Below are 72,089 nucleotides of genomic sequence, written 5' to 3' on the forward strand. Positions count from 1 at the left end.
CTAATGATTTTGATTTCCATTGATCATTCTTAGGTTATTTTGCTCTAAACACATTCCTCTGTCTAATAAAGATTTTCAGCTGAAATATTTCATTCATCGAGGTCTATATTGTGTTTTTAGGTGTTCCCTTTATTTTTTTGAGCAGTGTATTTACCACCCTCAATCACAAGGGATGGTAGAAAGGGTGAATGGAACGATAAAAGCCAAGCTAAATAAGATATGTGCTGATACTAAACTGAACCAGGTAGATGCATTATCACTTGCTTTAATGGCATATAGTCCTAGACTAACCGCAAAACGCAACTAACCCTGCATGAAATGCTAATGGGCCGGCCCATGCCTACACCGCTGTACAGATGCATGCAAAAGGGACCTAACTTGGAGGTATTGGAAAATGAAATAAAACTGTATGTGAAACAACTGTCTAAAATCCATCGAGTTATCTATCAACAGGAAAAGAGTAAGGAGAAGGAGTGGTGTACAGACCAGGTCCCAAACCAGATCCAGCCAGGTGACTACGTCTATGTGAGGGTCTTCAGGAGGAAGTGGAACACCCCGAGACGAGAAGGACCATATCGAGTGGTGAGAGCTTCAGCAACTGCAGTCCAAGTAGAGGGATCCCCAACTTGGTATCATCTCAACCATTACATCAGAGCTCCCCAGAATGAGGAAGGATTGCCCACTGAGGACCCAGGAAACCACCACACGACAGAGGGGGAAGACAATTGTCAGCGCGGAAGAGAACAGACGAGGGGGACTGAGCATGCCGAAGATCAAGAGAGCAGAAGGAAGGCGAGGTCTACTGGGGATATTACTGATGCTGGGCTACTTGATTTGGATGGCACCCCAAGTAAAAGCAGCCCCCAATTACCTAATCCCCAAACCGAGCCAAGAAGGGAAAGAGAACCCAACCTCCCGAATGCTGAGATATGGAGACCTACAGCAGAAGAATTCCCCACCATCGACTTCTCCGGCCTCTCGTGGGAATGATAGAACTGAACCTAAGGACACTATAGACTATGACTGTATAGCAAAAATAGTAGCGGGAACAGTTCCAGAGGGACACAAGATTTGTAACATAAGACAGAGACGACTTAGACGCAGAAGAAGCAAGGGCAGTCAGAAAATCACTAATATGACTCAGACAATAGCCAGTGTTAATGATTTGCAGGAATCAAACCTGTACAAACAAGCTCTCAATAATCAGTGGTATAAATGGCTTAAGTATACAGGACATCAAAACCAGTCAGAAGAATGTTATGTCTGTACTAAAGCACACCAAGAAAAGTTATATATTACAAATACCAACTTCAGCTGGGTACAGTGTGAGAAGGATACGGCAATCTGGCTGACCATAGTCAATAACTCGGATGCTAAATTTAGACCCACTTGTCAGGCAGAATGCCTACTGTACCTAGGATCCACAGACTATTTAGAATTGACTGACTTCAAGAGTCAATTAGTGACAGAAGCCCACCGCTGCCGTAAGTTAGATGTTAGACTTCCCTCAAAACTCGAAATGTCAGCAACCCCAGTAGGTGCAGTACTTAGCCTAATAAGCCAGTTTGAATGTTTTGAGAAAGAAGGAAATCATCCAGTGGGATACTTCCCGGAAAATAGGTGTGACTACATCTGGAATGTATCGGGAGTTTGTAAAAAACCCATTCTTGGAGTAGCCACCCTAACTAAGGGTGTAAATCAGACTAATCCTTGGCCCCCAAATTGCCCTTTCCATAGCCAGACTCAGATAGTTGGGGATCAGTATTGGCTGTGTGACACAGATAACTTGAGATCCACTCTCCCCAAGGGCTGGAAAGGATGTTGTGCTAGAGTACAAGCAATAATGGAAGTAGCAGTATTACCCGAATTGCAGCAGAAAACTAAAACAAAGAGTAAAAACAGAATATGCGTCAGATTCCAAGGTTTACTTGGATTCCATTGGCCAGCCTTGAGGAATTCCCTCTGAATTTAAAGCACGAAATGAGATAGCCGCGGGACTTGAATCCATATCTATATGGATCTCGCAAAGCAAGAATATGGAATGGATTAATTATTTGTATTATAATCAACAAAGATTCATTAATTATACTAACGATGCTCTCTCAGCATTGGGAGCACAACTACAGGCCACCAGTGCAATCACTTGGCAGAACAGACAAGCTTTAGATTGGCAGCTAGCTGAAAAAGGAGGAGTTTGTGCCTTCTTTGGAGAATTGTGTTGCACCTTTATTCCAAACAACACGTCACCTGCAGGTTCATTTACAAAAGCCATGAACAAATTAAAGGACCTAAGAACAGAGGTAGAAGACAATGCTGGAATTGGGCAGGACTGGTTTTCATGGTTAGAACTCAATTGGGGAAAGTGGGGAGCAACCCTAATAAAGGTAGGAGCAACAGCACTTATTTGCTTCCTCGGATTGAGATGTCTATTCTGCTGTTGCATACCCGTTCTGAGATCCCTAGTACTGAGAGGCCTAAGTAAACAAATGATCATAATACTTCCCAATTCAGGGAAAGGTTACTCAGACTCATATCTGGATTTATATTCCATACCCAGGTATATGGATGATGAGGATGACGATGTCAGCATAAGGGAAGACGATGAAACCAAAGTATAACTAAAATACACCATAGATTTTAGTTATGGTCCATATAACTAAAATTTCCCACAAGAAACTGAATCCTAAACACTATAGGTAATCATGCCTTTTTACCAAAACCAGCTCAAAACTCACAATTGGACAACTGTAGGAATAGAACTCAGTTTCTCAAAACACAGGTCAGTGACAGAGTGAGAGACCCAGCTGACCAGCATTATGGAAAATATACCACTCAATACTGGGATTGGACGTGTTAAACAGCAACTCCCACAAACTAGCTATTGTGAAGATGAAATGTTATGTTATTATGCAGACCCTCTCCCCTGTGCTTTCTGATATCCACAAGCAGGTTAAAGCTGTCTTTCCCCAGCCAGCATCCAGACCACTACATTGCTTGAGGCCAGGGGACTGGATAGTGGTGAAGAACTTAAGAAGGAAGGATTGGAAGCAATGGAGGTGGACCGGGCCATTCCAGATCTTATTGGCAACAGAACCAGCAGAGATAGATGACAGCACAACAACGCCCGGCACACAGAAAGGGAGCTGATATGTCCCTCGTTTTGTAACTAGTGCACAGGGAAGGGTGAGAAACTGCACTAGGCGCTCTGGTTTCCCTGAGCTCAAGAAACCGGACAAAAATTAGGGTGACAATGATGTTACCCTACTGTAAGTGAGAATGGCGCCCCCGGTAGACTGGATTCTGCCCTGTCATAACAAGGATGAGTGTTTATGGAAAAAAAAACTAGTTAGTGTATGATATACTGTATGACAGAAAGATTATCATGGCTGATCATAGATAGAGATTCTAGCAGTGCTTAAAGCACTTAAAAATTAGTAAGGAATAATAAGAACAAAAAGAGTGTTAAGAGTCAAGTTGGAAGAAAAAGAAAGCGTAAGTAAAGGAAGGACAAAGAGAGGTTTTAAAGCAAGGTTGAGGCCTTGTAGGCCTCAAAGGGGGGAAATATATGGTAGTACTAGTAAGTGACCCGCAACCAAGTTGCGGTGATCATGACGTTTATTAGCTATCCACCCGTCTAAATCTCCCTCCTCTTCATCCTGCCAGCTAACCTCTTTCCCCCTGCCCCTAACCCCCCCCACTCCAACTCCCTCCACCCAAATGCTCAGAATCACTTGAAATGCCGAGAAAAGTGGTTTTTAGCCATTTTTAGAAAATGCATATTTTGCATAATTATGCATAATTATTATAATTATATTGTAATGTTCTGCTATTTTTCTGGTCCTCTCTGGAACAATACCTACCACCTCCAAAAGAAATTAGGATCATAAATGCTTTAGTTTTCGGTCCCACTTGCTTGCTTGCTGGTTGTCCATCGTGCCCGATGATGACCATCTTCTTCTATTTGTGGGTCCTTTGAGGACTCAGATAGCAGAAGATACCTGCGCAGAGATGGTTTTTAAAGTGGCATGGGGGGTGCGCTTCTCCCAACGCCACATGACTTGATTGTAGAGGAGATGGTTCCGATGGCAAGGGGGATCCCTAGACGACCGGCACCTCCACACAACTGCAGGGGGCTGCCGGAAATCCAGTTTTTTGGAAACTGCCTCGAAGCGTGCCGCCACAGCTTGCTTTTCTGTTGGGGTAAGCTCCCTTAGCCTTATGTCTTCCAGACTCACCCACAAGGCAGCGGGGCAGTGGTTGATAGGTGCCAGGGTGTGTCCACCAGGGTGGGCCTGCACACCATATCTCTAGGGCCCACTGCTGCTCCGAGATCCCCTGCCAAGTTAGCCTGGGGCCGCAAGACCCCAGTTACCATGTGTGGCCACGGGGAGGCCTGGCAGGAGTCTTGGTGAAGGAGAGGCTATGTACTGGCAAGGGAAGGCTTACACGCTAGGATGCTTCCCTATTCGCCACAAAGGCTAGCCAGCGGCAGCAAGCTATGGGCAGGAAGGACACAAGCGGGTTGGAAGAACACGTGCACCTTCCCTCCAACTACACACTGCTGCACTAGACGCATCACAACACTCTGTGTGTATGTACACACACACACACTCGGTCCCGCTATCTACACTAACACACACACACACTAACATCACACACACACACATTCCGAAAATATATGAGTAGAAGGTGCGAAAGTACCCACACCTGTACGACACATCACAGAGAGGATACATACCACCGTCTCTTCAGTTTATTGTCTTGTAGAGCCAGCAGGCAAGAGCGTCTCTTCCTCGTCGTCAGTGCCGGACGCCATGACAGAAGAGGGTAAACAACACGCAAGCATTGTGGGTAATGTAGTGTTTCACGGACAGTTTTACAGGAAACTACAACGCGGAAGTGCGCTCGACTATGGAAGCCCAAGTGACTGCGGACATTCCTCGTGGAGTCCGCTCCGCATATGTTCCGCCCGAGTATGTTTGGGCCTTTAAATCTGATTCATCAGATAAGACACTCGGACACTTCCACGCGCGCAACAGCGGCCAACTGTATTGTTCGTCAGACCCGCCAAAACCCGAACCGCCCGCATTCGCTGATTTCCATTGAAAAACAGAAAACTTTATTGAGTGCACTTCACGTGACAGCCGCCATATACGCCCGTGCTCGACCCATGCAAATACGACTCTGACGTTGTGGCTTATTTCACGGACGCTTTCTATTTCCAACGCTGCTCGCTGTCTCCGACCGCCGTCCAGCAACCCGTTAAGAACGCGAGGTTTGTGCGAACGGCGGAAAGAGCCGAGGCGTGACGTAGCCAGAGCTCACCATCTTGTTGAACTGCTCAGGATTCTGAAGGGATTCCACATATTTTATGCATATTCCGCATATTATGCATAATTTTAATGTTCTGCTATTTTTATCGGTGCCCCTGATCATCCCCGATAACCTCCAAAAAGAATCAAGGCCCCAAGTGCTTTAGTTTGGCCGTTTATAGACTCCCACACAGGCACACACCAGACACACATTGTGAAAATACATGAGTAGATGTAAGGGCACATGTGGGTATCTGTCATTTCATGTGACTAGAGTGGCAAGCAATTGTGGCAAGTAGCACAAGGCCATATAACCAGGAAACAACGTTAGTAGAAGATAAACTTGTTTATGCCCAAAAGTATGATAATGTAGAGCCGAAGGAACGGAGAAGACCGTAGGTTCACACTTTAGCCGTGTAGGCAACTTTCTTTAATCCACGGTAAATCAGAGAGACAACCAAACCACAGCTCGACTGAGCGGAGGTGGCAAGCATAACCAGAAAACTGGCTGGACAACCATAACTTAACCCTGCGTTAACCTGCCAGGGCAACCATGACTTAACCCTTAGTTCCTGGGTTGAATTCTGTCCCCAATACGTGTCCACCACATGAGCCCCCCCAGAATTCGCCCTAGTAATCGAAGTCAGGCAGGTGCGGGGGGACGACAGGCCGTCCGCGGCGGCTCCGGATAACAGGGGCCGGAGTGTCTCTGGGAGGCATTGACGCGGGCCTGTGGAGGTCGGCCTGAGGAGCAGAAGAGGCAGCTCAGGCCTCCACGGGGGGAGGAGGCGGAGCCGGGGGACGACTGCGACGAGGAGGTTGGGCTAACTCCAACGGCTGCGTCAAGTCCAGGTGTGCGGGTTTAACTCGGTTCACTGAAACATGCTCGGCCGTGCCCCCAAAATCCACCACCAGGTGCTTAGTTCCCCGTTCCAGGACGCGGAAGGGGCCGTCATAAGGAGGTTGCAGAGGGGGGCGGTGCGTCGTGACGGATGAACACGTAGTCCGCTGACTGCAGACCAGGGGGCACCTGGGACACCGGAGCGCCGTGTTGGGCGGTAGGGACGGGTGTGAAAGCTCTGACCCCGTCCAGCAAGGAGGCTCGTTGGTCCACAGCTGACCAGGGACGCGTTGCATTGGGCATGAAATCGCCTGGGACTCGCAGCGGCGTGCCGTACACCAGCTCCGCAGAGGAGGCTTGTAGGTCTTCCTTCGGGGCGGTCCGCAGGCCCAGCATGACCCATGGGAGCTTGTCGACCCAGTTGCAGTCCTTGAGAGTAGCCCGAAGCGCAGCCTTCATGGACCGGTGGAAGCGCTCACATAGGCCGTTCGCCTGAGGGTGGTAGGCGGTAGTGCGATAAAGCTTGACGCCCAGAGCCTCACCCACAGCATTCCATAGCTCTGAGGTAAACTGTGGCCCGCGGTCAGATGAAAGGTCGGAAGGCGTACCGAAACGTGAGACCCACAACCCAATAAAAGCCCGGGCCACATCAGCAGACGTCGTGGATGCCAGGGGAACAGCTTCAGGCCAGCGCGTAGTCCTGTCCACCACAGTGAAGAGGTAGGTGAACCCATGGGAGGGGGGTAGGGGACCAACCAGGTCGACGTGGACATGGTCAAATCGTCTCTCCGGCACTGCGAAGCGTTCCAGGGGCGCCTTAATGTGGCGGTGTATCTTAGCCCGCTGACAGGCAACACACGAGTCGGCCCACGCTTTCACGTCTCTCTTAAGTCCCTCCCACACAAACTTAGCAGAGGTCAGGCGCACGGATGGCTTACCGCCTGGATGAGAGAGGCCGTGCACAGCTTCAAATACGGGGCGTCTCCAGCTGTGCGGGACGATGGGCCTGGGCTGTCCTGTGGAGACGTCACACAGGAGGGTGACACCTGTGTCGCTGAAAGGAACGTCCTGCAGGCGGAGCCCCGTGTCGGAGGCCCGGAGACGGAGGATGCTCGGGTCCGTGGCCTGGTCAGCAGCCATCTGTGCATAGTCAAGGCCTAGGTGGACCGCTCCAATCACTGCCCTAGAGAGGCAGTCAGCTACCTGGTTAGACTTACCAGCGACGTGCTGGATGTCGGTAGTGAATTCCGAAATGTAGGAGAGTTGTCGCTGCTGGCGAGCGGACCATGGCTCGGCCGTCTTGGACATGGCAAACGTGAGGGGCTTGTGGTCCACGTACGCAGTAAACTCGCGGCCCTCTAGCAGGAAACGGAAATGCCGGACGGCGAGCCAGAGACCGAGGAGTTCCCTGTCAAAAGTACTATACTTGCGCTCTCGGGGTGTAAGCTGGCGACTGAAAAAGGCCAAAGGCTGCCAAGCCCTCCCCCACCCACTGTTCGTGAACCGCACCAACAGCATAGTCCGATGCATCCGTGGTTATGGAAATAGGCGCTGTAGGTGAAGGATGCGCTAGCAGGGTAGCCTGGGAGAGCGCAGCTTTAGTCTCGGTGAACGCACGGTCCCGCTCTGCTGTCCAGTCGACCACCTGGTTGGGGGACATGCCTTTCAGCGCCTCGTACAGTGGCCGGATGATAAAGGCGGCTCGGGGAATGAAGCGGTGGTAGAATGTCACCATCCCGATGAACTCCCTGAGCGCACGAGCTGTTTGGGGGCGCGGAAAGGCCGCCACCGCTTCCACCTTTGAGGGCAGGGGGACTGCCCCGTCCCCAGTGATGCGGTGCCCGAGGAAATCAATGGCTGTCAGCCCGAACCGGCACTTCGCCGGGTTGACGATCAGCCCATGCTGGCTGAGGCGTGTGAAGAGGGCATGAAGATGGGACAGGTGTTCTTCCTCGGAGGCGCTGGCGATGAGTATGCCGTCCAAATAGACGAAGATGAAAGGAAGGCCACGGAGCACTGAATCCATCAGCCGCTGAAAGGACTGGGCCGCGTTTTTGAGTCCAAATGGCATTCGTAGGAATTCAAATAGGCCGAATGGGGTAGTCACCGCTGTCTTGGGGATGTCTGAGGGGTGCACGGGAACTTGATGATAACCACGGACCAGGTCGACTTTTGAGAAGACGCATTTGCCAGACAGGTTTGCAGAAAAGTCCTGGATATGCGGGACAGGATAGCGGTCGGGCGTGGTGGCGTCATTTAGTCGGCGGTAGTCCCCGCATGGGCGCCAACCTCCATCAGGCTTAGCGACGATGTGGAGTGGGGACGCCCACGGGCTGTCAGAGCGGCGGATGATCCCCATGCGTTCCAGGTGCTCGAACTCAGACTTGGCAATGGCGAGTTTGGCGGGGTCGAGACGCCTGGCTCTGGCGTAGACCGGGGGCCCCTTCGTAGCAATGTGATGCTCCACCCCATGCTTAGCGGTGGGTGCAGAGAAGGTAGGCTGGGTGAGGTCAGGGAACTCAGCGAGGAGGCGGTTGAACTTGTCTGCCTCTGAGAGAGAGTTGGCTAGACCTGCATAGGCCGCTTCCCTCTGCGTACATGCGAAGGAGGGGAAGGTTAAGGCGTCGACCAGACGGCTGTTCTGAATGTCCACTAGCAAACCGTAAGCGCACAAAAAATCAGCTCCGAGGAGGGGAAGCGTTACATTGGCCATGACGAACTCCCACGTGAAACGTTGTCCACCAAAACACAGTTCTACAGACCGCACGCCGTAGGTGTGGATAGGGCTGCCGTCAGCCGTCGCCAACTGGGTGCCCCGCTCCCCCTCCATGATGTCGACGTCAGTAGCAGGGAGCACGCTTCTCTGTGCACCCGTGTCACAAAGAAATCGCCGACCGGAGATGGTGTCGAGGATGAAGAGTAGCCTGCTCGTATCGCCAACACTCATGGCCACTACTGAGTGTTGGCCCTCTCGTTTCCCGTCGGCCTGTAGTTGCAGGGGGAACGGCACCGTTTAGCTTTCGCACCAAATCGAGCGTGGTACATACAGAGTCCAGAGGGCTTGTAGCGGTCTGATGCTGTGGCGCCACCGTCGGGCCACGCCCGCGATGTCGGCGGGGGGCCAGTGAAGGTAGGAGCCAGCACCCCGGCATGGGAGGAACGTTGTGTAGCGACGAAGAATCGGTCAGCCTCCTTTGCCAGCTCACGGGGATCAGTGATGGTGGAGTTAGCGAGCGCAGTCTGGACGTGGGGCGGCATGTTGCGCAGAAACAGCTCCATAAACAGGAAACATGGCTTTTCTTGACCCAGTAGGTTTAACATCCTGCTCATTAGCTCCGATGGTTTGCCATCTCCCAAGCCCTGAATTGCGAAGAGGCGACGTGCTCTCTCCGTTGTTGACAGTTCAAAAGTTTCAAGGAGGAGATGTTTAAGTGCGGCGTATTGCGCTGTGCTCTTGTAGCTCAAACACCAGAACACCTGCAAACCATCCCTACTACAGTAGTGAATGCCTACGCAGGCTGGATCTATCAGTCAACACCATCAAGACTGAGGTGTTATGCCAATGGAGGTCCAGCACCCCCACCCACTATGCCTGTCTTCACTATAGAACACCAACCACTCTGTTGTTCCATCTTTCAAATACCTGGGCAGCATCCTTTTTGAGGGCTGCAACACTGATCACAAAATTCACAATAGAATCAAACAAGCCTCTGTAGCTTTCGGCAAACTCCGGCATAATGTCTTCCAAAACAAACACCCCCACCTGCACACAAAAATTGCCATTTACAAAGCTGTCTGCATCACATTTCTCCTATACAGCTGTGAAGCCTGGGTCACGTACAACTAAGGTTGCTGGAGCAGTTCCACATAAAGTGTCTGCAGCGAATCATGGGGATCACGTGGTGTGACTGTGTCCTCAATGTCGAGATTCTTGCTAGGACCAACTGCAAGAGCATCGAAGCCATGGTCATTGAACACCAACTGCACTAGCTTGGGCATGTCATCAGGATGCCTCAAGAATGCTTGCCACGTCAAGTCCTGCATGGACAGCTTCATCTGGACCGCCAGTCCACAGGTGGTCAGAAGAAGCGATACAAAGACCAGCGAAAAACATTGCCATAGAAATGTTGTATTGATTCCTTGAGATTAGAGCAAGATGCCATCAACCATTCAAACTGGCGGGAGATCTGCTACAGAGGTATAGAACAGCTGGAAATGGAGACGAAAGTGGGAAAAAAAGACTAAGGAGATACACAACCATGCCTGTCCTGACTAATTCAGACTTCATAAACCCAACATGTAATAAAACTTGTGGATCAAGAATTGGACTCCGCAGTCATCAAAGAACACACCGTTAATGAGGAGAGATGTCATCATTGAACTCAATGGACTACCAGCAAGCAAGCAAGTTTTCTTGTATGTCTCTGTGTGTGCTATAAACAAATTAAATGTAATACTGTGCTTCTGCAGTTATTGGTCCTTTTATATGGAGGGAGGGCCAGAAGTTGGTGAAGATGGTGCTGGGTCCAGCTCCCAGGTTGCCTAAGGAGGACAAACCCCAGCCATCTGACAGACTGTATAAAACAAGTGGGCCTGGAGACCTACATACTCAACCTCTCTTCACAGACCACTACAGCCCCATCTGATGTTGCCATTGTAGCCCTCTTTTTTTTTTTTTTTTTAACCCTTTTTCATTATCTACACCCCCAGTCCCTCATAAAAGCCCCTTTTCAACATTATTTGGAGGAAAAAAATCGGTCAATTAGGAACCACCACAATTTCTGTATTATTGCTCTTAACATATTTTTCCAATGCCTTCTGTTGTCTTCAGACCTGTTTGCTCTTTTCCTCATTACTCTGATTTTTCCATCAGTTGAATAGTAAAAGAAACACACTTTATTATTGGTTTCCTGGAGTGGAGTTTATTTTTGTGTAAATGGTAGCTGTTTTATCAATGCATGTTAAAGTGCTTTTGCATGTTACGGGACCCACATTCTGACAACCAGCCAAACAACAGAACCAGCAGAGGAATATCAATAAAGTCTATGTTTCCTACTGTACCAACACAGCTACAGTCTCTCTGTGTCTCGTTCTCTTTCTTTATCATATACACACAAAATCTCCACCCATGTCGCTTTGTCTGTCACGTATCGAGAAGGAACCCAAAAGCAGATGGGACAACCAGGTAAGGGAAGAATCCAGTCTTTATTGAAGTGACCGATCTCGGGGGTAGAGCAGGAGGTGGCTCTGTGGCAGGTAGGCAGGCAGGCAGAAGTCCATGAATGGCGACGTTCCAGCGAAGACTGGTCCATAGTGGAGGCCTTCTAAGGGTGAGGGCGATTGCTGGGGTGAAGGGGGGGTCAGCAGGTGTCAGCTGGTGTAGCAGGTGTCAGCTGGCGTAGCAGGTGTCAAGGGCGAGCGCTTTGATGTCAAGGGCGAGAGGCTGTGACAGTACCCCCCCTCCGAGGGGCGCCACCGGGCGACCTACCAGGCCCGTCAGGGTGCGTCCTGTGGAAGTACCGGATGAGGTTCGCGTCCAGGACAAGGCGACGAGGGACCCAACACCTCTCCTCCGGGCCATATCCCTCCCAGTCCACGAGATACTGCAGGCCACGACCGCGGCAACAAGAGTCCAGGAGACGACGAATGGTGTAAGCCGGATGATCGTTGATCATACGAGGAGGTGGGGGTGGGGGGGCCGGAGGAACTAGAGGGCTGGTAGAGACAGGTTTGAGGCAGGACACATGGAAGGAAGGGTGAACCCGGAGAGTGCAGGGCAGCTTCAGACGGACCACAGAGGGGTTAATGACTTTGACAATGGGAAAGGGACCAATATACCTGGGGGACAGTTTTTTAGCGTCCGATCTCAAGGGTAGATCCTTGGTAGAGAGCCATACCTGGTCACCGAGGGAGTAGTCCGGAGCAGGGGTGCGATGACGATCCGCCAAGCGCTGGTAACGGCCGGAGGCCCTGAGCAGTGCAGCACGGGCTCGCCACCAGATCCGACAGCACCAACGGACATGGGCCTGGACAGACAGAACCGGAATTTCTACCTCTTGAGAAGGAAAAAGGGGGGGCTGATAGCCGTAAAGGCATTGAAAAGGGGACAACCCAGTAGCAGACGATGGCAAGGTGTTATGGGCATAGTCTACCCAGGGAAGTTGTGAGGCCCAAGAGGATGGGTTGGCAGACACCAGACAGCGGAGGACAGTCTCCAATGCCTGGTTGGCCCTCTCGGCCTGGCCGTTGGTCTGAGGATGGAACCCCGATGACAGGCTGACGGTGGCACCGATGGCAGAGCAGAAAGCCTTCCGGACAGCAGAAGTGAACTGGGGGCCACGGTCAGAAACTATATCACGGGGAAGACTGTGGACCCGGAAAACCTCCCTGACCAGCAGATCCGCAGTCTCTCGGGCCAAAGGCAGTTTAGACAAGGGCAAAAAGTGAGCAAATTTACTGAAGCGATCAACGACAGTCAGTACAACGGTGTTACCGTCGGAGGCGGGCAGACCAGAGACGAAATCCAAGGACAGATGCGACCAGGGACGGTGTGGAACAGGCAGGGGGCGCAGCAGACCGGCACTGGCCCGAGTGGAGGGCTTATTCTGGGCACAAACAGGACAGGCAGAAACAAAAGACCCAGTATCCTCCGTCATGGAAGGCCACCAGAACCGCCTGCAGAGGAAGGCTAGGGTACGGGTTACTCCAGGATGGCAGGTAAGTTTGGAAGAGTGAGCCCACTGCAACACGCTAGCTCTAACAGCGTCTGGAACAAACAAGCGCCCGGGGGGACCGTTACCTAGGTCAGGCTGAGTCTGTTGTGCTGCCATGACCTCCCTTTCAATGTTCCAGGTGACAGCCGCAGCCGCAACCACACAGGTAGAGGGAACGATGGTGTCAGGTTGGAGCTTCGGCTCAGACTCCTCCCCATGCACACGAGACAGAGCATCGGGCTTGGCATTCCTGGAACCAGGTCTGTACGTCAAAGAAAAATTAAAACGACCAAAAAACAGCGCCCACCTGGCTTGGCGCGCGGTGAGTCACTTTGCTGACTGGATGTATTCCAGGTTCTTATGGTCAGTCCACACTATGAAAGGAAGCTCAGACCCCTCCAGAAAATGTCGCCATTCCTCCAGTGCCGATTTCACCACCAGGAGCTCACGATTCCCCACATCATAGTTCCTTTCAGCTGGGGAGAGACGGCGAGACAGGAAGGCACAGGGGTGTGTCTTGCCATCCTCACTGGAGCGCTGAGAAAGGACCGCCCCCACCCCAATCTCAGAGGCGTCCACTTCTACAATGAACTGCTTGGTTGGGTCTGGCTGGATGAGGATAGGAGCTGTGGTGAAGCGGTGCTTGAGGGCTTGGAAAGCTGCCTCTGCTACAGGGGTCCACAGGGACGGTTTGGAGGTGGAGGTAAGAGCGGTTAGTGGGGCCGCAACGCAGCTGTAGTTGCGGATGAACCATCTGTAGAAGTTGGCAAACCCGAGGAACCTCTGAAGCTGCTTACGGCTGGTCGGGCTTGGCCACTCAAGAACCACTCTGACCTTGGCGGGGTCCATTCTCACCTGCCCATCGGCCACGATGTAGCCCAGGAAGGTGACTGAAGGGGCATGGAATTCGCACTTCTCTGCTTTTACAAAAAAGCGGTTCTCCAGAAGCCGTTGAAGGACTTGGCGGACGTGCATGACATGCTCTGACAGGTCTCTGGAAAAAATCAGGATATCATCCAGGTAAACAAAAACGAAACGATCCAACATGTCATGCAGGACGTCATTGACCAGACTCTGGAAGACAGCTGGGGCATTAGTGAGACCAAACGGCATCACCAGATATTCAAAATGCCCCAGGGGGGTGTTGAAGGCAGTCTTCCATTCATCTCCGTCTCGAACCCGGTACAGGTGGTAAGCATTGCGGAGGTCTAGTTTAGTGAACACTGTGGCTCCCTGGAGAGAATCAAAAGCGGAAGTCATGAGGGGCAGAGGGTACTTATTCTTGACTGTGATGTTATTGAGGCCTCTATAGTCAATACACGGCCGGAGGGTCTTGTCCTTCTTGGCCACAAAAAAGAACCCCGCACCAAGGGGTGATGATGACGGGCGAATAAGACCAGCAGCCAAGGAGTCCTTGATGTACCTCTCCATGGACTCCCGCTCAGGCTTGGAGAGGCTATATAGGCTGCTGCTGGGGAGGGGAGCGCCCGGCAGCAGGTCAATAGCGCAATCATAGGGGCGATGAGGAGGCAGGGAGAGAGCTTGCTGCTTGTTGAACACGGCTTGGAGGTCATGGTACTCTGGAGGCACCAGTAACAGGTCAGAGGTCTCAGAGCTTGACACCTGACAGGGGACAGACTGAGGCAGAGCAGACTGGAAGCATATGGCATGACAGACGGGACTCCAACTTGAAATTCTGGCCGATGACCAATCAATATGGGAACTATGCTTAACTAGCCAGGGATGACCAAGTATAATGAGAACAAAGGGAGAATTGATAACGAAAAAACTTAACTCCTCTTGATGGTTTCCCGACAACAGGAGGCGCACAGGCTCGGTCTTAGAGGTTATCCGGGCCAGGAGACGTCCATCCAGGGCATTAGCTTCAAGAGGCTGGTCCAGACTCACAGTGGCAAGACGTAGCTGCTTCATAACACTTGCATCCAAAAAGCTTTCATCAGCTCCAGAGTCAATTCAAGCCAAAAGTTTAGTGGACTGACCTTTAAAACTGATGGTAGCTTGCAACTGGGTACGTGGACGAGGAGACAGAGGGCAGACAGTTGGGCTCACGAGGATCATCCCCCTCCCTCGTGAGCCTGCTAGTTTGACGGAACGGTGAGGGCAGGAGGCGAGAAAGTGACCAGGCTGACCACAATACAAGCAGCTGTTCTCGGTGAAGCGGCGTTGATGCTCCTCCGGGTTGAGCCGGAAGCGGCCGAGTTGCATCGGCTCCGAAGCTGGGGAAGAGTCACGCCTCGGGCTTTCTCGGAGGACGGCAACCTCAGTCGAGCGAGCTCGGCCCCCAGAGTTTGGAGGTATGGCCCGTGGTAAATTGTTGTGACCAGGAAAGCGGCGCGCCCTCTCTCGCCTCCGCTCCCGGCGACGGTTGTCCACACGAATGGCCAGGGTAACCAATTCCTCCAACCCTCCAGGCTCGGGGTAGGAAACCAATTCGTCCTTTATGGATTCGCTTAGCCCGTTGGAAAAGCCGGCTTGGAGGGACTCGTTGTTCCATCCGCTCTCCGCTGATAGCGTACGGAACTCAACTGAGTAGTCAGCGACGCTGCGGGAACCCTGGCGGAGAGAGATCAGTCTTTTTGACGCATCCTTTCTCCGCACGGGATGATCAAAAACCTGGCGAAAAGCAGTGGTGAACTCAGCGTAGGATGAGGAAGTGGAGGCCCGCATCTCCCACACCGCTGTAGCCCAATCCAGGGCGCTTCCCCGGAGAAGACCCATGATGTAAGCGACTTTGGCTCCATCCGTGGAATATGACTGGGGCAGCCGGTTAAACACAATCTCACACTGCATCAAAAAAGGGCGACAAAGTCCAAAATCCCCATCATACTTATCGGGCGGGGCCACCCATGGTTCCTTAGCCGAAGTTAATGGCGCTGGAGGGGCGGATCCCGGGCTAGCGGAGGCACTAAGTTGGGTCTGGATTCCGGAGATCTTTGAGCTGAGCCCACGGAGGGCGTCAGCCATCCCCTGTAGCACCTGGCTGTGCTGGCCGAGGACCGATTCCTGGTTGGCTACAGCCTGGCAGACCGTGGCCAGGTCTGTGGTGGAATGGTCTGCTGGGTCCATAGTGGCTGGAACGTACTGTCACGTATCGGGAAGGAATCCAAAAGCAGACGGGACAACCAGGCAAGGGAAGAATCCAGTCTTTATTGAAGTGACCGATCTCAGGGGTAGAGCAGGAGGTGGCTCTGTGGCAGGTAGGCAGGCAGGCAGAAGTCCATGAATGGGGACGTTCCAGCGAAGACTGGTCCATAGTGGAGGCCTTTTAAGGGTGAGGGCGATTGCCGGGGTGAAGGGGGGGTCAGCAGGTGTCAGCTGGTGTAGCAGGTGTCAGCTGGCGTAGCAGGTGTCAGCTGGTGTAGCAGGTGTCAGCTGGCGTAGCAGGTGTCAAGGGCGATCGCTTTGATGTCAAGGGCGAGAGGCTGTGACACTGTCTCTGTTAGCCTAGCCCATGCTGGCTTCCAGTGACCAGAAGGATTAGAGATTAACTGATGGTTTCTGGATGGCTGCATGATTAAGCATGGTCTGATTTCCTGAGGTTGCCCCAAGTACAAGAAAATTTCTTGTTTGAATTTCACTCTGAAACATATCTTATCATGGATACACTGACTCCGTTTACTGTGACCAAGTTTCATATGTCAGTGCAGCAGCAGTGCCAAGATATATTTCGTTCTAAGAGGCTCACCCTTGAATTGAAGGAGCATGCCTCCTGTTTGTCGATCAACTTAATGCACGCTAATCACCAATTCAGCTAAGCTCTGGTAAAGCCGTTTTTAAACTAGGCTTGTCTTTCTTGGACAAATGAAAATAATAATCTACTTCATCTGTAACCTATAGGCTATAAGAAGGAAAACATTTCATAGGAACAATGAAATGATCTTGGGAACATTTGTTCTTAAACACCTGTGAAGTTTTTAGCCCTCATGCTTGTCTCATGGAGAAGACATAGAGCATGGATAAGTCCTGAATCTAGACACCAATTCATGAACAATTCCCAATGTAGTTGTAACTAAAAGAATTTTTTTTACATGTGTACACTATCTACTGCAATACTTTATACTCTCATGGCATTATGGATCTTGTGGACTGGAGGACAGACTAATTGCCATTGCTTTGAAAATGGAGATCCCTGTCTTTATAAAAACTGCACCTATAAGTACAAAAGTACTTAAAAACAATGTTGGTATAACTAAGAGATTTGCTGGAAAAATTGTTTTTACATGTGTATATTTTCAACGGCAATTGAGTTTTGCCTGTTAACGAAGGGCAAAATCATGCAACCACATGAACCTGGTTTGGAAGGAGGGATTACAGGAGGGAAGGAGGAGGCAGAGAGAGAGGGGGGGTGAATTTTGTTGGTCGTGTTCTTTCAAAATCTAGCGTACTCATTTCTGCAAAGGTACCTATTGTAGCTGGCAATATCTAGCTGAGAATTTTTGAGTGTTGATTGAGTTGAAGCTACTTGTACATTTTAATTTGTATGTCAGTCACGTGTTATGTATGTCATGCTATGCATTAATTTTCTGTCACAAAATCTTCTTTAACAGCTGTGCTTTACAAAATTGTGGTTTCTTAGTTTTCAGATAAGTGTAGAATGCTTCATTGTGCTACAGAAGCTCTGATGAGAATAAAGGCGCTGTGATGGCTAGATAGAAATTGCTGATGCTTTAACTGCATAACACGCATTTAAATTCATATCTTTGTATTCGAAGTGTTGGCATGTGACAAACATTTCTGCTTTTTCTCCCCCTCAGTTTCTCTCCACCTGCCTGCACTTCATTGATGCTTTCACACACCCACACACACACACACACACACACACAATCTGAAAGCTCCACCCAAGCAGTTTAGAGTTCAGTGTTTTTAGAACCCAGAGGCTTTTTAACCTGCCTTTTCTCATTCCTTCCTTCCTTTCCCATTTTTCTTTTACTGTTCCCCTCGTATGGGAATGATCTGGGTGTGGGAGTTGCCTCCTGGCATCAGGTTGGCCACCTGAACTCAGCAGTCCAACCAGCCTCCACTCTCAGCAGCAGTGCTCTGATGTCACCTGATGATCATCTCACCTCTCAGTTTCTCAGGCTGGAGGCTGGGGAATCTGCTGGAGGACAGCCAAATATGGCACCTTCCAACAGGTTCCAGTCCAAGATGTCCTGCATCGAAGCCCTAAAAGACAAATCCACATCCCTCTCCCAATGCATAGAGAGTGAGGCATGGAAACTATCTGGCGTGGGAGTCAGCTATGGCTTAGCAACTGCTTTGCATTTCGATGCCATTTTGGCTCCTCAGCCCAAAATTTGAGTAGTCCAGGTCAGAGTTCATACAAATGCAGTGGACCTGCCATTTGTGGGCATCCTGGCAGCATCAGAAGGCACATTCAGAGGGGTGAAAAAAATGGTTTGCAAACAAATTTCTCCAGGCTGCAAACCACAGATGCTGGTGTTGGGGGCTGCACCCTAAAAAACAACACACAAGAAGGGAGGATGTTGGTCAGTGGCCTGGAGAAGGTAGAGAAGATGGAAAGGTTGGGACAGGGGAGAGACTATGGGGTAATTGAGGAGGAGGAGATGAACGGAAAGAAGTCTGAACACCATGACTCAAGTGGAGGCTCCATTAGTGAGGGTCCTCTCTTGACCAAGGAGAGTCTCTCTGAGGATGATGCAGACCCTCCTCACCACTTCCACAATCACATAGCTGGACTAACAGATCGTCTAGGCGCTCAGGACTTCTGTGTGGGTCAGAGAGGGGACTATCAGCCTCTGTCCCACTCTCAGAGAGAGATAGAGAGGTGCTCCTCCTTTTCTCTGATGTATGATGGCAAACAAGCCTGGGAGGAGCTGAACAAAGGGAGCCCTCTTTGTGTCATCAACATTTTTAACAAGACCCTCCTTAGCCATGTGAAAGGTAAACCTGTACATGAGTATTAATGTTCAGAGAAATTTAGGAGCTTATGATTTACCTTAACAATACTACACTGTTGTTGTTAATTTTGCAGTGTAACATCTATATTTTACCAGTACGTAGGATAATCACGACAGGAGAAACTTTCCAATTTTTCCCTGACACTTTTTCCCTATGTTTATCTGATAGTGGGTGAAGATAAGCCAAAGAAAAGATCTCCATCTGTCCAGTTTGGAAATAGCCCTGGTGATGTAGCAACCTATAAGGATGACTTTGTATCAACTTGTAGTAGTGGAACAAGTGGCCAGTCAGAGAGGACACAATAATCACAGGTTAGAGAAATAAACTAGAGTTGTTCATAAACTTACCACTGGGTGTCACTCATGACCCGTGCAGCTCAGCAGACATATACTTGCACTTGGGTCTCAGACTATTAGATGTGTAATGTCCCATACAGAAGCTAACTAAGCTACAAGGGTAATTGGTATAGTGTTATATTTGCAGTGGGTACAGAGGCATGCCACCAGCAGAGGCAAAACAGGCAAATGTTTTAGGGCCCCCCCAAAAAAAATTTGGGAAAAGTGTCCCCTGTTGGCCACTCATATTGGCACATTTTGCAACAGCAACTATAAACCCTCTTAAATCTCCCATTGAGGCACTATAGAATGCACCCCTGCTGCCTAAAAAAAAACTCTAAGTGGAGTCCCTTATAGGAGCAGTAGGAGGATCAGGAGAAAGCAGGGTTTGCCCGTAGTCCTTTGCAGAGGACAGAACTGCACTTTTGCACCAAGGATTTCTAACTTGCCGCTGATCGTGCAATTTTGCATACATGTACACAAATATTACATCAAAAAGTAGGAAAATTTGTTCAGCCATTCATGAAGAAAAAATGTCAGACCTAAAGTTTATGGTTTTTGAAATATGAGTGTTTTTTCGGAGGGTGTCCCATAGACTTTCTTACATGACCATATGTAGCGCACTAACACACTAAATCATCCAAATTTTCACCATTTTCACATCACTCATAGAAAATGCATTGACAAACATACACAAACAATTCACTTGAGGCCTGCGCGTGTGTGTCACTTGGATGAATGCAGACAGCCTGAGAGAGAGAGAGAGAGAGAGAGAGAGAGAGAGAGAGAATTTTGAGAATTTTTAGAAAACTCTTTAATTTACATAAAACAAAAAACCAACAAAGACACATCCATTTCACAACATCAACACTAGCAACTCCTTCACATTAAGCCGTCTAAAAAAGTCTTTTTTTTTTCAAGAACAGTGGTTCAAGTCACATACTCCCAAAGGGTCAAAAGAAATATTTTGCAAAAACAGAATGAAATACCAGTTGCCTCTCATTGACTGAACAAACGGCTTCACTGAAACACCACTGTGAAATAAATTCATCCAAGTTGTTCATTAAGGTAAAGAAGCTGAATTCCACTCGGACTCTCGCCTTCACCCTTGCAATGAACAACGGAAGTAAATCTTCCTCCGACCCATTATTAATCAGACTTTTGCTGCTCCTATAAATCGCAAACTTAGCTTGCCCCACTACAAAATTTAACAGTTGCCACTTTTCCGCAGCCTTCCTCTTGTACCCAGTGCCAAAGATAAAAACAGTTTTATTCCATCTTTCATCGCAGCGTGAGAATATGATTTGCAGAGTTTCAAAGAGCACCTGAAGTCTTTCACATTCCACGAAACAATGAAAACTTGTCTCTGGCGACTGACAGAAAGGACACTCAACAGGGTTAATCTTAGAGATTAAACTATTGACTGCCAGCGCTCCCTGCAGGATCCTCTACTGCAAGTCACCTGACCTTTTGTTCAGCGGGGCTTTATACAGCACCCTCCACACTGGCTTACAATCATCTGCCACTTTTAGCCTTGTTCTCCATATAGTGTCCTTTCTCTCATTCAGTACTTTCTTGTTCATGGCAACAACACAACATTTGTACAAGACCTTTCTATCTAACATATAAAGGTCCATTTTAGTAGCCAAATTTGGGACCGGCAAAGGTCTTGTTAGACCAGTCTGGTCCATTTGAAGGCCCAACCCGGGGAACGGATCTCCATTATCAGGAGCCTCGGTCCCAAAGGCATAGTCATGCAGCATGTCCAGTTCCTCCCTGGTGAGTCTTCTAAGCCATGCATTCAGAATGTCTCTGGTGTGTCTGCTTGACCTCAAGCCCAGCAGTGAAGCCGTTGCTCCTGTGTCAAGAAGCATCGGACCTGCAGCATCCACAATGTGCGTCAACTTAACAGTTCCAGCTGAGCATAGCCTCCGGTTGAGACCTGGTTTGCTGTCATCCTGAACGTCCAGTCTGGCCCCATGGATCAGGGGTTCGTCCAGAAGCCAAAACAGAGATGCTGTAGGCTCCAGTCTGCACCACTTGAATAGAGTCCAAGCTTCAAACCATCCTTGATAGAAGGGTGGCAGGTCATGCATGTTCTTAAAAACACAGTCTGTTAGAAACAAAGAAGCGCCTAGACCCAAACCCTGTACCTTCTTTAAAATAGCACTCCATGAGAGGTCTCCAGAGCACATCATCAGTCCCTGTGAGGTAGCGCTGTATGATTTGTAGTCTAAAGGCTGCTACTCCGCTCTCCAGATGCACCAAACCCTGCCCTCCCACCTCTTCAATTCAATTCAATTCAATTCAATTTTATTGTCATTAAAAACAATGTGCAGGCACATGTTAAAAATGAAATGTCCGCGGTGGCGTAGCGGTCTAAGCATCGGCTTGGAGTCGATGCAGTTGCCCACTGGGGACTGGGGTTCGCGCCCCGGTCTCGTCAGATCCGACTATGGCCGGACTCGATGAAGCAGCAATCATTGGCAACGCTGTCTTCGGGAGGGGGGCGGAGTCGGCTTGTGTTCGTCATGTGAATGCGTCTCTGTGTGTGCCGGAAAAACAGTGGTTCGGCCTGGATTCGCCTTGTCACGAAAGTGGGGAGGCGCTTTCCTTCGAGACTGCCGGCCGGAGAGATGCAGTTGGCGAACGCATGCAATATGAGGGTGGGTGTTTGAATTAAAATAGGGATCAATTGGCCACTAAATTGGGAGAAAAAAGGGAAAAATCAGAAATAAATTTAAGAAAAAAAAAAAATGAAATGAGGGCTGTGGCTTCACCAATCAGTGCAAGACAGACACAGACAAATACAGCAAACACAATATAAGATATACACACATGAAGACCAAAGCTAAAAATAAGTTAAAAGAGAGCTGGAGTACAAAATATTTTAAAATATCTACAGACATTCAGTGGGTAGCCAGGTTCAGGTGGGCAACAGCTTGTGGAAAGAAGCTGTTTTTGAGCCTGGTAGTGCGGGCTCTGAGGCTCCTGTAGCGCCTCCCAGAGCGCAGGGGGAGAACAGTCCATGGTTGGGGTGGGTGGGATCGCTATGATGCTCAGACCCCTTCGAAGGCAGCGTTTGTGATAAATGTCTTTTATGGCTGGGAGCTGGGTACCGGTGATATGCTGGGCCGCCTTGACGATCCGCTGCAGAGCTTCACGGTTCTTTTGGTAGGTATAGAACATTCTGTGGTACCCAGTCCAGGTTATCCCAAAATAAGTTCACAAAGATGGACTATACTTTTTTAAGCAATCCAGGAGGGGGCTCCAGAACGGTTAGCTTGTGCCAGAGGGTGGAGGCTGCCAAGTTATTAACAACCAAAACCCTTCCCCTATAAGACATCTGTGGTAACAGCCATCTCCACTTCTGTAATCTCCCCTCCACCTTTTCCACCATCCCCTCCCAGTTTTTCCAAACCGTCTGGTCATCACCCAGAAACACTCCTAGGTACTTGAACCCCCCCCCCTTCCAATTTAGTCCCCCTGGCAGCTGAGGGAGACCTGCAGACCACTTTCCAACCGCCAAAGCTTCGCTTTTTGCCCAGTTTACCTTAGCAGCTGAAAGATTCAATAACCTTTCCACAAGTTTCTCAATCAGATCAGCATCATCTTGACTTTTTATGACGATAACTATATCATCTGCATACGCAGATAAGACAATTCTTGTGCCAAGATCAGGCAAACACAGACTACCAATAGAAGAGCGAAAATTGTGTAATAACGGTTCAATCGAAAGCGTATAGAGCATGCCTGACAGTGAGCAGCCTTGTCTTATACCTCTGCATGCTTTGAAAGGTTTATGCAAAACACCATTAATTTTCAGTACACTCTCAATATCTTTGTACAAAACCTTAATCTTGGCAACAAGTCCAGGGCTGAGGCCAAACCTTTCTAACACTTTCCAAAGGTATTGGTGCTCAACCTGGTCAAACTCCTTTTCCTGATCCAATGAAACCAGACCAGCATCAAAGCCCAATGGACCAGAGACTTCCAAAACATCCTGAATTAGTGACACATTGTCAACAATGGACCTGCCGGGCACACAGTAGGTTTGGGTCTGATGGATGACTTGGTCTATCATTTCCTTCAGTCTGTTGGACAGGACTCTGGAAAGCAGTTTGTAGTCTGCACACAGAAGAGAGACCGGACGCCAGTTCTTCATATCTTGTAGGTCGCCTTTTTTGGCAACAATGTCAGAATAGCTCTCCTGCAGCTCTGGGGCAAGGAGGAGTCATTAAAACATTAAGTGAAGACCTCAATGATGTCGTCACACAGCTCACACCAAAAAACTTTGTAGAATTCCGGCGGGAGTCCATCAACCCCAGGGGCCCCCCCAACCCCAGGCCCCCCCCCCCGCCCCGCATGCTCTGCAATGCTGTAGACAGCTCCTCTGCAGTCAGAGGACCCACCAACTCCTTGTTACTCTCCTCTGAGATTCTGGGCAGCCCACTGCAGAAGGAGTCAATTGCCCCTTCATTTTCGGTGTACTCACTGCTGTACAGAAGAGAGTAAAAATCCACAGCTCTCTTCTGGATCTCATTGGCCGTAGCCAGCAGGTGTCCTGTTGTTGACTTTAGGGCGTGAATGAACCTGCTTTGTCCATTCTTCTTTTCCAGGCTGAAGAAAAACTTTGAAGGTGAGTCCATCAGGGCGGCACTCTGAAAACGAGACCGGACCAATGCCCCCTGTGCCTTAACACCCAGCAAGTCAGCCAGCAAGGCTTTTTTGGACTTGAGGTCTTCAACACAGCCTCGGTTTCCTTTGGACCCTGCAGAAGTCTGCAGCTCCACTATTTCAGTCTCTAGATCCCTCATAGATTTGGTAATGTCACGAGAGACATTGAGAGTGTACTGTTGACAAAGCTGCTTGATCTGCCCTTTCCCTTAATCCCACCACTGTTTCAAGGACGTAAACTCTCCTTTCCTAGTTTTGAAAATATCCCCCAAAAAATTAAAGGTTTCTTTAAAGTGTGCATCTAGTAGCAGAGCAGTGTTAAAATGCCAATAAGCAGACTTTTGCTTTACTTTTGCAATGAAAACATTGCATGTCACCATTGAATGATTTGAAAAACCTACAGGCATAATCCTGCATTCTTTAAGAATACTGAAATGATGCCTAAAAGAATAGAAACGATCCAGCTGTGCCACAGTAAAAGATGCTTCTCTACTATGAACCCAGGTGTACTGCCTAACATCCTCATGCATCTCTCTCCACACATCAACCAAACTACGAGTTACTATCAACTGCTTGATTGCACGTTTGGAGGCAGCATGAGGTTCAATATGATTCCTGTCCATGTTATCATTTTCTGTGCAGTTAAAATCCCCTCCCAGAAACAGAAACTGTTCAGGTCCACACTGATTCAAAACCGCACTGAGGTCAGTTAAAAACTGAACTCTGTCAGACCCTGCATTCGGAGCATATACATTTACAAACACCAAAGTGAAGGACTCATATTTGGCTCTAACACCATCAATCTACCCCCCCACTATTTCCTCAACCACATAAGATTGTGGTAAAAAAGTTTTTCGAAAAGAGGAGAGCCACTCCTCCACTAAATTTACTCAAGTGGCTTGGGACAACATCACCATCCCACTCCTTCTTCCAGTCAGTAGAATTCATTATATCAGTGTGTGTTTGCTGGACAAACATGACGTCAAAGAGCTTTAGTTTTACAAATTCAGAGACATGCTCTTTCTCATGTCTCTTGCTCCATTCAGGTTAAGTGTTGAGACTTTGAAGTTGGCCATCGAGACTGATGAGAGAAAAAACAACACATGATAAAAGAACATTGAGCAGAACGGGAAATTACTTGTTTTATACTGCTTCTGACTCTTCATACTGTAATTCCTGTTTGAGCTTCAGAACCATTTTCCTCAACCTGTACATCTCCTGATCAGTGTAGCCCCATTCTTCTTTTTTTCTGATCTGAGATTTAACAGAGTGCGTAAACAATTCTTTGTCGGCAAAAAAATCCCCAATTTTGACATTCCTCAAATTTTTTGTTTTATTTGCAAGAAATTCTTGATTCGGCGGGCATCATATTCTTGATTCGTTGCCCCTGACAACTGGGAGGAAGTGTGAGGCTGGCTGTCTACACCACCACCTTCTTCCTTAGACTCATCTCCCGACATTTGTGCCTCGTGCTGTTTTTCCTTTAATATAGGTAACTGGAGTCCCCGTCATCCTCCTCTTCCTCCATACCCAACTCAACCTCAGACAGTTGTTCCTCATACTGCCCGCTTCTCTCCCTTATCAATGCTCCTCTTTTGGCTTGAGAGCCACTCGTTTTAGCCGACTGCTTTCTCTTTAGTACAGGAAAACTACAGACTTTGTCGTCCTCCACCAGATCCTCATCGCTGCTCAACACTTACACTTTCTGCAACTCCACCTGTAGTGTGTGATGCCACTGCCTGCTCACTTCATGATTCCTTCTCAACATTTACGTTTTCCTTTGTAGACTTTCCACTCTGTTTGGGTGGTTCAGTTTTGTCAGTGTGGTCTGGACTCTGTCCCTTTTCTGCTGTCTCTTCGCTGTTCTGCCTGGTTTGACTCTGTCCCTTTTCTGCTGTCTCTTCGCTGTTCTGCCTGGTCTCACCCAGTTAATTTCCTCTCTCCTTCGCGCTTTGTCCTCAGAGGAGTGTTTCTCAGGAAAGGCCCGAACCAAATGACCCTCTCCTCCACAGCCAAAACACTTCAACGTCCAAGAGTTTACAAAGATGACATAGTCAAAATCCTCCACATTCACCCTAAAAGCTACATCCAAGTCTTGGTCTTGTTTGTTCAGGATCATTTGAACATGTCGTCTGTGTGAAACTACATGTTGCACCAGCGGCGATTTGCAGCCAGACGACAGTTTCCTGATCGATGAAACTACTTTCCCATACCTCCACAGCTCTCTTGTCAAAAACTCATCGGAGATGTCCAAAGGAATTGAATCAAGTGCAACTGGACTTGGTTATATATCCGTGAAGACGTTTCGCCAATCAACCAAGAGGCTACATCAGTTCGTGCCTTTCTGACTAGACCAAGCTAGTCTGACTGGCTGGTGATGAAACTCAGATATTTAGCCTCTTTGGAGTCGTTATCAGAGCTATTGATGTCAATGGCTCTTTTGTGTTCCGATGTTTAGCAACGACGGTCGTTGGAAGTGTTAGTTTCGACTTCATTAGTGCTCCATTCAGTGGTCATGAGTCGCTGGAGCCGTTAGTGACCGACTGTTGTTCTCGGAGGCTAAGCTTTTGAGTCTCCTAGGTAGAGATGAAAGGACGGCATTGTAAGTGAGAGATAGGTGGTGTCGCAGACCTCCTCCTCTGTTGAGGGATGGTGTTAGGGCCTGGGCGAACGCGCGGACCCAAGGAGGCAGGAGACAGTGTGTTGTGTATAAGTCACAACAGTGTGACTGTAGTCTAGGACAGTGGTTCTCAACCTTTTTGGGGTCCTGGACCCCCTGCGTATTTTTGATCTACCCTGAGGACCCCTCCACCTGATCTTGGGGGAGGCGGGTTGCAATTTGATAGAAACAGTAGAAACTGCATTTTAAATTGCATTATAGCATTTATTCACTCTTTGGGGCAAAAATAAGAGCTTTCAGTTGTAACTTAGACATAGTTAACAAAACAGAATTCTTATGCAGTAACTTTCAGATATATGTAACAAAACAGAATATGTATTCAGTAACTTTCAGATATATGTAAAAGAATTTTTATGCAGTAACTTTTAACAATGCAAACGGGAGCGAGATCTCTTATTAAAATACAATAAATTACACTTGTGAAACAGATGTAATTAGAGAAAAAAGTCCTGTTACCCTTTATAGTTTAGGTCGATAAAGGTCTCAGTCACATTTGAGTAAAATAATCCTATTTCTATAAATGTCATAGGATCTTTTTTTAAAGATATTTTATTTTCACGGACCCCTTGCAATTACACCACGGACCACTAGGGGTCCGCGGACCCCCGGTTGAGAAACACTGGTCTAGGACACTGCAGCTTTTAAGTTTTACTACAGCCGGTTTACGGCAGTAACACAAGGCGTGGTTGATACTATACTTTACGTGTATATAACGTTTACTGTGGCAGCAATAAACACAGTTTGATTCAAAGTCGTGGTCCGAGTTTTGCTGGACATAACACAGTGCAGTGGTGCTAAAACGGTTTTATTCGTCTAAGCCAAAAGGTCGGCAACAGGAAAAAGGCAGGAGGCGGTGACTGAAGGCAGGCTGGCGCCTTCCCGGGATCTGGGCTGAAGCAACGAGGTCCTGGATCTGAAAATGGCAAGGGGGAGAGTTTGGTCAAGAAATAAACAAACAAACGGCGAGAACGCTTTCTCGGGAAACTTCTTCTGGATAGGGTACGCAGGCACTACCGATGAACGGGATTATCCGGCAAAGTGGTGAAGACTGAACCAGGCTTTTATGGAGGAGAGGTGGGTGATTGCACATGGGGATCAGGTGTGCCTTGCTGCACTCAGCCCAGAAGTAGGTCAGCCCCGCCTCCATATTGCAGCCCATCCTGTAGGTACTCGGAGAGAGGAAACACTCAGACCATAACAGATGGTTTTTCCAGTTTCGCATAGATGGCTTCCTTCACCCCTCTTTAAAACCATCTGTCTTCCCTGTCCAAAACGTCTACGTTGCTGTCCTCGAAGGAGTGTGTCTTCTCCTTTGGGTGTAAATATACTGATAGACTTTAGATACACCTAAAGGAGAAGACACACTCCTTCGAGGACAGCAACGTACACATTTTGGACAGGGAAGATTGATGGTTTGAAAGAGGGGTGAATGAAGCCATCTATGCGAAACTGGAAAAACCATCCCTCCACAGAGGAGGAAGTCTGCGACACCACCTATCTCCGAGCACTTACAATGCCGTCCTTTCATGTCTACCCAGGAGACTCAAGAAGCCTAGCCTCCAAGAACAACAGTCGGTCACTAACGGCTCCAACGACTCTCGTGACCACTGAATGGAGCACGAACGAAGTCGAAACTAACACCTCCAACGACCGTCGCTGCTTAACATCGGAACACAAAAGAGCCATGGACATCTATAGCTCTGATAACGACTCTAAAGAGGCTAAATATCTGAGTTTCATCACCAGCCAGTCTGACTAGCTTGTTCTAGTCAGAAAGGCACGAACTGATGAAGCCTCTTGGATGAGAGGCTAAACGTCTTCCCGGATATATAACCAAGCCCAGTTGCACTCGATTCAATTCCTTTGGATATCTATGACCTGGATGAATGAGAACATTCACAGACATGTCATCGGAGATGAACGGCGGGATGTTTGAAATGGTGACTCTTGCCGACTGCGTGGTGAGCGGCGACACTGACACGAAACTGTCGTTAACAACAACGCCGGCTTCGACCACTTTGTTTGCTTTGGCTACAGCGTCGACAAAAATCACCACAGCGCCGTTCATCCTAGCAACAGATTTAACGCTGCTGTGACCCACAACCTCTCCGACTGCCAAAGCACGGTGCTCCACCCAACACGGAAAACTGGGCGGCGCTTTAAGCCCATGTTCCCTGGTGAGTTTGGTAAACTCCATACCGGCCGGTCGGCCCTAAACACGCACACTTGAAACCTCCTTATACACACAAACCAAACCAGTAATCCTACAAAACACACTGTGCAATATTTGCAAGGATAAAATAGCAAAAAAGATAGATAACGCTCACAACCGCTCTCGGGCGTATGGTCCGCCCGCTTACTCACACTTCCGCTCAGAGAGAGAGAGAGAGACCATTTCTACATTGCTGTAACTTTCTTTCTCATTTCTCACTGTATTCGGACACATGATTCGTCAAAATGTTTGTCGACTTTTTGTGACACGATGTAAAAATTTAAGCTGTGTGCTATAGATGTGTGTGTGTGTGTGCGCATGGTGTTATCTATTATTTTTTAATAAATGATTATTATATTTGATCAAGCACGACTAACTATAGTAGGTTGCAGTATCATGAGGAGGCAAGATATAAGTTTACTGGTTTAATAGAGAACGACTGGTACATGGGTACACTACAATCAGATGCGCTGTCACTACACTGAATGCCCTCTAGCGGCAACGTAGCATTTATAGGCCACTGTATTAATGCGAACAATAAAGTAGTCCCACAACACACTAACCGAATTCATTTTTTTGACTGAATGCATTTTTTTCTTTTTTTGGGGGGGGGGTCTTTGCCTGGGGCCCCCCGGAGTCTATGGACACTAACAAGTTTTTAGTTGACAGTGATCTTTGTGAAGCACTTTTTAGAGAATCTGCAATGGTATTGTGGGAGTGCAGGAATGAGCAGACGGAGAGATCAAGTCGAGTAGGAGACGGAGAGATCGAGTCGAGTCAATTCCGTTTACTCGCCACACATAACACCCATACAGCACAATCCCTCGTGGCAACCAGGTAACCGCTAGTCTGCTGCAAACATGGCTCCCCGGAAACCCCAAGCAGTGCCTACGTCAGCACTCTAAAATGTCAAAGGAGCAGCAGCCCCTGGTGAATCTACCCATGTGTATCACCACACAGGCCCCCCCAGAATTCACCATCACGAAAAAACGCAAAACAGTAATGTAACACAAAAGTACTCAGTGAAACAGTCAACGTCTCGGGGGGCGGACCAGGCGGCCAAAACGGCTGCGCTGAATGGGTATGGGGGTGGGGGCAGGGGACAGAGCCGGAGCCCAGGCAGGGGCCGAGGCTGGGCCAGGGGCCTAAGAAGGGGGGCATCCATGCCGCGAGGGCAGGGCCAGTTCGACTGGCCCACCCACGTCCAAATGGGCAGGCTTGAGACAGTCCACCGAGATCCGCTCTGGCTTGCCCCCCATGTCCACCACAAAGTTCTTAGGCCCCGCTTCCAGGACGCGGAAGGGCCCGTCGTAGGGGGGGCTGCAGGGGGGTACGGTGGCTGTCGTGGCGGATGAAGACATGCCTGGCCGACAGCAGATCCTTGTGGACGTAGGACTAAGGGAGGCAGTGGTGAGATGTAGGGATCGGAGCGAAAGAGTTGGCACTGTCCCGGGCCACAGCCCAATGAGAAGCTGCTGACCAGGGGGCCACAGCGTCCAAGAGAAACTCACCCGGGACACACAGCGGCTAGCCGTAAACCAGCTCCGCAGAGGAGGACTGGAGGTCTTCCTTGGGGGCAGAGCGAAGGCCGAGCATGACCCATGGGAGGCGATCAACCCAGTTGCTGTCCGTGAGGCTGGCACGAAGAGCGGCCTTCATAGACCGATGAAACCTCTCACAAAGTCCGTTGCCCTGCGGGTTGTATGCTGTGGTGCGGTGGAGCTTCACCCCCAGCCCCTCCGCGACTGCAGTCCAGAGCTCTGACATGAACTGCGGGCCCCTGTCAGAGGTGAGGTCAGCCGGCGTGCCAAAACGGGCCACCCAGGACCCGATGAACGCCCGGGCCACCTCAGTAGACGTGGTCGATGACAGGGGAACAGCTTCCGGCCACCTGGTGGTCCTGTCCACCATGGTGAGAAGGTGAGTGAACCCGTGGGAGGGGGGCCCACCAGGTCCACATTCACATGGTCAAAACGCCTCTCGGGCACCAGAAATGGTGCCAATGGGGCTTTGGTATGATGGAGTACTTTGGAACGCTGGCACGCCACGCAGGAGTCAGCCCAGGCCTTGATGTCCTTCCTGAGGCCAGGCCAGACGAACTTGGCCCCCACCAGCTTAGTGGACGCCTTCACACCCAGGTGGGAAAGGCCACAGATAACGTCAAAAAGACGGCGCCGCCAGCCGGTGGGCACCATGGGGCGGGGCTGGCCCGTGGAAACGTCGCAGAGGAGCGTGGCGTTGGCGCTGTCAAACACCACATCCTCCAACCGCAGCAGCCGTCCGATAGGCCTGGATGTCCACGTCAGCGGCTTGGTCTGCAGCCATGGCAGCGTAATCGAGTCCCAAGTGAACGGACCCTGCCACCGCTCGGGAGAGGCAGTCAGCGACCAAGTTGTCCTTGCCAGCCACGTGCCGGATGTCCATGGTAAACTCCGAGATGGCAGAGAGCTGACGCTGTTGGCGCCTGGACCACTGCTCCGTGGTCTTGGCCATGGCAAAAGTCAGCGGCGTGTGGTCGACGAAGGCAGTGAAACGGCGGCCTTCCAACAGGAACCTGAAGTGTCGGGAGGCGAGGAAGAGACCCAGGAGCTCCTGGCCGAAGGTGCTGTACTTCCGCTCGTTGTCCTTAAGCTGTTTGCTAAAGAAGGCAAGGGGCTGCCAGGCGCCGCCCACCCACTGCTCGCACACCGCCCCGACCGCATAGTCAGAGGCGTCGGTCGTGAGGGCAATCGGGGCGGTGGGGGACGGGTGTGCCAGCAAAGCGGCATTGGCCAGCACAGCCTTGGCGTCGTCGAAAGCTACGTCCATCCCCGGGGACCAGTCTACCTCGCCCTTGGCTTCCTTGCCCCGCAGGGCTTTACGTCAGCACTCTAAAATGTCTGCCTTAAAGGAGCAGCAGCCCCTGGTGAATCTACCCTCAAATGTGTATCACCCCAGTATATAATAAAGTTACAGTGATTGTAAAAGGAAAAATCGAAACATAAAATGCATTCATAGCAAAAGGCAAGGCACATTATAGCAAGGTAAAAAAATGGCAGCTCTTTCTAAAATAAAAAGGGCTGTCAAGCACAATAAATGTAAGAAAAACATAATCCAAACAAGTTGATAAGTAAGAAGTAAAAAGTGGATGCTTATTTAAGTAGCCTAAGTGCCGCATCAGATTATTTTTAACGTCTGGGGATTTTGATGACAAATATTTGAAAAGTTTGTAATGTTCCTTCAAGGACATGAGATCTTTTCTAACCTGTTAATCAGAGCTCAACAGTGCATCAAAACCTGCACATGAGTTTATAGAAGGAGGAGAAAACTGCTTTATTTGACATAGTTTTCTTACAACAAATTGTATTCTTACAATGACTGTTCGCTGCATTTAACCCATCCTATTGTGTAGGAGCACCCGGGGACCGACTCCAGTTCTTTCTACTGCCTTGTTCAGGGGCACAGACAGGAGTAACAGGCATGTCTTTTTGATGGTGGGAAGAAACTGGAGCACCCGGAGAAAACCCACACAGACACAAGGAGAACATGCAAACTCCACACAGAAGGAACCTGGGACGGCCTGGGGTTCGAACCCAGGACCCTCTGGTTGTGAGGCAACAGTGCCAACCACTGTGCCGCCCTTTCTTCTTTCTTTCTTTCTTTCTTTCTTTCTTTCTTTCTTTCTTTCTTTCTTTCTTTCTTTCTTTCTTTCTTTTTTTTAGGAGAGTGTAGTTTGTTAGATTTAGGTGGGCTGAGAGATTTCTGATTGTCAATAATCTTTTATTTCTTGAGCTTTCCATTGCAAAGGGTGGTTACATCATATTCTGTGAAATAAAGTTCTTTAATCTTGTCTCTCCTCTCGCTCAGTGTGAACAGTCACTTTGAGGAGGTAACGAGGAGGTCCCCATTTGAGAAAAGGTCAGGAGATTTAAACTCCCTTCATTCATCTATTCAATACCCTTATCTCTCCTCTGGCTCCACACCTGGCTCCTCACCCCTCTCCGGGGGCTCAACGGGAAAGAAAGGTGAGAAACATTATTTCTAGTCAACTGTGGTCTGGTTGAAAATAAATGTATTCAACAAATTTTACACCAAAGTAGAGCTGTAAATTGTGTTCTAGATTTAGGGAAAAAGAGAAAAAACATTTCGAACGTCTTTCATATTTTCTCCATGTCTCCAAGTATATCGGGAAACAATGTCTTTGTAAAGTCACTGGTTTGCAGAGTGATGGCGGCCTTTCTCCTGAGTTATAATGGATAGCGTTTCCCCTCTTCTGCAGGTGCATCATACGACCGACATGATGCCGCTGTGGTGGATGAGCAGAGGAGCCCCGCTCACCAACATCAGAAGCCCCATCTGCTGAATCCAGGAAAAGAGGCTCAGAGAAGAAGTCAGTCCACAGCCAGGCCAGGAGTATCCCCTCTGATGGTACACTAAGGGGAGCCTCAGGGTACTCTGGGGTCAGGACCCCAGGCAGTCCACATTTAATGAGAAACAGCATCTGCAAAAGTGCATTTTCTTTCATGAAGGCTTTTTCAATTAAGAGCCCTTCAAGTATAGCTCAGTAAATAGTATGTAAATTTTTAGAAAGGCTTTTGTAAAAGGAGATTCCCAGTTTGGTTCACCTCCAGTGGCCTTTACTATTTCCTTCCTCCCTTGTTTTCTTAAACCTCCAGGGCGGCACTGCTTTCTGTGTAAAATGGTAGTGCTGTGGCACTACAAATTAGTGCTTATCATATTGTCCATGAATTGTTTGGTATAGATAAATAATATGATTTTTTTTTCAAATATTAGTTTATGCAGAGTCATCATACAGGAACTTTTATTTCCTAGTGTTGTGGTGATGTGCCACTGTAAAAATGATGAAACTTACTTTTCTTGTTCCAAAATGACTCAACCCCATAAAGTTTATTCTATTAAAGGGAGAAACTAAATGAACTTGGAAGGTGACACCAGCCGCACTGTTTTCTTAGCTTAGTATTTCCAAGCCAAAATAAAATGGAGGTTGAAAACCTATATGTTTGGACTCAGTTTGGGATGAATGGGATTTTTTTTTAAGCACTGCCATGAGTATTTAGTAATAGGACGTCCTCCTTGTTCTTATCCTGAAACACTCAATGCCCTTCATCACCTCAGCTTGTTCAGCACTTAATTCCTCCAAGGTTTATTTATCCGGACATGACCAAGTGATAATTGTTAAACTGTGCATAGAGAACCCTAGTTAGGGCTGCCAGAACAACCCATCTTGCGGCTTGCCACTCTGCAGAGGACTCAAGGATTTAAGCAGTGCTCTGCAGAAGGACCAGGCTGCAGCTCGCAGAGGGACGGAACACTAGCCCTTTTGTTTGAGGGGCCTGTGGGTCAGGGCGGCCAGTTTCACCACAGTTTGGGCATGTCGCCAAGGGAGAGGAGAGCGAGAGGGAGAGGGTGTTGGGTCCTCCCCCCTCACAGTAATGACATTGGAGCCGTCCAGTGGCATGTTTCTGAAATCCAGGTGGAAGATTCCTGTCATACCCCCAGACTCTGTTTTCCAAGATGATTGGAAGACAAGGCAGTTTCAAACATAACTGTGTCCCTCAGTGTCATTCATGACCCAAGTTGTTGTCCTTGTGTTGAGACTCACTGCCTGTCGACTGGGATGGAAACAACCATAAAAAGTATTTCTTTTTGGATGGCGCATTTATCACCAAGGGCTTTTTGATTATTTTGCTGTTGCTTGATGAAGTATCTATAGCAACTCTCTGTTGCACATTTATCTCTGTATTAGTGTGACGGTTAACATATGGAGGAAAGATGTGCAATTGTCTATTCTGCTGGCCCTAATGAGGGAACAAGAGTGTATATCTCCATCTCTTAAGATGGTGTCCTTGGCCTGTGGTCCACCTCCTTGCAGCACAATATATCTATTGATGCAGGATCTCTGCCCTTCACATAGTAGGGTTACATTGCTTCACTCAGCGGTAGACCTGGTTCAGGGGCCCCTGTTCTTTGTTGTTCAGCAAACCCCGTCCCCTATTTTACTCTACTAGATCTTTTCTTTTTTTTTTTTTTTGGATTTTTCACCCTTGTTCTCCCCGGTTGTACTTGGCCAGTTACACTATTTTCCGAGCCGTCCCGGTCACTGCTCCACCCCCTCTGCCGATCCGGGGAGGGCTGCAGACTACCATATGCCTCCTCTGATAAATGTAGAGTCGCCAGCCGCTCCTTTTCTCCTGACAGTGAGGAGTTTTGCCAGGGGGATGTAGCGCATGGGAGGATCATGCTATTCCCCCAGTTCCCCCTCCCCCCTTAACAGGCGCCCCGACTGACCAGAGGAGGCACTCATGCAGCGACTAGGACACACACCCATATCCGGTGTCCCGACCAAGCGGGAGGTGACACGGGGATTAGACCATGACAGAATAGACCGCCACGCAACCCGGACACCCCTCAACTAGATCTTTAACCATGCACAGTGAACTGACCGAAAATAAGCTTCTGTTTGATATACACAATATTTTCATCATACAAAGGAAGTCATTATCCAACTTTCACATATAAAAAAAGTACCTGAAATACCATAAATATATCCACTTGGTCCAGTGTGCTCAAATAGAACTTACTACCTGCTATTACTATTGTAGTGCAGCACCCTCACATTGTTTCAGCTATACATTTGACTGCCTCATGTTTAGCAGAGCTTTCCATTCATGTTTTTCTCTTTTTTTATTATCATTATCTTTTCTCTAGTTCTGGGCCAGATGATAATAATTCTCAGGTGTCTCCTTCCAGCTCTCCTCCAGGGGCAAGACTCTCCTGATGTGTCTGTAAGAAGTGGCTCCTCAGTGGGGGCAGACATCCCAAATGTAGGCCTTGGTTTGAGAAGCGGGTCTCCAGTAACACCTGAGGGTAGACTGGCAAGTGTTCCTGGAACACACATTTCCGGACCCGGTGGTAGAGCAGAGCCCACAAATAAGTACAGCTTTTACCGACACAATGAACTATTAATGTCTTGAGCACCTCGCTCTTCCTCTATGTTTTTGTTCTCACATATTTTATATATTCCTAGTGAGGTTAACAGCAGTAATCTGCTCAACCAACCTCTCTCCTATTTCTCATTCCCCACTCACCTCCCCTTTCTCCCCTCTTACTCTTCCTCTTCCTCCCCTCTCACTCTTCCTCTCCCAGGTGAGCGGCAGTATGCCCCCAGTGTATTGCAGCAGCGTATGACAGCCTACTTGGAATCCATTGAGGAGTCTCTCCGACAGTTGGGGGATGTGGAAAGGCTGAGGGGTGTGTCCATGGCCCAGCAGGAGAGTGTATCATTGGCCCAGATACTGAAGGTGAAAGAAGGGTTGCAGATGTGGACAGTGGGGCTGATCGTAGGCAAGCATTACAGCATGATGAACGACACAATGGGCAACAGGGTAGTAGCAGCATCCAACAAGAATACATTATCTTTTCAGTGGATTGTGATTCTGCACATTTCTTTTCAATATTTTGTAAGTTGTGAACTGTACTCAAAAAGGAATAGAATAAAAATTCAAATGTTGATTTTTTTAGGGGAGGTGTTTTGGGATTTAATTTAACATAAATGTTGTCGCTGTGTAACTTCAATATTCTATAAATTATTTTCCTAGCTGGTTTTTCTCCCCATAAATTTCACTGACATATTACTTTCACTTTAATAGGTCTGTCTATATTTATACTTTGCTTTGACCTGCTCTTTAACCTTTGACTCTTGCAGGCCCAGCAGCAGCGCCATGAGCGTGAACTACACAAACTGAAAATAAAGGCTGAGAGGGACGCTCTGGAGGCACAGCTACAGCTGGAGGAGAGCAGGCACAGCGCAGTCAGGGTACATACACACATAAAACACACATACACAAAAGCATTTAGGATGTTTTCAAGTGATGTTCACAAACTTATGGACAAGGCCATACATACAGCCTGTTTCCCCGCCTTTGAACACAAGGTGTGTGGTGCTTGTGTGATTATGTCCAGGCTCATGCGGAGTTGCAGGAAAGCATGGAAGTGACCCAACAAGAGACTTTGGGTGGTCTCCAAGAATCCACGGCTAAAATTATGACTCAACAAGTTGAGGCGGCCCGCTACACAGCTGATGCTGCCCGACACATCATAGAGGTCAGTGCTCGCTACTTTATCTTTTGCCTGGAAGACAGTCCCTACCTTTATTTGTAACCATAGCAGATTCATATTGATAAACGAACACCAAGGAGGACGAGACCAACCTTCGATGTCATTGTCACAGATCAGCAAGTGAAACTTGGTAAATCAGTAGAAAAGTGGCGTTTGATGATAACTTTCATGTCGTCTTGTCTGTCAGATGACAGAGTTGGCGTGGTCTCAGATAGCCGGGGATTTGACTGTCCCTGCAGCTGTCACATCTCTTTTGGACCAGTGGAGAGAACAGCACAACATGAAACAACTACAAGCCAAAGCTGACACTGACAGGTAAACTGACACTGGCTTTTCCCCAGTTTTTGCAAATTGTTGAGGATTTTCACTTCAATGTGTCTTTTTTTTCTCTGTATTTAGAGTCCAACATCCAGCCTCTACTTTTGTTTCAAACTACTGGCACAGTTCAGTCAGACAATTAATTAGCATAGTTTGCTTTTAGCCCACTGAGGAAAATTTGTAATTTGTGATATTGGGCTATACAAATAAAATTGATTTGATTTGATTTGCTTTTTACTTGCACTAAGTAGAAAGCATTTAAAGACATGAACCCTGATGCATAAAGTCAAAACAGATGACCTAAATTCTTACTAATCATATCTCTGTTGCCTTCTGTATGCTTTCTTATAGCTCCAGGAATGAGATGTCAGGCAGCAGGGCAGGGCCAGAGGAGCCCCCCTCTCCCCTGGACAGTCTCAGTCAGGTACCAAATGGCCACTGTATTGACAGGCTTATATTAGATGTATATCCTTTTTTTCCTCCAAAAAAGAATCTGCTGGGTCTGAAATTTACTTCTGTTTCGACTGAATTGTGACTGTCCTGACTTCTTACATTTCTTTTCATTACCTCATCTGCCACATTTTAATTGGTTTTCAATGAGATGTCAGTTCCTCAGACTAGACAAGCTAGAGATGGGCATGAAATCCATTAATTTTTTCCCATTTGTCTTTCCAGTAGCGGAGACAGCAGCAGCCACCTGAGCCCCTTTCAGACTTCCTCTGATCAGAGGGAGAAAAGATGAAAGGAAGGAGCAGAAGAAAAAAGGTAGGAAGAAGGGATAACGGCAGATGAGCGTGCCTTTGAGGAGGAAGAATTCAACAAGCTGCAGCTCCATAGAGGAGGACACTCCTACAGCCACAGACGACGACAGTGACAGCATCCCCTCCATGGTGGATGAGAGGCACTGGACAGAGGACACTGCTCTAAACTAGGTTTCACTCTATGATCTATATGATAGAGTATGATAGAGTCATAGTGTCCCGTCCTGTTTCAAGAGCTCCACTATCATCCTGGTCCCCAAGAAACCCTGTATCACAGGATTAAATGACCCATTGCCCTAACATCCGTGGTCATGAAATCCTTTGAGAGACTGGTGTTGGCCCACCTGAAGGAAATCACAGGCCCCTGTTTGACCTGCTGCAGTTTGCCTACCGAGCAAACAGGTCAGTGGATGATGCAGTCAACATGGTGTTGTAACACCTCGACTCCCCAAGGACCCACACAAGGGTCCTGTTTCTGAACTTCAGCTCAGCGTTCAACACCATCTTCCCAGATGTCCTCCACTCCAGACTCACTCAGCTCACTGTACCGGCCGCCATCCGCCAGTGGATTAAAAACTTCCTGACAGACAGGAGGCAGTTGGTGAGGTTGGGGAAAATCACATCCAGCACCTGGACAATCAGCACTGTTGCCCCCCAGGGATGTGTGCTCTCCCCCTCTACTCTTCTCCCTCTACACAAATGAGTGCGCCTCTGGAGACCTGTCTGTTAAACTCCTGAAGTTTGCGAATGACACAACCATCATTGCCCTTATCCGGGACGATGGCAATTCTGCATATAGAAGGGATGGTTTTTGTTTTGTTTTTGTTTTTTTGGGGGGGTTCTCCCCAGTTGTACTCAGCCAATTACCCTATTTTCCAATCCGGGGAGGGCTGCAGACTACCACATGGCTCCTCTGATACATGTGGAGACGCCAGCTGCTTCTTTTCACCTGACAGTGAGGAGTTTCACCAGGGGGATGTAGCATGTGGGAGGATCACGCCATTCCCCCCAGTTCTCTCTCCCCCCTGAACAGGTGCCTCAACCAACCGGAGGAGGCGGTAGTGCAGCAACCAAGACACATACCCACATCTAGCTTCCCAACCGCAGACACGGCCAATTGTGTCTGTAGGGAAGCCCAACCAAGCCAGAGGTAACACGGGGATTTGAACTGGTGATCCCCATGTTAGTAGGCAATGGAATAGACCACCACACCACCCAGATGCCCCATAGATGGGAGGTTGAACAGCTGGACCTCTGGTACAGTCATAACATCCTGGAGCAGAACAGGCTCAAAACTGTGGATATTACAGTGGACTTCAGGAGGAGCACCTCAACACTGCCCCCCCCCACCACCACCACCACACTCGACAGCATGGTGTCTATGGTGAAAACCTACAGATTTCTCCCAGGACATAAGGTGGGCATTCAACACAGACACAATCATCAAAAAGGCCCAGCAGAGGATGTACTTTCTCGGCCAGCTCAGGAAGTTCAACCTGCCTCAGGAACTGTTGATTCAGTTCTACACTGCAATAATCCAGTCTGTCCTCTGCACATCCATCGCAGTCTGGTTTGATTCGGTTCTACACTACAATAATCCAGTCTGTCCTCTGCACATCCATCGCTGTCTGGTTTGATTCGGCCACCAAACAGGACAGGGACAGACTACAACGGACAGTTATAGGTCTGCAGAGAAAATCCTTGGTGCCAACCTGCCCTCCATTCAGGACTTACACATCTCCAGAGTCAGGAAATCGGCAGGCAACATCACTGCAGACCCATCTCACCCTGGTCACAACCTGTTGCAGCTCCTCCCCTCTGGTAAGCACTATAGAGCACTGTACACCAAAACAACCAGATATAAAAACAGTTTCTTTCCGCAGGGTGTCATCCAAATGAATGCTTAATATTGTCAAATAGAGCCAACCATTTTGTATATACTGTACTGTACATTGTACATATACTGGTACACTCTGTCATGTCCATCTATTTCAGGCATGTATGTAAGTAACCTGCTAACATTCATTTCAGCATCTCTGATATATTCTTTGCACCATTGCACTTTATTGCCTCTTATTTCACCTGTATAGTCAGTCCTTGTGTACGATATATCTGAAGATTGTTGTGTTGCTGTGTTGTTCTAAGTACACTGAGAGAGCCATGAAACCGGAGTGACATTCCATGTATGTGCAAACCTACATGGCCAATAAACCTGATTCTGATCATTCAGCAGTGGTGTGCCACTGATTGGGATACAGCTATCTCTACTAGAGGAACTGCAAAGAAAGAACAGGTGGAAGGTCCCAAACTTTGACCTAAACTAAACGTTCCTAACCTGTCCGCTTGGTCTGTTCATGTCTAGAAAATTAATTCAAAATGTAATGGTATAAGTAGATATTGCCTGCAGAATTAAAACAAAAATCTATATATTCCCGACTCAATTAGATACTACTAAACATTTCATCTACTTGTTAACCCTCTGTCACATGCTGTGTTATTTGCTGTTGAGAAGAACAACTTCGTTCAGCCATAGAGTGATATGGTGTAGTTGACTGACGTTTTGTCCAGCCGATCTCAAAATACATCCTACTGACCACAGACCCAAACTTTCAAACTTATTGAAGAAGTTAAGGTATAGGAGAACTCTACATTTTATCAAATGAAAAGGTATTGAAATCTACAGAAGTTGATATAGGACAAAAACAAGAAACCCTCTCCTAACACCAGTTGCACAAAAATCACAGACAGAAACGCTGAAATGCAAGCGTATACACACACACACACACACACACACACACACACACACACACACACACACACACACACACACACACACACACACACACACATGCATGCTCTCTGTCAAAAGCTGTCATGTCAGTGGTGCTGGATAGGATATACAGCAAGTGAGCATAGGGACTAGCCCTACTTCCGCCTCTGCAGCAGACAGTACATCAGTGGCAACAGAGTACTCTCTGAAGTTTGATGAGTTCATGACTGTGGATGATATTGACGAGTACTTCTTTTGCTCTCTGCTACCCTCTGAGGCACACCGCCATGGTACCTTGGAGTAGAAATCCCATCCACATGAGTAATCAGAGGAGGAGAAAGCCAGTCATGACAGGACACTGGCCACAGGAGCACATGACCGTTCTAACATGAGGTGGTTGTGTAAATTTATCTACCCTTCCCTGAGTCTCTCAGGCTGAGTCAGTGTTTGTCAACGGGAGGTGTTTGTAACCACCGGGATTGTGAATTTTCGGTCAATATTTGTTGAGTGTGCATGTGCGTGTGTGTGTGTGTGTGTGTGTGTGTGTGTGTGTGTGTGTGTGTGCGTACGTGTCTGTGTCTGTCTCCAAGCTGAGATCAAGGGCCTCCAGGATGCCAACAAAGCAGCAAGGAAGGAGAGGCAGCTGTTGTTAAAGCAGCAGCAGGAGATTGAGAGGATGAGAAATCCCACACCAAGGCTCAAGGAGTGTCTCAAGTGTGTCGGAGGCGAAGCACCACCTGTTAGTATCACAGCAACCACTTACAGATGCATCTCAAAAAATTAGAATATTGTGGAAAAGTTCATTATTTTCCGTAATTTAATTCAAAAAGTGAAACTTCATATATTCTAGATTCATTACACATAAAGTGAAATATGTCAAGCCTTTTTTGTTTTAATCTTGATGATTACGGGTTACAGCTCATGAAATCCAAAAATCCAGTATCTCAAAATATTAGAATATTACATAAGACCAATCCAAAAAAGGATTTATAATACAGAAATGTCGACCTTCTGAAAAGTATGTTCATTTATGCACTCAATACTTGGTCGGGGCTCCTTTTGCACGAATTACTGCATCAATGCGGCTTGGCATGGAGGCAATCAGCCTGTGGCACTGCTGAGGTGTTATGGAAGCCCAGGTTGCTTTGATAGCGGCCTTCAGCTCATCTGCATTGTTGGTCTGGTGTCTCTCATCTTCCTCTTGACAATACTCCATAAGCCACAGCAGGTCATTGCTGAAAGAGCTGGCTGTTCGCAAAGTGCTGTATCAAAGCACATGTATGGAAGTGGATATGCTTTGTGGCATATCCACTTCCATGGACATGCCACAGTGGCAGTGCCACAGGCTGATTGCCTGCTACAGTAAACTAGGTTAAGTAGCTACCTCATTTAACTAAAGGCAATAGAGACCTAGTGCTAAATATCTATGTCTCTGTGTCAAAGTGCCGCAGTGTGGATGTGAATATAAGCATGCTCCATGTTGTTGTTCCTCTTGTACAAACAAGCATCCATACTATCTCTCTGCTCCCATCCTCTAGCTCTATCCAAGTACATCCTACAAACTGTCCTCACCTATCAATCACATCAAAATCTGACAACTGTAGCAGTGTTGAATTTACATAATTGCATGGAAATAGTTTTAAACTGCATGAAATGTCAAACTGTAGGAATTGCTGAGAAATTGTAGCTTGGCTCACAGCTTGATCAGGTGATTGGAGAGATTCTTATGATGCACACAGCTCAGCCTTTCCCTTAATTTGACTTTGTTAACAATTGGTGAATTGTTCAACGGCTTAGTATTTATTACTTGGACATCAATCACAGCTTAGACCCTCTACTGAATATTCTCTCTTTGTAATACTAAGACTTTCTCAATCTGGATGGGTTAATACTCGTTTCTGTTTGCAGCAGTATGTTGTCTTTTGTTTTCCGTTGAAATACTAACTTGCTTTGGCCTTGTAATGATCCATCCTTTTGGCTTTCCTAACTCCCTTGCACTCCCTTGTCATTCTTGATTATCAAAGTCCCCGTTGTTTATTAAAGGAAAGATTGCATGCATGCATTTCAAAGAACCACATCCAAGGATGTAGGGTAGCACTCACCAATTTCAAAAAGGACCGGGACAGTGCCTCATTTCCACCATTTCTTTTTCTTTTTCTTTCCACCAATTTATTTTGGCATGCTAACGTTTCAACCTACTGCTACAGGCCTTCATCAGAGCATGATTACTGTAACTAATGGCATGTGATTTATATAGGGCTTCATAGTGGTCACATGATACAGGACATGAAATGGTCACATGATAGGTCAACAAGATCACATGCAAACGTTACATGGTCACATGACAGGTCAGCAAGGTCACATGCAAAGGTTACATGACAGACCAATAAAAAGGTAAAAAGGTTCTTTACCTTTTATTAGCCTACATCCTTGGATGTGGTTCTTTGAAGTATATGATTTTTTGGGTTTAGCACCACAGCAAGAGTTTCTTTTTGGGGAGGCACATCCAACTCCTCCATTCCAACATTGTATGCATGCATATCTTTTATCAGCTAAAGTTTATGAAGGTGAAGATGTAATCAGTTCACTTCAAGTATTATTTTTAACCAAGAAAGTTTACACATAAAAGGAATTTTTCCCCCTTTTTTTCCCAATTTTACTTGGCCAATTATCCCACTCTTCTGAGCCCTCATGGTTGCTGCTCCACCCCTTCTGTCGATCTGGAGAGGGCTGCAGACCACCACATGCCTCCTCCAATACATGGGGAGTCGCCAGCCGCTTCTTTTCACCTGACAGTGAGGAGTTTTGTCAGGGGGATGTGGGAGGATCACGCTATTCCACCCAGTGTCCCCTCCCCCCTGAACAGGCGCCTCGACTGTCCAGAGGAGGCGCAAGTGCAGCGACCAGGACACATACCCACATCTGGCCTCCCACCCGCAGACATGGTCAGTTGTGCCTGTAGGGACACCCTACCAAGCCAGGGGTAACATGGGGATTCGAACCGGTGATCCTCATATTGGTAGGCAATGAAATAGACTGCTCTACTACCCGGACGCCCTGTCCCAGGTCCTTTCTGTGTGGAGTTTGCATGTTCTTCCTGTGTCTGTGTGGGTTTTCTCCGGGTGCTCTGGTTTCCTCCCACCGTCAAAAAGACACGTATGTTAGGGTTAATACTCCTGTCTGTGCCCCTGAGCAAGGTAATGGAAATAAGAACTGCAGTTGGTCTCAGGGCGCTACAGCTACCCACTGCTCCTACACAATAGGATGAGATAAATGAAGAGAACAAATTAATTGTATGTATGTACAAATGACAAATAAAGTTTATTTTATTCTATTCTATCAGAATGACCAACAAATCCCCTGTTTAACCCCTCTTGCCTGGGCAATTCACATGGCATTTATTTCAAGTAATCCAGAAACACATATCTGTGAGTACCCTCCCTCCGGCTGCAGGCTAGCTCCATAAGCAATCATAACCACAATCTGGTTGGAAAGAGATTGTCTGATAAAAGTTCACCTTAACTCGGAGCCATGGTAGAGTAGCAGCCTTCTTTGTCAGAGACCTGAAATACTGACATTTAACACTGCAATAAAAAGACATTTGCGCAGTTAATAATTTAGAATATCATGAACACACCAAGTTATTTCTAAAGTCAAGTGCCTTGAAGTTCAGGGATTTAGTAGAATAACAGTACAAATAATGTTCAAAGCAAGACACAATCTACTACCGAGTAATATACAAAAAAATATTCTCAGATAGAGAAGGGGAATATAATTTGAGAAGGAAATTGAACTTCAAGAAATTATGTGTTCGTGCAGCTTGGAACTCAAAGGAAGGAAGGAATTGGGGGTGAGTTTGAGTGAAAGTTTGACAGGAGGCACCCAAGGAATGAAGCCTTGTTGAAATGAGCTGACCATTTGCCTTTTTTTGATGATTTTTTTTTTTAGCATGCGATGTGACCATTGTCTGCATGAAAGCACATCATTGTTAAGAAAATGAGGGAACTGTCTTTGTTATTTAAACAATGGTCACCTGTATAAATGGGGGATAGGGGTCATTTCTTTTTTCTTTTTCCTCCCCAATTCTACTTAGCCAATTACCCTACTCTTCACATCCGGCTTCCTACCCTCAGACACAGCCAATTGTGTCTGTACAGACACCCAACCAAGCCAGAGGTAACACGGGGATTCTAACCACTGACCCCCATCTTGGTAGGCAACGAAATAGACCGCTAAACTACCCGGGTGCCCCTATAGGGGTCATTTCTTAGTACTCAAAATCAAAGGTCAGGTTCATTTTAACAGGACTCTCAGAATAAATTCTGGGATACCATCAATTTCTATGCAGTGTGTACTTTGTGACTCTTCCACTCTATACAGCGTGTACTTTGTGACTCTTCCACTTTTTTTATCCCTCCGTCTGTGACCTAAACTCTTTTCAGAATTAATGTGCAGGGGATCTCTTTATAATGTCCCTCACATTGCGGCCACTGGCTCCTCAGTTCCAGCCCAGTCATTGAGATAAAGTGTTTGGAAAGTAAACCACACTATAACATGGTAACAGGTAAAAGACTGAGTATCTTTAGCAGAGGGCAGAGCAGAGACAGAATTGTCTATCTCTTTAATGAGCCCAGTAAATCTTCACTCCTCCTCCTGTTACCTGGGATGGGATAATACGTACAGATGGCCTTTGGCTGTAATAGAATTTGGGAGAACACTTAAAAGAGCCCCTCTTCCTACAAGTCAGCCCTTTCAGTATCTGAACTGTCATCAGTATACATTACCACCAAAAAAGGCTCTAACTAGGGTTTAGGCTTGAAAAAAACAGCCCCCAAACACTACACAGTAATGACATTCATAGCTGTGGGAGAACACATTACGCAGCAGCTGAGCCTGACCGCACTTTTTTGGTAGATGCCTGTAACTAATGTATATGGGACAGCATGGCTGAGGAGGTAGAGCGGGTCATCTAGCAATCAAAAGGTTCCTGGTTTGATCCCTGGCTCCTCCAGAGAGCATATCAAAGTGTCTTTGAGCAAGACACTGAACCCTTAACTGCTCCTGATGAGCAGATTGACGCCTTGCATGGCAGCCTCCACCATCAGTGTATGAATGTGTGTGTGAATGGGTGAATGTGAGGCATACAATGTAAAGGGCTTTGAGTAGTGTTGTAGACTAAAAAAGCGCTTTATAAATGCAGTTCATATATATATATATATATATATGTATATATATATTCATTCACTCATTATCCAAACTGCTTATCCTTACTCAGGGTCGCGGGGATGCTGAAGCCTATCCCAGCAGTCATTGGGTGGCAGGTGGGGAGACACCCTGGACAGGCCACCAGACCATCACTGGGCCAATACACACACACACACACACACACACACACACACACACACACACACACACACACACACACATTCATACCTAAGGACAATTTAGTATGGCCGAGTCACCTGACTTACATGTCTTTGGACTGTGGGAGGAAACCGGAGCACCTGGAGGAAACCCAAGCAGACACAGGGAGAACATGCAAACTCCACACAGAGGACAACCTGGGATGACCCTCAAGGTTGGACTACCCCGGGGCTCGAACCCAGGACCTTCTTGCTGTGAGGTGACCATAATAACCACTGCACCACCGTGCTGCCATATATATATATATATATATATATATTTTACTATTTTTTTTTAACCGTCAGTGGTGTTGATAAAAGTGTTCAACAAATGAGGAGCGGAATATTAAGATAGATGTAGGAAAAAACTTTTAATACATAGCAGTACAAGCTTGTTGAGTGCATTGCACACTCATCAACTGCCAATGTCATTGTCCGCTGATGAGTAGTAGTAGTCGAGTAGACTGAAGATAAATGCATGGAGAAGTTTTTCCAAATCCTGCTGAGACATAAATCCTTTAATTCTTCATATATTCTTCAGGTGATAGTAGGCTGACTTTGTAATTGCCTTAATGTGGCTATATAGATTCAGGTCTGAGTCCATGACTACAAGATTTCTGGATTGGTTAACATTACCGATTGTAGCTGAGTGCTACAATCGGTAATGTTAATCATTCTTCCTTGGCTCCAAAGACAATTACTTCAGTTTTATCTTTGTTTAATTGAAGACAATTCTGAGACATCCAGTTGTTGATTTGTTCAATGCACTTGCTCAGTGTTGGTATAAACGTATTGTCCCCTTGTGATATGGTTATGTAAATCTGTGTGTCATCTGCATAATTATGGTAACATTTTGTTATTTTCCATAATCTGAACTAGTAGGAGTTTATAGATGCTAAACAGAAGTGGCCTCAGAATGGAGCCTTGGGGAACTCCACAGGCCATTTTTGTATGCTCAGATTTGTAATTACCTACAGACATGAAGTAGTCCCTGTCCTTTAAATAGGATTCAAACCAATTGAGTGCTGTGCCAGAAAGTCCCACCCAGTTTTCCAATTGGTCTAGTAATATGTTGTAGTAATATGTTGTAGCTGAGATCCGATAATACCAGGATTGAGATTCTGCAATTGTCTGTGTTTAAGCGGATGCCATTAAAGACCTTAACAAGAGCAGTCTCAGTGCTGTGGCATGGTCAAAATCCTGACCAGAAGACATCAAACTGTTGTTTAGTGCCAAAACATTGTTCAGCTGCTGGAAAATAGGTTTTTCAATGATTTTATTTAGAAACGTGAGGTTGGATATGGGCCTATAATTGTTCATTAACAAAGTGCCTTGATTATTCTTTTTAAGAGTGGCTTGATGACTGTAGTTTTCAAGGCCTGTGGGAAGAGACCTGAGAGAATAGACTTGTTGACAATTTGTAGAAGATCTGAGGCCATGCAATTAGAAACATTTTTTAAAAAGCCTGTTGGCATAATATCAAGGCAGCAGGAGAAGGATTTCAGATGTTGTACAATGTCCTCTAAAGTTTTTATGGTTGATGGGATCAAATTAGTCATGCTATATGAATTGATTTTAGGCAGAATGGTTCATCGAGGTGGTTTCAGTCTGCTTACTACTGCTGTCACAATCATTCCACCTCTTCCTCCTGATGTTGATTGTACTTTTCCTTCTTTCTCCTCTCTTTCCCGGCTGCTGTTATCACACCTTATCTTTCACCTCAATCCTCCCCTACATCCCTTCCTCTCTTCCCTCCCTCCCCTCTTCATCCACACACCATACTCTGTCCACCTCTCTTTCCCTCCATTATGGCGGCCCTTCTCCCCAGGTTCCCGACTAAGCGGCAGCAGCAGCTGATGCAGAGGTGGCGCCATGCAGAGAGGCTGCTGGAGTGGTAGCAGTAGCTGGACCAGGAGGAAGCCATGGAGGATGGAAAAGGAGACCCTGGCCACCTGGGACTGGCAAACATCTCGGGACCGAGACCGGAAGGCCTCAGAGCATTGCATAAAGGAGAGCGCCGATGTCAGCCCCAGCTCTAGTCACCACCAAAGCCCAGAGTGCAGAACGAACAGCAAGAAAGGTGGCAGAGTGTCATCATTCACAAATGGATTTCTGGCAAAGACATGATTATAGTACTTAAAATTAGATTTAGAAAAATTGAGATTTTAAAATGGAATGTGGCAAATCTTAATGTTTGGGGATGAATTTTGTTGGCATACGTCAGCATTCATCTTCGTTAAAGAAAAAAAAGATCATATTATTTATCCATTTTTGTTTACCAGAGTTTGTGAGTGAAGGGAACTCCTTCTCAGTGACACCTGAGTCCAGTATCCACACAGAGAGTTCAGTGTCTAATCTCCCAGAGAGTCCATCCATCACACCACCTGCCTTGGCCCCTAAAACACCCTTGGTCTCAGCCCAGAGCAGCCCCGCAAACTACCCCCAGGATTTCCCCTCTGCTTCTGTAACATCTAGCAAAGGAGTAAGTGTAATATATTCTCTATATTATCTGGATGTATCTCATACTGCTAATATATCCATAACAGTGATTTGAGCCGGAGACCAATTCCCAACGTCTTGTCCTCTTTATTGTAACTCTCCGACTGTCGCAGCAGTCAACATCCGGGGTATATGAGAGCCTAGCTTAACCACCACTAGGTAGCGCTGTTGGTCTACTACACTCCTCCCCCTTAAACTATGAAGTTCCCCTAATAAAATATTATCACTCTAAAACATGCTGATATGGCAAATTACTTTCAACATCTTTTACTTGGTCATTACTGGTTACACAACCCACTTCGACCCACATTTGCCCATTTACATATCAGTCTCAGGAACTCTTTTTCACATTTTTTTCTGAACAGGAGTTGAACAATTTAGTCTCTCAGGACTCTTTTATTCAGGAACTCGCTGATCTTACAGAGACAGTCGTTTTGGAGGTGCCCTCTCTCTCTGAGGGTACCGGCGCTCAACCACCTCAGGGGAAGTGGATGCTCGGTGAGGAGGCGACCCAGCCTTGCCCACCGAACCTTGTAAGGGTGTTGCAAGCTTCTCCGGAGCCTGCATCCTTGGAACGGGTGTATCTTCAGGTGAGTACGGGCTAGTACCTATGGCTCCAGGTGTGCCTTTCCCCCCCAAATCCGCAACTGCAGGGTAGGTGTTGCTGATGCCCATCTGGTCATCCTGAAACTGAAATGCCTCAGGAGGACTGGAGGGTCAGTCGAACAGCAGATGGTCAATGTGGACTGAACGTCGGTTCACTCCATTCCACACCAGGTAGGTGACTGGTCCGAGTCTCTTTTCCATTGTCCCTTTCGTCCACCTCTCCTTTCCTCCACGGAAGTTTCGGATCAGTACTGAGTCCCCCTCTGACAGATGTCTCAGCTTCGAGGCGGGTTGGTCATGATAGTCCTTCTGCTTTTGTTGTTTGGCCCCCACCACTCGAGCGAGGTCTGGCTTCAGCAGGCTGAACCTGGTCCTAGGCTGACGTTTGAGGAACAGTTCTGCTGGTGTGCAACCTGTAACGCTGTGTGGTGTGGTCCTGTATGACAACAGGAAGTTGGCGAGCCTGTGTTTCACTGTAATAGTGACGTTTTGTTTCTTGTCATCGAGCAGCTGTTTCAGAAGTGAAGCTTTCACCGTCTGGACTGCTCTCTCTGCGGCACCATTAGAAGCAGGATGGTAAGCTGGCACCAAGGTCTGCTTAATGCCGTTGCTTTTCAGGAATGTTTTGTACTCCAGCGAGGTGAATTGTGGACCGTTGTCCGAGACGATCTCCTCAGGAAGACCGTAGGACGAAAAGATGCTCCGCAGCACTTCGATCGTTTTGGCGACGGTAGTTGTTGCCATGGGGATCTCCTCAAGCCATTTTGAATGACTGTCTACTAACACTAGGAAGTGTTGCTGATCCTTCTCTGCAAAGTCAATATGTAGCCTCTGCCACACTCTCGCAGGCCACTGCCAGCAGTGTAGTGGTGCTACTGCTGGTAGTTTCCTCACACTCTGACAAGCATCACATTGCTGCACTGCACGTTCGATATCACTGTCCAACTGAGGCCACCATAAATAGCCCCTCACCAAACTTTTCATCCTGCACCCTCCGGGGTGCCCTTGGTGTAGGTCGTACAGTAGTCGTTCTCTGTGTGCTGGTGGGATGATAATTCGAATTCCCCACAGAATGCATCCTTGTTCCACAGACAGTTCACTCCTTCGGTTGAAGTACGGTTTCAGTGTGTCATCGTTGATGTAACTCGGCCATCCAGACCGGGTCAGTTCCAGTACCTTGCATAGGACTGGGTCCTTGAGAGTGCTCTGTGCAATCTCTGTAGCCTGCACGGGTACCTCATCTACTAATGACAAATAAAAAATGCTGTTCTCCTCCGCTGTTTTGTCCTTTTCTTTCCCCGGCAGTCTAGATAACGCATCCGCATTTGCATTGTCCGCTGACGTTCTGTACTCTATACTGTAGTCATAAGCCATAAGCCTCAGTGCCCATCTCTGCATACGCAAAGCGGCTAGTGTAGGGATTTCTGACTTGGGTCCTAAGATGGCAAGGAGGGGTTTGTGGTCAGTTATTAAACTGAATTTGCGGCCATAGAGATATTTATGAAATTTGGTCACGCCAAATATTATGGCCAACGCCTCCTTCTCTATCTGACTATATTTACTCTCTGCCTCTGTCAACGTACGTGACGCAAAGGCGATTGGTTTCTCGTCCCCATTTTCCATTATGTGTGACATTACCACACCTATCCCATAAGGGGATGCATCACAAGCTAATCTCAGTGGTTTCTGCGTGTCGTAGTGTACTACTACTGAGCTTTTCACTAACTGTTCTTTGGCAGCCTTGAATGCTGCTGCACTCTCTGGTCTCCATTTCCATTCGACTTCCTTCTTCAGGAGTTGGTGTAGTGGCTGCAATACGGTCGACAGATCTTTCATGAAACGGCCATAATAGTTTAACAGTCCTAGGAATGACCGTAGCTCTGTGACGTTTGTGGGCTGGGGTGCATTTACGATGGCGGCAACCTTTGTCTCAGTGGGGTGAAGTCCCTCTTTATCTATCAGATGCCCCAGGTACTCTACTTTCTCCTGCATGAAGTCACATTTAGCTCTTTTCACTCTTACCCCGTAGCTCTCCAGTCGGCTCAAAACCTCATCTAGATTCCTCAGGTGCTCCTCTCTTGTTCTGCCTGTGACTAGTATGTCATCGAGGAAGCAGGTCACATGCTCTAAGCCTTGTAGTATCTGGTCCAACACATTCTGGAACATAGAAGGTGCACTCGACACTCCATATGAAAGTCTGTGATAAACATACAGTCCTTTGTGGGTATTTATTGTTAAATACTTCTCTGAGTCCTTCTCTAACTCAAGCTGTTGGTTGGCATGTGAGAGATTTAATTTGCTAAAGAGAGTGCCCCCGGCCAGTGTGGCGAAGAGATCCTTGGCGTTCGGTAGTGGATAGGTCTCCTCTTCCACACTCTGATTAACCGTGACTTTATAGTCTCCACAGATACGAATTGACTTGTCTGATTTGGGTACAACTACTATCGGAGCAGCCCACTGACTATGGTCTATCTTTGAGATAATACCAGCTTTTTCCAGCCTATCTAGCTCTTTTTCAACTGCGTCTTTTAGTGCGTATGGCACTGGTCTTGCCTTTCTGAAGACAGGTTTTGTATCTGGCTTCACTTTGATATGTGCCTTAAATTCACGAATAGTGCCAGGCTCCTCAGCAAATACTGCTTTGTTTCTCTGTAACACTGCCTCTACATCTGTGTTATCACTGCCCCCTGCTGGTGTAACTGAGAATATGCTTGCCCAGTCTAGTTTAAAATTGGCCAGCCAGTTACGACCAAAGAGGGCTGGTCTGTCACCTTTCACAATCACAAGAGGTAAATCTCCACTCTGGTTGTCATATTTCGCATTGACAGTCACTTGGCCCATCAAGGGAATGTTCTCACCGGAAAAGGTTGACAGACGCACTTTACTTTCTTTCAGTGGCAGGTGTGAGAGATGTTCCTTGTACACTATCTCAGATACCAGGGTTACGGCAGCTCCTGTGTCAAGCTGCATGTCTACAGGGTTTCCTTCTAACTTAATATTGACCTTAATGTCCTTTTTTCCATTACCAACTGTATTTGTGGAGTACACTGTATTCATCGGATACGCACCAAACAGTTCATCCTCATTTCCATCTCCTCTCACACTTGGACTGTGGTCTTCAGCCACATACTGTGTATGTCCCTGTCTATTTTTAGTTTTACACATTCTTGCTATGTGCCCTACCTTGGAACACTTGTGGCATGTCTCGGTTTTATACCTACATACTTGAGCTGCATGGTTGTTACCTCCACATCGGTAACAGGGTTGGTGCGTTTCTGTTCTCTGTGGTCTAGTTATCACTGGTAGGTTGCTTGTTTTTCCACTCGCTGGTGGACGACTTGCTTCTCCACGCACCCTTGCTTGTTCTCTTCTTGTCTATCTTATTCACAGTTGCAGCTCCGCTTGGTTTGCTGGCAAACTCCAGCGTATTCTTTGACGCCATTTCCATAGATAAGGCCAGCTCACATGCTTTTGCAAAAGTCAGATTGTGTTCTGCGAGCAACTTTCTCTGAATAGCCTCCACCTTTAAACCACTAACAAATCGGTCTCTCAGTGCTTCATTTAAATGCTGACCGAATTCACAATGTGTGGACAAGTGCTTTAAAGCAACCACATAATCAGACACTGACTCATTTTCTAGTTGGTTTCTTTTCTGAAATCTAAAACGTTCAGCTATGATTAGTGGCTTGGGTTTATAATGAGATGCTAGTTTCCCGCTCAGTACTGCATACGTGAGGCTACTCGGTTTTTCTGGTATGCAGAGGTTCTTTAGTAGGCCATAGGCTTCTGCGCCTATCACAGACAGGAAAACATTGGCCTTCTTACCGCCCTCCACTTCATTAACGATCATCCATTGCTCCAATCTTTCAAGGTACGACTCGAAGTCCTCTTTACCTTCCTTGTATTCAGCAATATTGCCGATGAAATGCGCCATGCTTGTGCTTGACTTGGCTAGCTAGTCTTTTCTTGCTAGCTGGCTGTAAGCTAGCTTGTAGCGTCACGTTGCTTCGTCCGCTTTTATTAACTACTGGGATTACCTTCTCACATTAAAGGTATCCCATCCTCGTCGCCACTGTAATATATTCGCTATATTATCTGGATGTATCTTATACTGCTAATATATCCATAACAGTGATTTGAGCCGGAGACCAATTCCCAACGTCTTGTCCTCTTTATTGTAGCTCTCCGACTGTCGCAGCAGTCAACATCCGGGGTATATGAGAGTCTAGCTTAACCACCACTAGGTAGCGCTGTTGGTCTACTACAGTAAGTACAAATGCTGCATGTTGGTGTTGGTTTTTGTTTGACTTTTCTTCTTTCTTTTTTTTGCCTTGCAACTCCTCGTAATTTCTAATGGGGGCCCTATTTTTTGTGTTCCTAATGACATCCCTGGTAGGAGCTTTGGACTAGCTCAAAGGCTGAATCAGCCTCTTGCCTCTGTCATTTTAAGTGATTCAGTTTACAGATTGAAATCTCAGTCCTTAGGTACTCTGTAGTTGGCGTCACTCTGAGGAATTCTGTTTAGATATTTTGGGGGAAATTTAGAGCCTCCGTGTCAATGAACTAACAACACACAAAGAAAAACTTTGGAGCTTGGGATTTCAGAAATAGACTGGCACTTTGTTATTTTGTTGTCGTTGTTGTTGTTGATGATGTTGCTCGGGCATTAAATGCTGTACTTTTTAGTGTATAGGTCAGGACCTGGATGCAGAGAAAGGTGGTTATTGTATAAATTTATTGGTTGGCTGATTTGTTACTATCTATTACTTAACATGTACATGTCAAATGGAAGTCAGAGCATGGCCCTCTATCCAATCAATTTGACATGGGTTATCAATCCCCAAACTAACCCCTATTTTTCTCTTCCTTCCCCCTGCTGTGCAGTCTCTCCATTCTCTAGCCAAAGGCAGCCTCAGCACTGCTACAACCAACATGCAGGTCCACTCTATCTCCCTGATCCCCCTCCGGACACAGGCCTGGCCAAACAACATCCCCACAGCCACACAGACGAGTGAGTTCATCCCACACATCAAATTCATAACTTTTGGAAGGGATTGTAGATGATAGTAGCTCTTCATCATGATCATGGCTCCCTGGATGGGGGGGGGGGAGTACGTAATGCAGCTGTATTGCTTGGCAGAGTGTAGTTAGGCATAATGTGATGCTGCCAGGAATGCATTATGTGAGCACTTCCCTGATACCTAACCTGCTTAGCTACAGCATGCTATAGGAGGAGAGAAAGCTTTTCATTGCACCCAGGTACAGTACAAGCAGAGGCAGCTATATTGTCCAAGTATTGGTGCTAACTACTTAGTTGGCTCCTTCAGCACTACTGCTGTTTTTAGACACATATTTTAGTCTTTTTAGTCAGTTGCAATGATGGATTGCTACCGGATTTAGCACTTTAGTCTGTAATGCTAAGCTTCATAATGCTTGGAATTTGTTTTGTTCATTGTTTGCAAGCCAAAGAAACATGCATAAAAATGGACTTTATACAGTCGTGTTAAACAAAATATACCATGAATAACTGGATTTGGGTTTCAGTGGGAATTAGGTTGAATTATTTTTTGCTAATCAGTTTTGGCTCTTACTTGGGATTCTTACAGTTATTTACCATTTTCATTTGCATTCAGAAACAATGTCAGACCAAAGCGACATAGAAAGCCGTAAAAAGGCGCTGAAGGAAGAGCTGAGGAAACACAAGTCTATGGCCCACCAGCTGAAGAAAGAGCAGAAGAAGAAGCACAAAGAGCAGCTGAAGGCACAGGAAACCAGCCTACTAAAGCTCCTAGAGGTAGGTGGTTGTGTGTGTATGTTTGTGTGTGTGTGTGTGTGTGTGTGTGTGTGTGTGTGTGTGTGTGTGTGACAGAGTTTAGGAAATTGGGAATTTATGGGTTGTTTAATCGTTGTTTTTTTGGGGTTTCTCAAATTAAATACACGTCACTATGTTCATATGTGTTTGCATGTTTGTGTGAACATGCATATTTGAATAGGTTGGATTTGTCCCCATTCAATAATCAATGTACTCACACATTTGAGGCACAGATAAAACTGGCACTCATTAAGTTGAAGCCACAATAGATTTTTTTTCTTGTCTTTGATTTGTTTTGTTCTTAGTCCTATAATGACTTCATCCAGAAGACCAAGGCAGAGCTTAACAATGAGCAGGACACAACACCTGCTGATAAGGCCAAAATTAAGACTCTCACTGCAGCCTCAGGAAAGACCAAAATCAAACCACTCCCTCCACACAGGTACACAATTGTTTAGATAATACAGATGGCTTGTACTTTAATGTAAAGGAGAGATTAACAGTGAAATCCCCTCTGCAGATCTAACTCAAGTGAATGCTTCAAGATTGTCTCAGACTCAGAGAGGATACGCCCTGATTGTACATTGGTCCAGGGTAGTTTTTTTTTTTTTTACCACAACTACATTTCAAAATATTTAAGTTTTAGTTTTAATCCCTTAAATGATTGTTTTGATTTGTATCCTATTAAGGTCTGATCTTGTATTGTATCATTTGCAGATGACTTTACTCCTCCTCGGTGCAGTCGATCTACCTCGCTGCTTGAAGGGTTGTCTGATGAGAATGTACCAATAGTCATGCCAACCCCAGTATATGGCAGCCCAGAGCATCCCTCCTCTGTTCTCAGGGGCTCCGTCTCCCCCCAGTGTCTTTCCAGACCAGTTTCCAGGGAAGACCAGCCACTGACTGGACAAGCTAAGCCACAGACACAGATCATCGAGTCAGGGAATGAAAGTATTGTGTCAAACCATAGATCAGACATTCAGGAAGAGCTGGGAACCGTTGTGGGCAACAAGTCTGAGGATCAACATTCTGCATGTCTTTTCAAACTAGAAAAAGAAGAGAGGCCAAGCTCTGGGCTGAAGCTGTCTGTAACTGACCATGGTCCATTCTCCAAGAGTGAAGAGTGCAGGCATTCACCATCTGGCGGTCTAGAAACAGATGAGCAAACGAAGATCATTGAATCATCTGCAGCAGGAGAGGATGGCAGATCTGCTAATTCACATTCAAACTGTTCTAATTCAGTTGCAAGAGAAACCAAAACATCAGAGCAACATAATGACAGCTCCCCTTACACTGAGCATTCCTACACCCCTGACTCTATTGCCCTCTCTTCCAAGAAGGGGGCTCCAATAGAGGATGCTGAGGCCTCCCCTCCTTCGACAGATGACTTTTATGATGACTTTGAGTCTTTCATGGAGTCATCACCCAGGGAGGTCCAGCATAGTTCCAAATCTACCTCCCCATCTTTACCCTCCCCCAGAGAGATCAGTGAGGTAATGTGTGACAATGTGACAGGGAGGTAAATAGCAAAGAGGATTTAACGTTATTTCGTAGAAAACACCAGCTATCACATTGCATAGCCATACTGACATGCAGGTTTTTGTTGATTTGACCTAGTAAGCCCCAGATTTCCAGATATGTATGTCTAAAGTCCAAATAACTTCTTTTAGGTTGGGTTAGTATTGAATTTGATGTTCTTCCCTGGTCTGTGTTATACATCACTGACAGTCCTTCATAGATTAAAGGCATGTCTGATTTCTAATGTAAAGATACTATTGGATCTTGTTCTACTTTAGTGACTCAGCGATTAGATAATAATCATTCATAGATATTCTAATTTTAATTTTGAGATAAGCCTGAAATTGAATGTTCTCTGTATTTTTTAACCAATAGAAGAGTCCAGTGTTGGGACCCAGTGGTCAAGAGGAGCTCACCAAGTGTCTAGCAGAGCTAGAGCTGAACCATGAGCTACTGGATGACCTGGGTGATGAACAGGACTGGTTTGATGAAGACTTTGGCCTCAGCTCATGCTGGGAACAACAGAGACTCAAACAGAAGCAGAAAGAAGATGAGGAGGAGGCAAAGCTGGGAGGTGGAGGGGGAAGGTCTGGGTCATCAATCACAACAGCCCTGGGAGGGCTGGTCACAGCACCAGGTGGAGAGCAGCAGGTCAAGACCCCACCCCGGCCTGAGATGCCTCTCCCCCTGCCACTCAAACTACCTGAGCAGCCTGCCATGGTAGTGCCCCACTCAGCCACGGAGGTGGAGAAGCTGGTTCACACTGCCACCCAGGAGATCTGGGACAGTTGTAAGCTTGGAGAGGAAGGTGCACTGACACTGACTCAGCTGCCCATCCCAAAGCCTTCACAAGTCTACTTAGAAGCCAACAGCCAGGACCACGATGCACTCTGCATCGGCAGCTACAAACAAGTAAGGAAGACAACTTGGAATGCAGAACATCAGTAAAGAAATGAAAGTAAAGCTGTATTACGTATATTTATTTATTTAGACATGTATTTATTTATTTGTTTAGTTTTGAGCAGTCTAAAACCATATCTCATCAGCTCTAACCAATCTTTACACCGTATTTTATTTTCTGTCCATAGGCTGTGTATGACCTCACTTGGGAGATTCTTCAAGAGATCTATGCCGAAGACCCCAACGCTCATCAGCCTCTGTGGGTCAAACCACAGAGAGCCAACTTCTACTTCCACAGAGTCAAGTCACCGAGAGATATTGCCAAAGTCCAGGTACAGTACAATTGGCCGATATTCAACAACAAAGAAAGAAAATAAATTTTGTCAACAGAGCAAATGTCACATCACCAGCACTAACCAGCCAGGGAGACTGGTAGTGTAGATCAGTCAGAATCAGAAATAGCCTAACTACAGTTTCTTGGTGGCTGAAGGTGTGAACTGGACTCACGTTTTTACATTGTTATTACAGGAATTTATCACAGCAGAAGTACTCAAGTTGTATGGTCTGAAGAAAGACCAGAACCAGAAGACTGACTGGCAGAAGATGCTCAAATTTGGCAGGAAGAAACGAGACCGAGTGGATGATTTACTAGTAAGACCAGCAGTCAACAGACTTTTCAGCTTGAAAATATGCACTTCATACTTGTCATGCATTCACATTATAAGCAGTTGCTTTCCTTTCCTAGTCACTTAAACCTAGTTTGGCACATTTTACAATTAAAACTTAAAATTATAGAGCAAATCAGTTGAAAACATTTTTCCATGTTTTTGTAATTTGCACAAATAGTATTTTTTTGCATATCTGCCACAGTATTAACAAATCAGGTTCTGGCTTTCAGGTTCAGGAGCTCCATGAGGAGGAGGCCCAGTGGGTCAACTATGATGAAGATGAGCTGTTTGTTAAGGTGCAACTTGCAAACAACATTTTTGATGCATTGCTGAAAGACACTGCAGACAGTTTGACTCAAATCTATGACAAGAGAGCCAAAAGAGCTGCCCTTTCATGAGAGATTTCAGCCTAGGATTTGATCTTAGCTACTAGCTTGATCTCCAGGCTTTTCTCATCCCTATAACCTCCAGCCAACCTACCACCACCTGGTCTTCCAATAGCTGATGTGCCAACAGCAACCTCCAGATGCCTTCATTCCCAGCCATTACCTCCCAGCTGAATAATTCCTAGTTAAATATTTATCTCTGACATGGTCATTGTGGAATTTGCTAAGTACACTCCAGCTGGTAGCAGATGAATTGTGACCATGCACCCTGTTTTGCACACAAAACACCTCTTGATCAATCCAGCCTTCTTACACCTTAATATCTGCTTGCTTCAAGTCTTACCTCCAGAGGTGGTTCCTCAATAATTACTGACTGAAGAGTGAGTGGACTTTTAAACAGAATGGACTGTGCCACTTGATAGCATCATACGTTCATCAATGCTGCTAAAAAGATTGTTCCTTGACAAATGCTATTGTGCACTGTGGCCGTTTGAGTCGCGGCTTGATGTGGTTGTCCAAACATTTGGATTGGTCAACAATGTCCAAGGGCTTAGTTTTGGTCCCCATTGTCTTCACTACATTGAACCAAGATTAATACTGCGATATGTGCAAACTTATTTTAGCATGTGTGGCAATGCTTGTTAATCTGTGTTGTTTGTTTTCAGCGCAAGTGACCTTAAAACAGTGGGGATAAGAGAATTTTCTTTTTTTTTGGCATAGTAAGTCTTCCCACCAGTGTCTGTTTTACTAGCGGCTGGGTTGGATGATTAAACTGTAACCTTATCTGTTGTGAAACCCGGTCTTTAAATGTGCCTTTTGATACCAATCTCTCCAATGCTGTATGACCTGGTGTCTGATCCGTAGGTGTACATAACTGTAAACGGTGACATGTTTTTTTTACCTGAGAACTGTTTTCCACGAGGCTTTATTGTATACCCTGTAGGACTGTCCTGTTGAGTTGATTGTAGGTGGAAGTTCTGGTTCCATTTGTAACTCTGCAGTATTTGATCATAAATATTATTTAATATGTATGGACCAAATGGCTCAGCCTTTTACTGTAGTTTGTAAATAAGATTAGAGAGAAAATCACGGTGTAGCTTGAACCTGCTCTGATGTAATGTGGGGCTGCTCTGTGGTCAGTTTTCTCCAGGAAAGGGGGAGAAAAAGAGTGTATCCTAAATCTATACCATGAAGTAGCGTCACCTTAAACCTGCAAAAGATTGTATGATTTGATCCTTGAGTTGACTTTTTTTTAAAGATGTGCACAAATGATGATAATCAAACTGACCCACGTAGATTATAAAAGTCCCTTTTCCATCTCTTAATATGTTGATGAGTATTTATAACGGTGTGTTCAAGTGCGCTTGAAGACTTGTACAATTCTTCACGGGTGTAAATAGTGTAACGTGCATGGATAAGAAGACACGCTGGCCGCTGGCTCGCGGGCCTGACCCCTTAGTCTAGCGGTTAGCGATGCCTCCTGCGGTGCGGGCGATACGGGTTCGCTTCCCGGCCGCGGCAGTTTCTGTGGTTGCGTTGTCCCCCAAATTCGCTACATTAATGTCAGAAGTGGGATGGAGCGACCATAAGGCCATCGGAAACGTAGGCGCCCTGAGGCATGAAGGAACTGAAATGCTTAAGCGCGGGGACGCGCTTCCCGAAGGAGGGGGGTAGTGTAACGTGCATGGATAAGAAGACACGCTGGCCGCTGGCTCGCGGGTCTGACCCTTTAGTCTAGCGGTTAGCGATGTCTCCTGCTGTGCGGGCGATACGGGTTCGCTTCTCGGCCGCGGCAGTTACTGTGGTTGCGTTGTCCCCCGAATTCGCTACAATAGTTACAACAGTCCTCTGTTCAGTCTGGCTCACAGTTAACTGTAGCCTGGACGGTTGTTGTAAAACAAACAATGTCGACTTTGCAAATTTGTACATATGTCAACTAAAATGAACTTTGAAACTGTAAATAAAGCTTTCGTTATGTCTGAGTCGAGTAGGCTGTCGTCTTCCTTTAACTGAGCTCTCCTGCTCTGCAGCAGCAGCGGTTTGTACGCAGTACTGACGGTGCGTCCTCCGGGTGACATGACCTGCATCTCCATGTCTTTGTGCCATGAACCACCGCTTGACGATGTGGTCCACTTGGTTTGTTGGGTCCCTGTTCCACTTCAGAGGAGCAAGAGGACTGTGTGATTGACAAGGACATAAAGTCAATATTTATATTTCGTGTGGGAGGCGAAAAAGCATCCAATATGAGCCAAATGTCTCATCGGTGAAGGTAGAATTGTCCGTGGTTAAAGTATAATTCATCTACGACACTGATTGTTCTGGTTGTATTAAGAGAAACACCTTATAGAGCCTATTTCTTTGTTTCAATGGCCGACCTGCACTGACTGAAACATTGATTGACAAGTGGGAGTTCCTTGTCCAATGGTCGAAGCTGCGGAAACGCACGGCAGTGAATGTAGATGAATTGCGCTTTAACAGAGCCTTTGTGCTGGGTTATCGCCCCAAATACACGTTCTCGTTCCTTTAACAACGTGACAAAGCACCAAAATATCACACGCACAATTTCACGGTTTCTTACATCTTTGTGTAATTTAACCAGAAATGTTTTTTTTTTACATCTCACAGGTAGGTATAGCAGATGGCCGCTAGGTGGCCAAAGAGACGCACATCAAAAAGTTTCTATCACTTTCTGACAGATCGCTTCAAAATTGGTCCGCCGTCAGCAGCACATCGAAGATGGCGCGGCGCTGCGGACGTGCCACGTCCCGGTTTACCGACACCGCACGACTCCGTGTCGGCGGTCCGGTGAGGAGATCCACCGTCTTCTTGTGTCTTTGTCTGCTTCTCTCGTCCTCCGCCGACGCGGGACTCTACACGGTTTCGGACCAGATCCTGGTGCTGACCCCGGAAAACGTGGACGCCGCGTTGGTCAACTCCACGGCCGCGGTCGTGGTGGAGTTTTACGCGTCATGGTGCGGCCACTGCGTCAACTTTTCTCCCGTTTACAAAAGTCTGGCAAGAGATATTAAAGGTTGGTACGACCCCCCCCCCCCACACACACACAGCGTGACAAGTTCAAAGTCCTACGATTAATCAAATTAGTTCTCAGCTATTGTATTGTGATCAGTAAGTATTGTTTATATATATATATATATATATATATCGGCTTCATATTTGCGCCGTTATTTTCGATCTGCAAATGCAATAAAGAGTTTTAGATGGAGATGCTCTGCAGGATAACGTTTTAGGACTAATGAAGAGCTTTTAGTAAAGTATGTATGTTAGGCATGTTCACTGCTGTGATGCATTTGTATGTAAACAGCAAGAGAAGCCATGCAGTCACACTGCACTGGTTTGGGCTCGCTGTCCAACTTTCTGTTTATTGGGGCATATGATTTGATTTAGGGTCTCGTTCTGTTTTGTTACCGTCATATCCCGAAATCTTGCAAAATACTCTTTGGGGAAGATTGCGCTCATGTCTCTGTGAAGCCAGCAGAAATATGAGAAGGCAATGGGAATTCTCATATAATTACGATGGTTCTCTTGGGAAAAGTTTCTTGTCTTGGCTCAAGGCCTACGCAGTCATGAGGCATTTCAGGCATCTACTGTGAAGGAGGAGAGAGGGGTGTGTGCCTGCGTGTGTGCGTGTGTGCGTGTGTGTGTGTGTGTGTGTGTTTGTGAGGAAAATAGCATGGCGGTGCCAAATGATGCCCTGGCTTTACTATGTAAGATTTCTCTATATTGTCATGTATTCAGAATGTATTTGAACATGTATAAGATGACGACTTGTTGCTTTACACAACTACCCCCCTGTTGCACTCATGGTTACCCTTACTTGCCCCTGATGATCAGTGAACTAGAATAAACCTGCTGACGAGATGGCATTTGATGATGTGTGTTTGGGTGAGCTCTTTGTGTATTTGAAGCCATAGCATCATCAGCAGAGCCCGTGTATAACCATCCGTTTGTTGTCTTCGTCACGAATCAGCGTCCATGAACAGTCTTGCTGGTACATTTACCCTCGACCAGGATATGATGTAACAGTTTATCTGCCATAGTGTGACTGCACAGAAGCCCGGATACTCAAGCAATGATTTTTTTTTTTGTAGAGCAGATCCGGTTACACCTTCACAAATTGCAGTTTGTACTACACTGGCCTTATGTAAATGTTGTGGGATGGTGTGAGAGCAGACATGTCACTGGGGTTAAGTGGAAACTTTCTGTGAGTTAGGTCAGCAATACCTCAAAAGGCTCAACAGTGCATGCCAGCATCCTAAAACCATCCCTCTCTATATCTGCTGTCTGCAGTCTCAACACAAATGTGCCACTGCTATTTAAGTGTTAAGAGACCAATGCCACTGCCTAGCATCTCTTGGCATCTACTTGAGATGGAGATGCAAATTACAGCATCACATTGAGAAGTAAGAATGTGGTCTTGGATGAAGAAGACACACTGCCAGCTATTTATGATGTTCTTCACTGCTTACAAGTTTATTGAATGTGCAGGATTTCTTTTTTATTTTGTGGAGACTGCTGTATGGCAATATTGACAGCATTCATTAGCAATGCACCAGTACCGATACGAGTATTGTGTATCGTATATCGGTCTGATGCCAGGTTAAAATTGAGTATCATTATCTTGGATTTTACCTATGATTAAAATCCAATATCAAAAACCATTAACATTTCATATTAATGATATTTTAATGTCATGATATGTTAATGTCAATGAATGAGAACATTCACAGATATGTTAATGTCATTAATATGACATGTATATATGTATGTGTGTGTGTGTGTGTGTGTGTATATATATATATATATATATATATATAGCAAAATGGCTTGATTTATTGGATTTTGGAGACATGGAAGACTGTATTTCTTTAATGATAGAAAGATACCTGATTCTATCTCAATTATTGTGCCCATTGACTCCAAACTATTGGTCTAAGTCTGTGCTGTTCAGCAAAAGCAATCAGATCAGATCAGATCAGATCGGTTCTTTGGTATCAGCTGATACTTAAAGATTCGTATTCGGCATTGGTCTCGGCAGTGAAAAAGGGCTATCGGTGCATCCCTAACATCCATGTTAACAGTACCGGCACGGATGGCACAAGGGCTGCAAGAGTTAACATCCAGTGTGAGATGACAGTGCAGGTCAATAGAGAGCACACTGTAAACAGATGGGCTTTTTCTTTCTATTCTTTAGAATGGAAACCTGCAGTGGATTTGGCAGCCATTGACTGTGCTGAAGAGGAGAATAGAAAGATCTGCCTTGGCTTTGGCATCAAGGGATACCCTACCATAAAGGTAGGTAGTCACATGGGAATCACTAGTATTTGCCAAGGGCCACACTGTGTATGCTTTATTTTATGATGCCTGGTGTACGTGTGTGTTCTTGGCTTAACTGTGTTAAAACGCTAGTCATTGCAGACTGAACCTGATTAACCTCAAATGGTGACAGTTGTTTTCGCCACTGAATTTGTTGTTGCTGTAAGGGGGACTTTTGAGGTATAAGAATCATAAACTAGTTTGGCAGCCTTTCTATCTAAGACACAATAAGTTGTAGCAACATTTTGTAATAATTCCTGTGCTAAACAGCTGCTGACACAATCATGGCTGTGCACACAGCATCTGCAGCCTTAGATAACATTTTGTGTCTTCACCAATTTAGGAATACCAAAATGTGTGCAATTTTATGTTTGCGTGTATGACAGTACGTGTTGTAATGTCCAGTTGTTGATTTTTTAATTTCATTGTTGGAGCTGAAGACATATTTGCATATGTTTTGTATCACAGTATTGGTTTTACCGACATCGTTGGTGCACATTTGAAAAGCAAATAGCAGGGATAGTGCCCACTTTGTATGTGTTATCATTTAGTCTGCAAAAAACTATTATCCTTGTCAAAAAGTGACATGGTTTGTAATGTTTGTGCTGTCAGTGTGCATGAATAGGTGTCGCTCTCTTCAAAAGGTAGAATATCTTATTCTATAACTGAACTCACTAGTCGTTCTCTGGATGGGGGTGAGCTAACAGCTGGAAAGAGACTGCAGGTTGTGTAATATCATACAGTAGTACGTTCTGGCCAGAGCTGACTTTTGTGCACGATCAGCAACCACACTGTGGGGAAAAAAGGTCCCTGCTTTGAACTTCTGCATTTGTATTTGTATGCACATCTGATTAGTCAGCATTAGTCTGTGTAAAGACTCTGCCACGAGTCCCTTCCCCCCTCCTTCCTCTGTCATCCAGTGAAAGCTCCCTCTGTGTGAATTCACCAGTGAGCTTGAACATCTGCAACTGATTTTCTACGAGGAAGGTCCCAGGGGTCAAGGCAGGCAGATAGGAGGCCTGTGCCCCTACCTAACTGTTATACAACACTGCTTAGCTTCTTTCTGGGTCATATCAGCATCATCTCATCTTATCTCACTTCTTTTTTTAACCCCACAACCTCCCCTACACTTCCTCTCTGCCCCCCCCCCCACTCTCCTTTCACAGTTTTTTCATGCCTATTCCAAGAGTGAGTCGACTGGACAGGGATTTAAAGGTAATGCTATGCACATCGAGGCAATCAAGCCGTTAAAAATAAAGAAGTCTTTGGTTTGTTTACAGACAAACTTGAGAATATGTGGGCTCTCAGCTTGCATCTTGTCAGAGTAAAATGTTTACTCATAACAAATATTCTACATAATACACGTTTTTCTCGGCACCTCGACTGCTTTGCGACAGTAACGCAGCTCTGTTAATCCACTTGCATGCTGCCCTGTGCCATAAATGCCCTTAGACTCCGTGTTGCTTTTGGTTTGTGTAGTATTTAACACCCAAAGTAAATTGAGACATTCAGGATGCCACAGACCAGTTTTATTACAAACAGAACTTAATGTCACGTTGCAGGATTTTGTGTTTATGGCATATGGGCGCTGGTAAAAATGTGTAAGTAAAATGTGTAAATTAGTAAATGTCAAGCTGCTGTAAGACCTAAAATCAGTTTATGGTTTTCTCTTGGTGTGCTCTGAACCCAAGGCTTCCCACGGGAGGTGAGAGGCCTCCGTCAGAGGATCATTGACATAATGGAGACACACAAGGAGCCGTGGCCTCCAGCCTGCCCCCCACTGGAGCCGACTAGGTTAGCTCCCTCATGCACACACACACACACACACACACACACACACACACACACACACACACACACACACACACACACACACACACACACACACACACACACACTTTAATTTTAGGCATTTAACCGATAATTAAAACTAGAGAAACTTTTAATGACCTACGAAGGTTGGAGGTCGAGGATCAGTGTCTTGCTCAAGGGCACGTCAGCAGGACAGGTGGCTGTTGATGGATAAGTCGTCTGCCACAGGGATTAAACCTATGACCTCTCAGTTACTAAACAGTCTGGCTGTTCACCCTGTCTTCTTCTCATGCTCCCATGTGTGTAATGATGGTCAATGGGGTAAACAAAATAATAGAAATAAAAGAATGCACTTTGTCTCTGCTGTTTTTGGGCAGATTCATGGAATTAACTTTAATGTTTAAAAAAAGGCAAAGATTTCCACAACCTGCCCCAAAAAATAGTGAAAACATAACATGTCTCCAAGTTTGTCATTCTCCCTTTTTTGTGAATATCTTCACAAAAAGGGAGAATGACAAACTTGGAGACATGTGCAAGTGAAAATGAAATGACAGAACATACGTTTCAGTGCATGTACTCATCAGCACTGTAAGTGCAAAACAAGAAGTAGATCATATTTTCCATCCAACTGTCAAATTTACTTCAGATTTGTGTCTGTTACTTGTGCAATGAAAGCACCATCGATATTCTCAAAGTTTTGATCATATCCCATGAGGTGTCTCCCTTTTTAAATACATCAGTAACCTGCTGAGCTTGTCTCATGTGCACCACGGTGCTGTTGTTGATTAAATAATTCTCTTTTTCAGATGTCTTAATCATAAATTGAGCTGCTTTTATTTGACAGTGAGAGGGACTTTCTTGAGGTTGGAAAGATGCCGTTTTTTGTGCCTATAATTTATTTCCTTTCAGAGATTTGCTTGAAGACGTATAACTTTAAGCTGATATCGAGGGGGTTTGTTCAGTACAACAGTTCCCTCTGTGGATTAGTCTAGTACTCATATAGGATTCCTGCCTTAAGTGTTCATCTGCTCCTCCCTGTCCAGCCAAGCAGAGATTGACAGCTTCTTCGAGACAAACAACGTTGAACATCTGGCGCTGATCTTTGAGGACTCCAACTCTTACGTGGGCCGAGAGGTAAGACTTTGTTTTCAACAGTCTCACTTAGGGCTGTGCGATATGACCATATATATTGTGTGACGATAGAAAACGTCTATCATTTCATATTAAGCTCTATTGTTTATTTTGTTGTGTCACAAATCACACTCTTTACGGCAATACTTTTCGTCATTTGGACGACCCTTTCCACTCTTTGCACAGCACAGACACAGGCAGGAAATTTGCATGAAGACAATACAAACAAAACGTGGAGGACAGTGAATGTAGTGCAGAACGGGGTAATTCCGAACAGAAGGACTCTGACTAGCCAGGACAAAATGAGGAGCTTGTACCTAAAAGAGGGGCTGCTTCTATTGTATGGATGTGGTTTGGGTATGAAAATCCTGACACGGACCAGAAAACCGAACTTTGCAAAACATGCCGCACGCCGGTCCCCACAACAGACTCAAACACCACTAGCCTCTTTTACCACCTACGCAAGAATCATGTCAATTTGCATAAAGGTTCTAAATAAAAGGAGAAAAATAATCAATTATGAGTAAATACCTTTATTTTTTGAGTATATAATTCAAAATGTAACAAGAAATAAGCCTTTCCATGTGGTCATTTTATACAAGCTATTTATTCATTGAATTTACAGAAAATGATCTATTGTGATATGTGTCGTTGTCGTGATACGAGATTTTGGTCATATCGCACAGCCCTAGTCTCACCTCTTCTCTTTCCTAAGCGGTGTGGGAGTAAATCACACTTTGAAAAATGTTTTTTGTATTTATTTTCTAATATTGGCCATGTAACAACTTTATTCTGTTATAAGACTTATGCGACTGTCTAATTGGGTTCAAAATGAGTTGTCAGAAACATTTGGCTCGACCTCAGAATCTTGCTTTAGATTATAACTAAAACTCTGTGTGTGTGTGTGTGTGTGTGTGTGTGTGTGTGTGTGTGTGTACTAGGTGACCCTGGATCTGTTGCAGTATGAGAACATTGCCGTGAGGAGAGTCTTGGACACAGAGGAAGGTGTGGTAGCCACATTTGGAGTGACCGAGTTCCCCTCCTGCTACCTTTACTATCCCGGGGGCAACTTCACCAGGCTCAGAGTGTGAGTGGCTGTGTGGACGCTACCCCATGCACTGTATAACACATTACTGTTAATTGACAGTCTCTGTATTGGTATGACATCATCCCCTAATTTTACAGTTTAGCACCCTCTAAGTAGTACGTATGTGATTCATGTTCTTCCCCGAAGCTAGTCGAGACTCTCATAACTAGAAACTTGACCAGCGCCTTCATGGCTGGTGGAAGACTGGCCCCAAATGAACAGGGAGAAAATTCAACAGCATCACTTTCAAATAAAATACAAAAACATTTTTACATTTACGTTAAAGGCATTTTTTTTCAAGCGCTCATCTTATAGAGCAAGAGTAGAAAAAGCCTAAATTGCTGGACTGCCGACAATCTCACAACACCCTGAAAATATATGTAATTCAGTATTATTGTTAATGTCTTTCAGTGGCGTTTTATCAAGATGGAATGCAGATAATATCATCTTGTGATACACAATTTTGCTGTCCAAATTAAAGATAGCGAGAATCTTATTACCTAAAATTTCTCACAAAATGAGGTCTGGGATATTTTAGGGAGTATTATTTGAAAACTAGTTGATAATATAATACTTAACAGTGCCAGATAGTTCAGTGTGATGAACCTCAGTTGGATTCTTAAGTATAATATTTTTGCATATATAAGCAGATGTCGGGATATATTGATGTCGTGTATAATTCCATATTAGCATAATAATATTTTTCATATCACTCAGCACTAACGATCCTTAACACATATTCCTGTGTAGTAGCTCTACAACAATGTATGATAGAGATGTGCTCGGTAAAGACATGAAAATGAGGAAGAAAGAGCCAAAAATTCTTAAATAAATGGACATTTTTCTTAGATTAGGGAAGAAAAAAAAAGGGAATTTTTGGATGAATTTATGAGGAAAGCTACTTGAGAAGGAGGCTGTGAAGGAGAGGTGTGTTTCATGAAACTGATGTCCACCGCATCCCAATCATCGAGCCATGGTGAGATCCCCACAAACCTCAACTGCGTTCTCTCTGTTGAAAAGCGTTATCTTGGTCTCATTATCAGAACCCTCTTCATGAGAATACCTTTAAACATCTGCCTCGTAATGGGATCAGAGCATCAAAATCACTTCCATTATTCACTATCATAAAGGCTCGCTGATCGTCCCTCGCCCTGCAAATTCATCTGCTGTTTCTGCCGCTTTGTTTGGTGCGTTTCAATAACTTGGCATGCAAAGAGGGCTCTTTTTAGTTGACAAATGCAAAAAGGAAATGATTTATTGCTGATTTATTTATTCACCCCCATCTCTCCCCTTCCAACCCCCTTCATCTCCATCACTGTACAGAGGGGAGGTTTTTTAATTTCTTGCATGAAAACAATGGCATCGCTTTTCTGGCTTCACCTGCCAAACAAGCCCCAGCCGCATATGGCGACAGATGGCCTCCCATCATCGCTGAATGTCTGATTGATCCTGGGAGAGGGGAGTGCACGTTCCGTTTGTGTGTGACCGAGTTCATCCTGTGTGTGTGTGTGTGTGTGTGTGTGTGTGTGTGTGTGTGTGTGTGTGTGTGTGCGCGCGTGTGTGTGTGTGTGTGTATGAGAGAGAGAGAGAGAGCGAGAGAGAGAGAGAGAATGTCCCCAGGTGAACACATTCCCTCCCAGCCCTCCCTCTGGGCCCTTGGGACCTCCCAGGATGAATAGCTCTCCCCACACATCTGTACACTCCTGCCAGGAGCGCAGGTGTAATTGAGTTCCTGGCTGTTGTGAGTGAGCTTGGGCCTGGAGTATCAATCCTCCTTATTGCTGGGCTCTTTGAGTTTTATGATTCTCCCTCTCTTTCTCTCTCTCTCTCTCTCTCTCTCTCTCTCTCTCTCTCTCTCTCTCTCTCTCTCTCTCTCTCCCTCCCTCCTTCTCCCCATTCTATCGCACATACACACAGTCTTTCTGTTTCAAGCATAGTCAGAGGGAATTACACGAGAGATGATGGGGCGGTTGAGGCACAGGGAAAGTACAAAAAAAGAGAGAGAGAGAGGACAATGTTATTTATTGTCCCACTTCCAGGGTTATCACGGGGCTAAATGATCAGAGATCTCTATCTGTCTCCCTCCATCACATACTGCCCAGGCGCCATCTGCTCACTATTAAACACAAAAAGATGCGTTCTAAGGGTTGAAGGCGTGTGTGTGTGTGTGTGTGTGCATGCACGTAGCTGCATAACATGTGTGGTCATACATTTCATAGACCATAGATTTACACGTGGTTAGATGCTCATTTCTATACCCTATCATGGGTACCATGCTTAGCGCCGCAAGTGAGAACTGTCTGCAGGTGATGGCTGAATTTCTGCAGGTCAGTCATGTCTGCATGCCACTCTCTCCACAGTCAAAATGAAGCACGTACTTTCTACTCCTACGCCCTCCAGAGGCTACCGGGGGTAGTTCGGTCAGGGAAGCCTAGGCCAGCCACTCTGGACCTTCTCACTAATAACACAAAGGAGCCCTGGAGAAACTTCAACAGGTACATCACTGTTACCGGCCATATTAGGCTACGTATTTTAAGTCGCTAACTGCTTCCTTATTTTTTTGCGCCTGATGCCAACTTAATATTCACCCATTGTTATGACTTCAAGTTCAGCTATGCAGTTCTGTGGGAATGCTTCACTTGTTCATGCATGTGTATGTATATTTGTGTACATGCTTGCATGTGTTCGCTTGTGGGCACAGATCCAGGGTATATATGGCAGATCTAGAGTCAACACTGCACTACTCTCTGCGTGTGGAGCTTGCTGCACACCCCATCATCAAAGGAGAAGCACTGAGCACACTCAAAAGCTACGTCTCTGTCCTGGCTAAGGTAATGGGACAAATTTGCAACAGATTTGCAAAATTTGCATGCATGCATGCGCATGCACAAAAGCACACATACATACACACAAACAAACACTGTGTGGACGAATCAGAGCTGTACAGTTAATGATTTGGTGTCGCAGGCCCCCTTTTATTTGCTGTTACATTTATTCAGTGCTTTTAATTTTACCTCCAGAGTGTGTCACGTCAAATCGCTTAACTAGTATATCAAGAACCATTAGAGATATGTAGTTACTGCGGGTCACCACTAGATGGAGAGTGAGACAGAAGAATGGCTGCAAATTCACAGTTGTTTACATCAGTTGGCTCTCTTACAGAGGGCTCACGCTTCATAACATGTTTATATATATATATATATATATATATATATATATATGCATGTAATAAGGGGATTGCAGATTGAATTAGTTAACTATTTTGAATTACATGCATTTTTTTGCCTTACTGATAAATATGCACACAATCACATTCACACATTCTTGTACTTCTATCTTTGTGAGGGCCCCTCGTTGACTACATTCATTCCCTAGCTCTTAACCCTAATCTTAATCATAAGAACTACATGTCTAACTTTAACCCTTACCCTAGCCTTAATCTAATCCTAAAACTAACTTTAACCCTAAACCCAAGTCCTGACCCTAAAATAGATAGACCCTTAAAGAAGGGAGGACCGGCCAAAATGTCCACACTCTGATGTTAAAAACCCAAATTTGTCCTCATAAAGATAGAAGCACAAGTACACACACACACACACACACACACACACACACACACTACTGAAGGCAGCAGTGGATGCCATTGACTAGCCTGAACACAAAAGGCTCTCTTGGGTATTGTTGACCCTCTTGAATTTGGCTCGTGGGGGTAATAGAAGTGTGGCCACCACCCACTCATAGCCCACCGACTTTATGCGGATGCCGACTGATTACTACCCACCCTCCATGTGACACCCCACCGCCACTCCTCTTCTCCTCCCTCCATCCCTCCCTCTCCTCTCCCAGTGTTCTTCCCTTTAGACTCACATAGGCATTTACTATGTAAGTACTTTTTGGGTATACCTGATCACCTCATCCGTCTTCCACTGTTCCTTTCTTTCTCTCTTTTCCTTTTGCCTTACTTCTCTTCTCCTGTCTTCTCTATGCCACATTTACCTCCCCTACCTTCGCCCCTTTCAACTCCCCTCTTCTCCATGCATCCATCACACCTCCCTCCATCCTCCAGATTGGAAATGTGTTTTGTTTTTCAGGATTTCAGCTTTTAAAAAAAATCTGTCCATCTAGCTATCTGTCTATCTAGATGGAGTCGACTCCAGCTCTCATTCATCTTGAATGGTTTATTGTTGTGCTCGCCTGATATCCCTTACTTTATATTCTTGTGTTGCTGATCACATCACCTCACCCCGCCACCCATCA

At 46.2% G+C, this 72,089-nt stretch overlaps 1 protein-coding gene and 1 pseudogene across 1 annotated transcript in view; both read left to right on the forward strand.

Moving 5' to 3' along the window:
• Positions 1 to 664: 664 nt before the first annotated feature.
• Positions 665 to 58,480, forward strand: LOC130109895 (centrosome-associated protein 350-like; annotated as a pseudogene).
• A 2,646-nt stretch (positions 58,481 to 61,126) lies between these two features.
• Positions 61,127 to 72,089, forward strand: part of qsox1 (quiescin Q6 sulfhydryl oxidase 1) — a 31,965-nt gene continuing 21,002 nt past the window's right edge. The window contains exons 1-8 of the mRNA XM_056276862.1: positions 61,127 to 61,499; positions 63,681 to 63,781; positions 64,969 to 65,017; positions 65,494 to 65,596; positions 66,658 to 66,748; positions 67,687 to 67,832; positions 70,193 to 70,327; positions 70,534 to 70,663. Of these exons, the coding sequence (XP_056132837.1) occupies positions 61,205 to 61,499; positions 63,681 to 63,781; positions 64,969 to 65,017; positions 65,494 to 65,596; positions 66,658 to 66,748; positions 67,687 to 67,832; positions 70,193 to 70,327; positions 70,534 to 70,663 (1,050 nt within the window). The 5' untranslated portion in view covers positions 61,127 to 61,204. The remainder of the gene's footprint in view (positions 61,500 to 63,680; positions 63,782 to 64,968; positions 65,018 to 65,493; positions 65,597 to 66,657; positions 66,749 to 67,686; positions 67,833 to 70,192; positions 70,328 to 70,533; positions 70,664 to 72,089) is intronic.

The sequence above is a fragment of the Lampris incognitus genome, chromosome 3 (genome assembly GCF_029633865.1).
Source record: "Lampris incognitus isolate fLamInc1 chromosome 3, fLamInc1.hap2, whole genome shotgun sequence".
NCBI lineage: Eukaryota > Metazoa > Chordata > Actinopteri > Lampriformes > Lampridae > Lampris > Lampris incognitus.